Source organism: Phodopus roborovskii, unplaced genomic scaffold (genome assembly GCF_943737965.1).
Source record: "Phodopus roborovskii unplaced genomic scaffold, PHOROB, whole genome shotgun sequence".
NCBI classification, from domain to species: Eukaryota; Metazoa; Chordata; class Mammalia; order Rodentia; family Cricetidae; genus Phodopus; species Phodopus roborovskii.
The window spans coordinates 32,191,668-32,263,756 of NW_026126480.1; the positions used below are offsets into that span (position 1 = coordinate 32,191,668).

Consider the following 72,089-nt stretch of genomic DNA (forward strand, 5'->3'; position numbering starts at 1 on the left):
AGAGGAATGTCAGAGAGAGAGAGGAAGAGAGAGAGGAAGAGAGAGAGGAATGTCAGAGAGAGAGAGGAAGAGAGAGAGAGAGATTTACTATATAGCTTAGGATGGATTCTCTTGCATTAGCCTCCTGACAGTTGAAATTACAGTCATGAGCCACCACACCTGGCCTAAGGTTTCTGATTTTAAAGGATAGTTCTTCATTGTGCTTTTTCTATGTTCATGGAAGTAAAATATTGCACTCAGTAGCTTCAAGGCTGAATTCTGTATTCTCTTCCTTGGAACTATAGATTCACCTCTAGATACTCTATGTCCAGCACGATGTTACCCAAAATAGAAACAGTATGAATCTAAAATCAGATTGGGTTTACTCTTAGCCTTTTATTTAAGTAGAACACACTGGGAAATCCCATTGCCACAGCATTGTCAATTATCATTCAGTGAGCACACCCACAGCAGCATCCACACCATGATGCTGTTTCCGTGTGCTCTGGCCTGGTGACCTCCCAAAGCTTACAGGATTGTTAATGCTGTTCATTGCTGAGCTCTGCAGTATACAGGGTGTATTATTTTGTGACTGTCCCCTTTTTCTTCTCTTTGAGATTCATTTGCTCAGGATCCACCCCACCCCACCCACCCCAACCCCCTTGCCACCCAGAGCTTCTCTCATCAAAACGTTATCATGTTTATGTGAGGTATCTCATGTAGGTCTCAATAGAGCAGTTAATATTAAGTCTAGTTGAGATTAAGTCTAGTTGAGACTTGGAGAATGAACAGACTTTTGCCCGAATTAAGGAACAATGTAGGTGGAAGAAACAGTCTGTCTCTCACAGGGAGGACTGGAACTCAGGGGTGTTGAGAACACTGGCAGTAGTCAGGCTTCTGGAGCAGAAATTCCATGCTCTGTCCAAATGTTTTTAGAACTGTCACACCCCAGTTGTGCCCTGTATTTTTCTATGAACACAAGAATACACAAATTAACAATGTCATCACTGTTCGAGTGAATATGCTCTTACATATTGCATGTATGAATGTATGTGTGTTTGTGTATTTGGGCACTGTTACATGTGTATGAAGGTATATTTGCATGTGTATCAGGCAAATGTTGAGGCCCCAGGTTGACACCTTGATTACCCCCCCCATATACTCACTGAGGCAGAGCTGGCCAATGGAGCCATTCTGCAGGTCAGCTTACTCCAGAGATCCCTCTCTGTCTTCTGAGTACCAGAATTACAGGCGATCTACCAGGCTATCTAGCATTTATGAGGGTTGTGGAGATCCTAACTGTGGTGCTTAGCCTCATCCCAGCTCACATGAGTTTTACTTCTACAGCTTTCCAAATCTGAGTCTTGCTGGGCCTGTGCATATATGTATACCCACATAATTAGTAAATATTGCAAGGTTGTGTTTCAATGTCTGCCTACGTCTGTTTTCCTCACTGCATCAGCATTGGCTGATGATTGCTTTAAAAAGTCTACCAATCTAATATTGAAAAGGTTATTTATATTGCTTTCTTTGACTTCCCCCCATGAAAATATTGTATTTTTATGTTTATTGACCCTTTGATTTCTCTTTTCCTTTTATTTTCTGTCTCTTTTCTTCTGTGCTGACAACTGAACCTTACCCAAGCCTTCAGACACTGAGCTATTACCTCAAGCCCTGATTTCTCCCCTTGTATACATTTTCTAATTCGGATAGCAGGATACAGGAAAATGAGAATGAAAAAGGAGAAATGGGAGCTATGTGAGCATGCATATAATGAAGGACAAGGTGATGCCTGGATACAGTGAGATCAAGAATGATGGGAAGATGGTCCATTATCACCATCACCTTAGTAATCTGCTGTCTGTTCAGCAGTTTCCTGGCTGTAAGGAGTTCTGAAATAGTCAACACATCTGGTTACCGATGGTTCAGCTAACCATAGGTTATCGTGACAGAGGTCCTAGTGGCTTCTATGAGAAAGGGGATTGGTTGCTCAGGTTCAAACACATCCTGAAATTGGAGGCTGGAAACAATTCATTTCCTGCAATCAGATTGCCCCAGGCTCCAAGCCACCACACAGGCTGAACAACTACAGAGCTGTTTCCACAGAGATGCACCCTGGGTTTAGGAACACAGATGCTCACTCTTCGTCTAGCCTCAAGCATCATCTATTAGTTCTATTCATTAAAGAGCTGGCTTCAAAAGTCAGTATTTATGTGATGAGAGCTTACTTAGCCATTCGGGAAAAATGTGTGTATATTAAAAAAACTACATATATATTGAAAAATTAAGACATAAATTCTACACACATATAATTGAAAACATTTCCACTCATATTTTATTTTTATTATATAACTATGACTAAGAAATTAATTTGAGTTCTGAAATAGCATTCTTTTTGTGTATGTATCTGCGTGGTGTGTATGCACATGTGTGGGCACCCCTATGTGTAGGTACATGGAGGCCAGATGTTGATATTGTGAATCTTCCTCAACCATGCTTCCTTTCATTAAGGCACGGTAGGTCTCTTGCCGGCCTTATACTCACAGAGATTCTCCTACCTCTGCTTCCCAAGTGCTGAGATTAAAGGCTTGTGCTACCACCATCCAGCTAGTTTCTCAGACTTTGTAATCAGATCAGGCATGGGTATTCTCATGTCTTCTTCCATGTTGCTTTTCATGGGAATTTTTTTAAAAAAATATTTTTAACTCTTGTTTTTATGATTTAACTGGACATCTCTACGTCTTATGAGTGTATGCAATGTATATGTGGGGGTGGATGCCAGAAGAGGGAGTGGGATCTCCACCCCCAATCTCCTGTTGGATTGCAGGCACAAGTGAGATGCAAGACATGGGTAGTGGGAACTGAACTCAGGACCTCTGGAAAAGCAACAGGTGCTCTTTGCCACTGAACCATTTCTCCAGCTCCAGACATTTGGATTTTTAGTCACAGTGACTACTATGAAATCGACTTCATGAAGATAGAAGATGCATTGCCATTAAAAGGCAAGGTAGTGCAGCCAAGCTGTTGGGCTAGAGTTGCCTTGACCTGGTCTTGAAGTGGTTCCTGAGAGACACTGAGGAGCATCCCTGTGTTTCCTCTGGAAATTTAAAGTGTCCACAGTGTGAACACTTTAAAGTGTGACCTTGCAAGAGCTCAAGGCCGTGCCTTGGCACACAGTCTGGCAACTACAGGGTCATTTATTAGGTCTGGGGTAAATATCCGTGGGTTTTATCTGGTGTCATGGTCACAATGTCATCACAGATCTTCCCACATTCTTGCATGAGCAGAATAGCTGTCCATGCAAGAAAAGGGGAGGACAATGTACCATCTAATGCTAACTGCCTTTGAACTTCATCTGGACCTGGTGTCGGGATACAGGGACATTTTAAAGTAATAGCATCCAAATAAGAATAAAATAGAGGCCTTGGTTATATCAACCAGGCATTGGAAAGCTGTGAAGTCATTAGGAAAAGTTTATCACCCTAGCCTACTGGGATCTTTGTGGCTTCAGAGACCATTGTGAAGGGGCCATCCAGACACTTGGAAGTTCTCAGGGCGAGAAGCCGCTGGGTAACTAGAGACTTGCTACATGTTTTGGAGCTGTGGGATCCAAGCTTGCTTCCAGTGGGGGAGGGGTGTGTTTAGCCAACTAACAGCTACTTGGCCCAGGCAGGAGGGAGGGAGGGTCTAGTCTGATATTTAGAGAAATTGGAGTGTGTCAGAAGATCCTAGTAGAGCACATGAGAGCATGGGTCTGCTCCACTCTGTGGGCCCCTGCAGTGGGAGGTGAAACAGGGCATAGAAGGCCTGTGTGACTGGCCAAGGGCGGCTCTTTGAATGTGAAATGCCTCTGATGCTCTCCTGTGTTTGAACAACCCATCCCCAGCAGGTCGTGGGGCTGTGGAACCTTTCAAAGGTAGTGCCTTGAGTCTTGAGCCTCTGGCCCCCTTGCAGCCTGCTCTCTGCTTCCTGATTGTAGGATGCAATGTGACCCGCAGCAGTGCCTTCTCCACCATGATCGATGGTGCTCCTTCTTATGCTACGATAGACCCTTCCTCCCTTAAGTTGCTTCCTTGTTGGAGATACTGTCACTGGACTGACAGTACAGGGAGCAACCACCCTGGATGAAGAGTTACTGCAATGTTAGTAGCTGTGAGCCTGGGAGATGGTGAAATGGGTTATGGTCCATGCTTATTGAAAGAGTGTGTCTGAAGGGCTCAGTGCACACAGGCCTAAATGTAGGTATATAGTAAATGCTGGCTCTATCTGTCTGTCTGTCTGTTTATCACACACACACACACGTGTGTGTGTGTGTATGTGTGTGTGTGTGTGTGTGTGTGTGTGTGTGTGTGTACACATGTCACAGCTTAATGTGGGCAGCCTTGTATGTTATTCCTCACCTTCCATTTTGTTCTTTTAACACAGGGTCTTGGCTTATTGGATGCTGTGTGTACTAGGCTAACCAGCTCACTGGTGTCTGGGCATTCTCTTGCCTCTGCCTCCTGCCCTGCCTCTGCCTCTCCATGCTGTAGGAATCCTGGAATTATAGGCTTGCCGGACCACCTTAGGCTTTATAAGAGTTCTGGGGACTCAGATTCAAGTTTCATACTTACATGACAAGGACTTTATCACGGAGCCATCTCTCTATTTCTAGTTAGAGTTTTTAAAACAAGAAGGGGTGCTGGTTTGGGAGGAAACGGGAGAGAATTGTTCTGGAAGTCCAAAGGGGAGTGTGTGTGGTGACTATCTTATCTTGCTGCTCAAAAGGACACAGAAGGAAGGCTGAGGAAGCATCTCGTGCAGTGTGATGTTGGGGTAGGAGGAGGCAGGAAGCAGGATGGAAGATAACCAGCGTGAAGGCAAGGCCCAAACCTTTGGCCATGCAGAGATGCTCAGGGGGGCCTGTATCAGAGCTCTGGCTTGCAAGAAGTCAGCATACTGCCCAGCCATTGTCTGGGTGTATCCACTTCTATCTTGGAGTGGATACTAGTAATCTGCACCACTGTGTTCAAGTTCTTTAATCTCTTTGTGTCTCCTTTAATCATCAGAAAGTAGGGACAATGAGTAACAGGACTTATCTCAGGGCGGTTGTGAAAAGATTCAGTGTGCATGTGGGACTGGACATATAATGAGCTATTGGCAAGTGGCAGAGATGATCATTAAACTCCCTAGTCTTTAATAGTAGTCCTCCATCATCTCTACATATAGACACTGAAGTTCTCCATTTCTTTACACACAGACACTCAGATCAGAGCTCTCAGCCCTGCAGAATTCTGAAACTCAGTGGATAGAATAGTGATGGACTCACAGTCGCTATTTAAATATGTGTGAGACAATCAAGGAAGGAAGCAAATTGTACCTTTTCCCTCTCCCTCTCCCTCTTTGTCCTCCCTCCCTCTCTCTGTCATCCCTCCCTCCCCTCTCTCCTTCCTTCCCTTCTTTCCTCCCTCTTTCAGTATTGTCTGTCCTTCCGTTCATCTGCCTATCTACTTTTCTTGAAAGTTGATACATTATGGCTGAGCTTATTCTTTCCTTCCAATAGTGGCAAAGTGTGTGTGACGTGAAATGTACCACTTAACTAAAAAGTGTGCAGTTTAGTGGCATTGATTATCCTCAATTGTTTATCCATCTCTGCCATTCATCTCTAGGATATCTTCTCCCCCAACAAAAACCCAGGTCAATAGATAGATAGATAGGGTTTGTCCAGAGGTCAGAGGACAACCTGCAGGATTACAGGAGTTGGTTTTCTCACTCTACCTTGTAGGTCCTGAAGATCAAACTCAGTTATCAAACTTGGAGAAAAACTACTTTACCCACTAGGCCATCTTGCTCCCCCCAAGTCTTTTTTTTTTTTTTTTTTTTTTTTTGAGATAAGGTCTCATAAAGGCAAGCTGGCCTCAGACTTTCTCTGTAGCCAAGGATGACCTTGCACTGTTCTGTGCCCACCTCCCACATGCTGGGATTACAGGTGTGTGCTACCATGACAGATTGTGTGTGGTGCTAAGAGAGGCCCAGGGCTTCATGTGTGTTAAGCAAGTACTCTACCAAGTGAGCCCCATCCTGGCCCCATTCTTCTTTCTGTATTTATAAATGTGACTGTCTGGGTCCATCATAGAGGTGCAATTACATTGCCCTTTGTGACAGCTCACTGTTTTTATAATCCCCGGCTACGTTTTCCTGAAAAAGTGCTTTCTCTTTCGTGGCATGCCTAGGTCATGGAGTGTTCACCAGGTGAATGTAAGAAAATATACAAGGCTGTTAGTCAGTTCCTGGCACACAGAAGTGTACAGTGTGGCACCCAAGTATGTATTCTAAAGTTGATGGCCATTTTTATGTATGTAGTGTTCCATATGGCTATTGTAGGTGTTACAGCTCTGAGGAGAAAGGCTTTCCTAGTAGATGTCTTACAATTTTGAGGGGGAAAGCTTTCCCAAATGGAAGCATTATAGCTCTGAGGGGAAAAGTTTTTCCAATGTGTTAAGCTTTGCTTGTGTATATGTGTGTGTGTGTGGGGGGGGTTTCCCCACTACAAGTGTTACAGCTATGAGGGAAAAGGTATTCTGGCAGTTGGGAGCCAACGAATACCACAAAGTCACACTGCCCAACAAACTTCACAAAGAGATTGGGAGGAGGCTGCCTCTGTTCTGATGAGAAGCAGTAGAGAACTGAGCAGAAGACCGGGTTTGTATAGGGTTTCTCGGGGGACAGAGCTTGCCAGGGTGGAGATTTCCATGGTGAGGATTAGGGAGACTTTAAGTCTTTTTACTCCCTTAGGTGGAGCTGGTTTCCGGAGGGGCTGGCTCTGGCCCTTATGGTAGGTAGAGTTTTCTGTGAGAGGAGCCTGGTGGTTTTGAGGTCCTCAAGGGTGGGGCTTGGACACTTGTACTTTGAGGGGCTTATGGGTATATTCTGAAATGAAGGACGCTGCCTTGGGCCCTTCTCATTTATTCACTCTGAAACTTTGTAAGGAAGCCATGATATGGGTTCAGTCACTGCAGGGAAAACAGTGAAGATGAAGAGAGTTCAGTTGTTCTCAGTTACATGGCTAGCTCCTGGCTTGGTCATGCTGAGCTGGGTTTCAATTCAGGCAGTCTGAGTTTGGGGCGCGCGGGGACGTGCGCGCGTGCGCGTGTGTATGTGTGTGTGTGTGCGCGAGCGTGCAAGGGTATGCGCGTTTGTGTGTGTGTGTGTGTGTGTGTGTGTGTGTGTGTATATCTCATTGGTGGTGCCTTGGCTTTGAGTGTGTGAGGCTGTAGGCCCACCCATCACCAGGTTTCCAAAGTCTACCAGCTTTACCATACACAGCAGTGGTACATTGTCTCTATTGCTTCAGGCACCCAGCAGCCACCATCTACACACAGGCTTGCTGGGTCGAGTTATCAGGATGGCTGTGGAAAAGGTCCTAGGTGAGAAGAGGGTGCATGGCGACCGTGGCACACTAATGGTGGAGGAGTTGGCTGCTACTGAGTGTGCAATTCTCTGCTGGCGGGGCCCTCCTCATGCCTGCGCCACCTTTGGACCCTGGAGAGATGAGGCACTATGGAGGGGGCTGGGAGTATGCTGCACGTGATGCAAGCAGGCCACACCTTTCCTGTTGCTGGCACCAAGCCCAGCAATCATTGATCCCACGTGGCCCTTGCCCTGTTGAGATTAGAAAAAAAAAAGTTTACTCTTCTGGGGCACCTCCCATTCAGGCTTTATTGCTTTCTGGACACCTTTGTGGAACGTCCCCAGACCTTTAAAAGAGCAGCCTGTAGCGGTCCAATCTCTGTCCTGGAGATAAGTGCGCACATCTTAGTGCAGCTTGTGCAGCTCCTGATAGCTCCGGCTTGAACCTTCTCGCATTCATGTCTGGGGAGGTGAGTTTGTTGCCGGGGCAAGGGTACCAAGAATGTGTTCAAGGCTGGGGAATGGGGGCTTCCGTTTGGGAACCACTGCCACCCATGTTTCCTCTTTTTCCCTACGGCAGGCACCGATGTGTGAGGTGGACCTAGGTGGCGGCAAGATAAAGGAGACCAACATGGGTGGCAGATGCCGTGTGTCCTGTTATGAGCGATACATACAGCCGTGTATGGCAGAACTTTTGGGTTCTGCCCTCTTCATCTTCATCGGGTGCCTATCGGTCATTGAGAACAGTCCAAACACTGGGCTTCTGCAGCCAGCCCTGGCTCATGGGCTGGCCTTGGGGCTCATCATCGCTGTCTTGGGAAACATCAGGTGAGACCAGCTCCCAGCATTTAGCCTAGTGCCAATCTAGAGAGTTCTTAGTTAGGCATCCACTTGGGGGTCTTACAAATGGAGGTGGGGTCACCTAGCTCTACAGCCTGTGGATTCTGTGGGCAGATCATTCTCCAAGCCTATTAAATGGGAATAATAATGTTAACTTTTTAAAAGTTATTTTTCAAGGCAACACACATCTATTGCTTAACCATGCCTCTGCTCTACACTGAACACCGAGTACTCTTGATGTCATTCTCATGGCAAATTGATGGAATAGGTTGTGTTATTACCCTTCTCCCCTCCCCCCACCCCGTTTTTTGTGAAAGAGAAAGTCCACATCATCATTGGTATATGCCAGGAGTCAAATTCAAGCTGTCTGGTGCCCGAAGTTGGGTGCCTCAGGACTGTGAGACGTTCAACCCTCTCTGCTCTTGCTGTTATGTTTTGGGAATGGATTAGTAAACGTGAAGCAGCACAGGAGATCTGACTGGGGTTTTATTTATCCACTGTTGTACACAGAAGGCTGCCCGGGCTTCATCCAGACAGGAGGTGTTTTTTTGTGGGGCCAGAAAGATGACCCGTCTCTTGCTTGGCTTTTAGCTGTGTAGGGGCTCAGTAGGATGGATTGTGGGGAGGAGGGTCATTTCCTAGAAGAACCAACTGCTAAGGTGGATATCCCCCGCTAGAGGCATCTGACTGTGTGAACTGGGTTAGGGCTGTTCTCTATTTAATCTCACTCAAAAGCAGATCTGATTGAGAACAGTGACATGCTGTTCTTTGGAAAGCAAGAACAGACACTTTACTGTCTCTTTAAATGTTCAAGGGAAGCTGTGAGTGGGATGGAAAGCACAAGACTTTTTATCTAGGTAGGCCTGTTGGTTTCCTGGCTGGGTGACCAACATGAGCCACTGAGTCTCTGTGCAATTGTGTGACACAGAAGATGGCAACAGCTGCAGTTCAGTGAAGCCCCTAGTATGACTAGCAGGCAGAGATGCATGCTGAACACACACCAACATCTTGGTTTTGCAGTCTGTGTGTGGTGTGCAGATCTGGCACCTGGTCACATTTCTGGAGGGCTGGGCCAAGCTCTGAGGAGTCTGGGGGAATTCATGGATGTTTTCCCTATGTGTTTGTTCCCAAGGCCACCTAGGGCCTGGCTTTAGGGGCTGTTCTACCCATTGCCAGCTCCCTCTGTGCATCTCATCTCATCACAAGGCTTTTCAGGGAAAATGCGGATTTGCTGCATTTCTGCTTATGGCAGGGCCCAGGCTGACTCTAGCCTGCAGGCTAGTTTGGGGGACAGGCTAAAGTGCATATTTTCACTCTGTGGTGAGCCCTGGACCTTGTCCTCAAGGCTTCCTTTTCCTCTTGGCTGTAGTGGTGGACACTTCAACCCTGCTGTGTCGCTGGCAGTTACACTCATTGGAGGCCTCAACATCATGCTGCTTATTCCCTACTGGATCGCCCAGCTGTTTGGGGGACTGATTGGGGCTGCCTTGGCTAAGGTCAGTAATCCCTGCTGGGACCGGGCTGGTGGCTTGTCTCTGATGGGATTCCCTTTCCCTTTCCCTTCTCTTTCCTTAGGGTTGGTACTCAGTTTATGCTTGAAATGTTTCCACCAATCAAAAAAGCTAGTTCTGGGGCCAAGGAAATGCCCCCAACAAATAAGAGCACTGGCTGCTCCCCCAGAGGACCTGGGTTTGACTCCCAGCACCCATGTAGCAGCTCACAACCATCTGGAACTTGAGTTCCAAAGGTCCCATACCCTCTTCTGTCCCCTGTGGTCACCAGGCATGCATGGGGGACTCAGACATACATGAACACAAAACACTCATACACATAAAAATAAAACACTTTGTAAAAGAACAAGCTCTTTTTAGCTGCAGGTTTTCCATCACCCAGCACTGGTGATGGAACATAGGGCCTTCAGCATACTAGAGATGTACTCTACCATCGACTTTATCCCCAGCCTGGGCCAAAGATTTTATAGTTTATACATAATTCCATGGGCTCTTCTCTCCCTCCTTCCCTCCTCCTTTCCATTCTTCCCTTCTCCCCACTTCTGATTCCCACCAGTGCCTGCTCCCTGAGGCTAACTCAGCCTTCCTCAAGGCCTGAAGGTCCTGCCTGCCATGTCTTCAGCTTCCAGAGCTTGTGAGGCAAGCTAGTTTTGTGCTCTTTTCCTCAAAGGGGGTTATCTAAGCAGCCTAGGCTTTAGGACACAACACTCGTTACCCTCAATTATCAGGTGAGCACAGCAAGGTTCAGCGAGGCCTTGTAGCTCCTGAAGTCACATGTAAAAACAGAAGGAACTGGGACATGGGCACAGATATGTCGCACTGCATGTGGGCTGGAGCACAGGCCTGCATGGTTGGCCCTGTGCCCAGTTCCTGGCTTCTCTCTGTCCAAGGCTGAGTGGTTTTTCGCCACAGGCGGTGAGTCCGGAGGAGAGGTTCTGGAATGCATCTGGGGCGGCCTTCGCAACAGTCCAGGAGGAAGGGCAGGTGGCAGCAGCCGTGGGAGCAGAGATCATTCTGACAATGCTGTTGGCATTGGCCGTGTGTATGGGTGCCGTCAATGACAAGACGAAGGGCCCTCTGGCGCCATTCTCCATTGGCTTCTCTGTTGTTGTAGATATTTTGGCAGGGTAAGTGTCCCTCAGTAGTGTGATCACCATGCCAAGATGTGGGCTACATCAGGGCTGAGGGCTGCAACCTCAGTTGCCAAGAGGGACCAGGAAAATGTGGCAAATGGAGCTATGGGCTGGTTTGAGGCAGATACTGGGCAATGGTGGGTGATGTGGCAGACAGTGCTAGGTGAATTTTGGTTGTGTGAAAATATGGTGACCCTTCTACTTCATTTAAGGCTAAGTCAGAGATCTGGATTAACCCCTATTCACATTCTCTCTTATTTTGAGTCTCTTTTTAGTTGTAGGAAGGCATTAAGGAGATGCAGTTGGGTAAGGAATCATTTAATCATTTCTCCCATTGTACAGGTAGTCAAATTGAGGTTCAGAAAGGCAAGAAATATCTTAGGATCATTGAGTATCTAAATAAAGTGACAGACCTGGGATAATCACCCACAAGATGATGAAGTGTGTAAGAGGTCACTTCCAAAAAATCAATTCTTTTCTTCCTTTTGGATACAGAACCAAACCTTTCTCAGGGTTCAGGTCTCTTTGCCACTTGGGTGTGCTGGGAATGCAGTAGATCAGTAGTAGTGGTGCTTTTCTGCCCCCTAGTGGCAGTTGCTTTACTTACATGTGTGCTCCACTACTTGGACTGCCTTTTGGGTTTGGAACCCAGAGAAGGAAGGCTGCAGGACCCAGCCTGAAGGCATGGGGTCTGCAGACAGAATCTAGGGCTAGAGGTGTGCCTTGGAAACATGTTCCCTCTGGTGAGCTTGGGGTACATGCCCCCTTTAGTGTGCCTGGGAAACAGACCCCCTCTAGGGGAGGAAGGCCCAGATCCGTGGCATGAGGACCTCAGTGGGCCAGCCACACTATAGTGATCAAGACATGCACATTTTGTCATTTGTTCCTGGCTACAACCTATGGGATGGGCACATTCATCTCAGTGGACATGCAGAGAGGTTAGACAAAGGTTACAAAGTAGAATTGCCCAGGCTGGACTTTGAATGTAGGTCAACCGGACTCAAAAGTGGGTGACATTCCTCGGGCTTTGATTTATAGACTTTGGAAAGGAAAGTTTCCATTTTTTATTCCTGCCATGACTAAGCAGGTGTTTCTGCTGGCCGCTATTCTAGAACAGTGTGCAGGGAGTGGCCTATATGAGGGTCATGTAGGCATCATCTTTGGCTGCCTGGTACTAAAGTCCTTTTATAGTCTCTGAGATCTGCCCAGGCCCCCTGGTATGGGAGTTTAGAGAGGATGTCTGGGTGGAGTAGTCTGAGATGCTGGTGAACTGTGTATCTTTGTGTCTGCAGGGGTGGAATCTCTGGAGCCTGCATGAACCCGGCTCGTGCCTTTGGACCTGCTGTGATGGCTGGCTATTGGGACTTCCATTGGATCTACTGGTTGGGGCCCCTCCTGGCTGGCCTCCTTGTAGGACTGCTCATTAGGTAGGAGGGTGACAGGGAGTCTACAGCTAGTAGATTGGCACTCACTTGAGCTTGGAGGGTAAAGTGAATCTTCAGAGGGAATTAAGCTGGCTCTGTCTAGGGCCATTGGATCCAAGTGACAGAAATCCACCTTATAAGGGCTCTAAGAAGTGCTCAAACATGTTTCTGGGGACTTGGGATATCTCATAGACTTTCCTTTCCTATGGGTGAGCTTCACCTTTAGACAGGCTTATGTTTTTCATTTAAGTTTTTGTTTTGTACAATATATTTGTATCATATTCTTTTCCCTCAAGGCACCAACTCCTCCCAGGTCCTCCCCAACCCCCTTCAACTGTGTCTGGAGGGCCAGATCTGGACTGGCTGTGTAGCCTTCTTGTACCATTGCCTACTGTAGTCCAGGGGCCTCAGGCCATGCCCGGGACCTAGTGTAAAACATCACTAGTCACTCTGTTACTGATTGCTGAATGGCCACCACAAGCATCATTTGCCTGACAGGGCTGAGCTCAGGAAGATACCTGTCTACAGAGTTCTGGGCCTGGAGCTTTATAATGGGAAGCTGGGTCTTTCTCCCATGGAAATGGAGACCTCACAGGACAATTTACTTTCAGGCTCTTCATTGGAGATGAGAAAACCCGCCTAATCCTAAAGGCAAGATGAAGAAACACTGCTGGGTGTCCTCACTGCCTGGGTTCTCAGCTGCCTGTCCTGAGCTGAGGACAGGACAACTGGATCATTTCCTGCAGGGCTGAGCTCAGAAGAGCCACTGTGGCAGCAGCTGACCTTGGCATGGCTTCTTAGGTAGATTGGATGCTGCTATGTCCTGAGTAAGCTCCCAGAACCTGGAATTCCTTTGTGTCCACGGACTGTGCCTGGGGAATGTGTGACCAGCAATGTCTAAAGACAGATGGAGATCACACAGAAAAAGTTATTCTTGAGAGGGCAGGTCACAGGAGAGATGAGTAGGTGGAGAACGTGGGTGCTGAAGCTCATTTCCCCCAGCCTTTTTAAATATATATATATATATATATATATACATATATATATATATGTATATATATATATGTACACACACACACACACACACACACACACACACACACACACACACACACACATTGGGTTTGGAACCCAAGGTCTCATGTGTACTAGGGGAGCACTTTTTCTATTGAGCCTCCTGCTCTTCCCAGCCTCTTTCCTCTTGATTTCACTGTTACAGAAGGGGCTTCAGGAGCCCAAGGACCTCTTTGCTTCCCCAGCTTCCAATTCGATGATGTAATAAATGGCTTAGTGTTTCTTTCCAGTTGTCTTGATTGACATCTCTTTCATTTAAGACATGGATGTGGATGGGGAGAAAATTAAAGTCTGCTGGAGCTTTCCCTGTACAGAATCTGGCTAAACGTAGTAGAGGCTGGTTTCCTGAGCTGATGTATGGACTTAGGATATGGTCCCACTCAGAGCCTGCCCACACTCAGACAGACCCACTGTGGTACTCAGCCTGGATCACCATGTTCATTTCCTTAGACTCTATTTAGAAGACCATGCTGAACACTGAATTTAGAGTTCAGGGCCTTGGTGAATGAATGCCCAGTACTGTCTGGGTATGGACCGATCCCCATTCATTGCACTCCAATCGGGGATGGGGTGGGGGTGGGGCAAAACTGCAAGAATTCCCCATGGGAGAAGAATAGCAGCAAGCAGTAGAGACTAGGTACAGTGAGCCAGTGGCATGTGGGTGGGAGATATGAGTAGAATAAAGAAGAGAGAATAAGACACGGTAGCAACACCATCTTCCAGGTACAGCATGCATTTTCTCTAAGAACTATGGGTCTGACTCCCAGCACTTACATGATGGCTCATGACTGTCTCTAACTCCAGTGTCAAGGGTATCTGGCTCCCCTCTCTGGCCTCCTGGGCATTGGATGTACATGGTGCACAAACCTAAATATAGGCAAAACATTCATATACATAATCCAAAAATGCATCGAAAAGATCATGCATCATGATCAAGTTATCTTCATGCCAGAGAGACAGAGACAGAGATTTCAACATACAAAAATAGATGAATGTTAAAAAACTAGATAAATGTGACCCACCACACAGACTGAAAAAAAAAACACCCACATGATCATCTCATTAGATAATGAAAAAGCCTTTGACAAAACCCAACATTCCTTCATGATAAAAGTTCCAGAGAGACTAGGGATACAAGGGACATACCTCAACACAATAAAGGCAATTTATAGCAAGCCCATATCCAATATTAATCTAGACAGAGACAAACGCAAATGAAACATGATTCCATTAAAATCAGGAACAAGACAAGGATGTCTATTTGTTCCATACCTACTTAATACTTCAATTCTTAGCTAGAGCAATAAGACAACTGAAGATCAAGAGGATACAAATAGAAAAGGAAGAAGCAAAAATATATTTGTAGTTTGTATGAATTTGTACATAAAAGACCCTAATAACCCTGCTAGGAAACTTCTACAGAAGCTAACACTTCCAGCAAAGCATCAGGATGCAAAATTAATATACAAAACCAGTAGCCTGCCTTCTTCAAATGATGGACTAAGAAAGAAATCAGGGAGACAGCATTTTTTTTTTTTATAATAGCCTAAATTTTTTTCCCCTTGGGATAAGTCTAACCAAGAAAGTGAAGGACTTGTATAATAAAACTTTAGCCAGGTGGTGGTGGCAAGAGTGGGGTGGGTGTTGGTGGCACACACCTTTAATCCCAGCAGCCAGGAAGCAGAGGCAGGGTGAGGCCTGCCTGATCTACAGAGTGAGTTCCAGGACAGCCAGGGATACACAGACACACTCTGTCTTGAAAAACAAAACAAATAATACTTTCCCACCCCCCAAACTTGAAGACATTGAAGAAAGAAATTGAACAAGACATCAGATGATGGAAAAGTCTCCTGTGCTCATGGATCAGTAGGATTAATACAATGAAAATAGCCATCCTACCAAAAGCAATCTTCAGGTTCAACACAATCCACATCAAAATTCCAACAAAATTCATAAAAGAAATTGAAAAACAAAAAGCTCACAATTTTAAGTTTCATACGAAAACACAAAACAAAACAAAACAAAACAAAACAAAACAAAACAAAAAAACCCAGGATAGCTAAAACAATCTCAAATGATAAAAGAACTGCAGGAAGTATTACCATCCTAGATTTCAAGTTGTACTACAGAGCTATAGTGATAAAAATAGTATGGTATTGGCATGAAAACAGACATGTTGATCAATGGAATCAAGCTGAAGGCCCAGGCATAGTTCATATACCTATGAACACCTGATTTTTTGTCAAAAAAACTAAAAATATACACAGGGAGAAGTGACAGCATCCTCAACAAATGGTGGTCAAACCTGAATGGATGCATGTAGAAGAATCCATGTAGATCCATACTTAGCACTCTGCACAAAACTCAACTCCAGATGGATCAACATAAAACCAGATACCCTGAATCTGACAGAAGAGAAAGTGGGGGATAGGCTTGAACTCATCGGCATAGGAAAAGATTTTCTGAACAGAACATCATTATCACAGGCACAACAATCAGTAAATGGGACCCCATAAAACTGAAAACCTTCTGTATGGCAAAGGACATCATGATTTGGACAAAGTGGCAGGCTATTGAATGGGAAAGAGCTTTACCAATTTTACATACCCACTACAGGATTAGTATCTAAAGTATATAAAGAACTACAAAAACTGGACATCAAGAAAACAAATAAAAATGGGGTACAGGTCTAAGCAAAGAGTTCTCAAAAGATGAAACACAAATGGCTGAGATACACTTTAAGAAATGGTCAATGGGGCCAGGCAGTGGTGGCACATGCCTATTTAATCCCAGCACTTAGGAGGCAGAGGCAGGCAGATCTTTGTGAGTTCAAGGCCAGCCTGGGCTACAGAGTGAGTTTCAGGACAGTTAAGGCTACACAGAGAAACCCTGTCTCAAAAAGAAAGGAAGGAAGGAAGGAAGGAAGGAAGGTAGAGAGGAAGGAAGGAAGGAAGGAGGAAGTCATTAGGGAAATGCAAATCAAAACTACTTTGAGATTTCATTTTACACCAATCAGAATGGTCAAGATCAGAAACAAATGATAGTTCAAACTGGCAAGAATATGGAGAAAGGGAAATATTCATACATTGCTGGTGGGAGTGCAAACTCATACAGCCAGTATGGAAATCAGTGTGACAGTTTCTCAGAAAGCTGGGAATTGATTTACCTCAAGATCCAGCTATACTGTCCTTGGGCATATACCTCAAGGACCCTACTACATGCTCCTTGCTTCTCTATTCATAATAGAGATTGGAAACAGCCAAGTTGTCCATGAATAAATAATGAAAATGTAGTACATTTACATAATGGAATGTTACTAGTAGGTTTTCCCCACCTGTCTGGTCTCACTGCCACGCCAGCCCCAAATAACACACAGAGACCCTGTATTAGGTATAATGTTGTTGGTCTGTTACTTGTTTCTTATCAGCTAGCTCTGTCTTAATTATTAACCCATTTCTATTAATCTAAGTGTTTCCACATGGTTCCATCTTACCGGAGAGTGGGCTCGGACCTCTGTTCTCCAGTCTCTACATGCTGACGCCTCTCTACTACTTCCTTGAATCCTCCTTGTCTCCTATTCCTGCCTATCTTGCTTTCCTATTGGCCAACAATGCTTTATTCATTAACCAGTATGAGAAACATATTTACAGAATGACATCTCCCATCAATGGAATATTACTCAGTTGTTAAAAAAATGAAATTATGAAATTTGCAGGTAAATGGATGGAACCAGAAAAATAATTCATCCCAAGGAAGGTAACCCAGGCCCCAAAAAGCAAATATCACGTTTTCTATTATATGTGAATGATATATATATATATATATATATATATATATATGTGTATGTGTATGTATATATGTATATGTATATATATATATATCTTATTTTACATATCAATCCCAGATCCCTCTCCCTCCCTCCCTCCCATGCCCCCCACTGAACCCCCCATCCCATCCCTCATCTACTCCCCAGGGAGGGTGAGGCTTTCCAGGAGGGATCATCAAAATCTGTCAAGTCATTTGGGATAGGGTCTAGGTCCTTCCTTTCTTGTACAGGTTTTTTTCCCCACTTGGATATCCTGGGTCTTTTGTTTTTCCATATAAAGTTGAGGATTGTCCTTTCAAGGTCTGTGAAGAATTGTGCTGGGATTTTGATGGACATTGTATTGATTCTGTAGATTATTTTTGGCAAGATTGCAATTTTTACTATGTTGATCCTACCTATCCAAGAACAAGGGGGACATTTCCATTTTCTGGTATCTTCTTTCATTTCTTTCTTTAAAGACACAAAGTTCTTGCTATATAGATCTTTCACTTGTTTGGTAAGCATTATCCAAAGATATTTTATATTGTTTGTGGCTACTGTAAAGAGTGATGTTTCTCTGATTTCTTTCTCAGCCCCTTTATCGTCTGTGTATAGTAGGGCTACTGATTTTTTTTTTTTTTTTTGGAGTTAATCTTGTATTCTGTCAATTTGTTGATGGTGTTTTTCAGCTGTAGGAGTTCCCTGGTAGAGTTTTTTGGGTCACTTTTGTAAACTATCTTATCATCTGAAAATAGTAAAGTTTGACGTCTTCCTTTCCAATTTGTATCCTCTTGATCTCCTTTTGTTGTCTTATTGCTCTAGCTAGAGCTTCAAGTATAATATTGAAGAGATATGGAGAGAGAGGGCAGTTCCTGATTTTTGAGGAACTGCATTGAGTTTCTCTACATTTAGTTTGATGTTGGCTGTTGGTTTACTGTATATTGCATTTTAAAAAAATGTTTAGGTATGTTCCTGTTATCCCTGATCTCGCCAAGACCTTTATCATGAAGGGGTATTGTTTTTTGTCAAAGTTTTTATCAGCATCTAGTGAGATGATCACATGGTTTTTCTTTTTCAGTTTGTTTATATGGTTGGTTACATTGATGGATTTTCATATGTTGAACCATCCTTGCATCCCTGGGATGAAACCTACTTGGTCATGGTGGATGATTTCTCTGATGTGTTCTTGGATTCAATTTGCCAGTATTTTGTTGAGTATTTTTGCATCATTGTTCATAAAGGATATTGATCTGTAGTTCTCTTTCTTAGTTGTGTCTTTGTGTGGCTTGGGTACCATAGTAATTATAGCTTTGTAAAGAGTTTGGCAATGAATCTACTGCTTCTATTGTGTGGAACAATTTGAGGAGTATTGCTATTAGCTCTTCTTTGAATTTCTGGTAGAATTCTGCACTGAAGCCATCTGGCCCTGGATTTTTTTTTTTTTTGGGAGTTTTTTTTTTTTTTGATTCAAAATGTGTTTATTATTTTTTTATTTTATTTAATTTTATATAACAAAGTCCAATTAAATGAAAACAAACATTTATACACAATATTTGGGAATTTGGGTGTCGTTCTTTCCAAACTAGAAAGGGATGCTGTCTTGGGGGGATTCGAAGAAGATTCAGATATCCTGGCTGTAGTCTGTAGGGCTGTTTTGTCCAGCTGTTTTGAATGTAGGATTAGCTTGTTCTCTGTTTCAGGCGGTCTGGCGTGATCAAATTTTTGGGAGATTTTTGATGACTCCTGCTTCAATTTCATTAGGGGTTATAGGTCTATTTAAATTGCTTATTTGGTCTTGGTTTAATTTTGGTAAGTGATACCTATCCAGAAATTTGTTCATTTCCTTTGAATTTTCAAATTTTGTGGAGTACAGGTTTTCAAAGTATGACTTGAAGATTCTCTGGATTTCCTTAGTTTATGTTGTTATGTTCCCCTTTTCATTTCTGATTTTGTTACTTTGCATGTTCTCTCTCTGCTTTTTGGTTAGTTTGGATAAAGGTTTGTCTATCTTATTGTTTTTCTCAAAGAACCAACTCTTTGTTACATTGATTTTGTTGTATTCTTTGTTTCTACTTTATTGATTTTAGCCCTCAATTTGATTATTTTCTGTGGTCTACTCCTCTGGGGTGAGTTTGCTTCTTTTTGTTTTAGAGCACAATGTGCATTATTCAATTTCCATGAGTTTGCAGGTTTTGTGCAATTTGTGTTGTTGTTGAATTCTAACTTCAAACCATAGTGGTCTGACAGGGGATATATATATATATATATGTTGAGGTGTGCTATGTTGCCGAGTATGTGGTCGATTTCAGAGAAAGTTCCATGTGGAACTGAGAAGAAGGTTTATTCTTTTGTGTTTGTATGGAATATTCTATAGATATGTGTTAAACCCAATTGTGTCATAACTTCTGTTAGTTCTTTTGTTTTTTTGTTAAGTTTCTGTCTGGTAGTCCTGTCTAGTGATGAGAGTGGGATGTTAAAGTCTCCCATTATAAGTATTTGAGGTTTTGTGTGAGATTTGAGTTTTAATAATGTTTCTTTTATGAACATGGATACCTTTGTATTTGGGGCATAGATGTTCGGAATTGAGACTTTGTACTGATGGATTTTTCCTTTAAGGAATATGAAATGGCCTTCTTCATCTCTTTTGATTGATTTTAGTTTGAAGTCTAATTTGTTAGATATTAGGATAGCTATACCAGCTTATATGTTGGGTCCATTTGATTGGAAATCTTTCCCCCATCCTTTACTCTGAGGTAGCATCTGCCTTTGAAGTTGAGGGTGTTTCTTGTATGCAGCAGAAGGATTCTGTCTTTGTATCCATTCTGTTAGCCTGTGTCTTTTTATAGGTGAGTTAAGACCATTAATAGTGCAGGAAATTAAAAATCATTGATTAATTCTTTTTTGTTTTGTATTTTTTGTTGTTGGTGGTATTGTGAGTAGATTTACCTTGCTTTTTCTTTTGGTTTCTGATAAAGTGAGATTATCTATTGCCTATGTTTTTGTGAGTGTAGTTAACTTCCTTGGGTTGGAGTTTTCCTTCCAGAACTTTCTGTAGGGCTGGATTTGTGGATATATATTGTGTAAATTTGGTTTTGTCATGGAATATCTTGTTTTATCCATCTATATTGATTGAGAGTTTTGCTGGGTATAGTAGTCTGGGTTGACATCTATGGTCTCTCAGTGTTTGTAGAAGATCTATCCAGGACCTTCTGGCTTTCAGAGTTTCCGTGGAGAAGTGAGGTGTAATTCTGATAGATCTGCCTTTATATGTTACTTGGCTTATTTCCTTTGCTGCTCTTAATATTTTTTCTTTATTCTGTATGTTTAGTGTTTTGATTATTATGTGGTAAGGGGATTTATTTTTTGTTCAGTCTGTTTTTGTGTTCAGTAAGCTTCTTGTACTTTGATAGGCATGTCCTTATTCAGGTTGGGAAAGTTTTATTCTATGATTTTGTTGAATATGTTTTCTGCACCTTTGAGCTGGGCTTCTTTGCCTTCTTCTATACCTGTTATTCTTAGACTTGGTCTTTTCATGGTGTTCTATATTTCCTGGATATTTTGTGTTAAGGATGTGTTGGACTTAAGATTCCCATTGGTCGATGATTCTATTTCCTCTAGTTTATCTTCAGCACCTAAGATTCTCTCTTCCATCTCTTGTATTCTGTTGATTATGCCTGTATCTGTTGTTCCTGATTGTTTACCCAGCTTTTCTATTCCCAGCATTCCTTCAGGTTGTATTTTATTGTTTCTATTTCAGTTTTCAGTTCTTGAAATGTTTGAATTGTTTCCTTCATCTGTTTGATTGTTTTTTTTTTTTCTTGGCTTTCTTTGCCTTTTTTTTAATTTAAGAGATTTGTTGATTTCTTGCATGTTTTAGTTCATCATTTCCTCTATTTCTTCCAATTTTTGTTTGTTTTTTCTTTCATCTCTTTACAGGATTTTCTCATATCCCCTTTGAGGGCCTCTATCATTTTCTTGAAGCTGCTTTTATGGTCATTCTCTTTTGCTTCATCTGTTTTGGTATGTTCAGGTTTTGTTGGTGTAGAGTCCCTAGATTCTGGTGGTGTCATATTGGTCTTTCTATTGTTAAATGTGTTGTTGTACTGTCACCTTCCCGTCTCTTCTTCCAGTGGGTGCATGTGGGGTCTCTGTCTCTACTCTCCTACTGTGTGCGAGTCAGGACTTCGATGTCAGTAACTCTGGATAGTTTGAGCTCTCTTGGAGTTCTCCCATGGGGGAGTGGTGGTGGGGGTCAAGACTTGAGCAGAGGACATAAAGGGAGAAAAACTGAGATTCGGGAAGGCTCCAGATGGTCCAGCGTACCAGGGTGGGTCCACTCAAGCAATGGGTGTAGTGTGGTCAAGACGAAGAGCCAGATTGAGTTGAGGCAGGATCCAGGTGGTCCCTGTGCCAGTGGGTCTGCTATGTGCACAGCTGACCCAGGAAGGTCCAAGTAGAGGGTGTGTGTGTGTGGGGGGGTGTTGGACCTGACCTCAAGCAGAGGCTATGGTGGGGGTAAGAGTGAGAAGCAGGCAGGCTCTGGATGGTACATCATGCCAGGGCAGGTCCACTCAAGCAAAAGGCATGGCGGGGGGGGGGGTCAAGATGCAGAGCTGATCCAGGAAGTTCCAAGGAAAGGATGGGGAGGGTTGGACCTGAGCTGGCCTCAGATTCACCTCAAGTTGAGGGTGTAGACTCAGTGGAGGTGGGGGGGGGAGATTAATGAATTGATCTTGTTAATCCTACATTATGTGGTTCAGTGTTTTCTCTATAGAAGGATGTAAAATGTAGCACCTTTAGACACTTGAAATCTCATATTCAATGTCAGACCTGAGTCACCACTGAATGCTCTGTAATGAAAGGGAAGGTCAGGTAACTTGGAGAACTCTGCCATACTGAGCTAAACTTTTTGGCTACTTACTACAAGACATATCTAGATATTGGCACTCTGTAGTAACTCAGCAATTAAAATTCTTGAAGTCTTTGGATAGTGTTGAAGTTTGTAGCACAAAACAAGTTATAAAATCCAGGTGAACTAAGTGGTGGTGGCACATGCCTTTAATCCTATCACTCAGGAGGCAGAAGCAAGTGGATCCCTAAGAGTTTGAGGCCAGTTGGTCTACAGAGCTAGTTCCAGGATAAACCTTGTCTCAGGAAAAACAAAATCATGTGATAAGAGTGATAGAAACCCTTCATCTGGAATCCACTCTGTATTTAGTGGGTAGACTGAGACATCTTACTGTTCTTCCTATACTTTCTGGATGTACAGCTGAAAATAAACACACATAAGGCAGCTGACCTTCTGCATTGATTCCAAGGCCAAGGGTCATGATTGTTATGGTGAGAAAAGCTACATGGAAACCGTAGAACTTTTCATTTCTGTCAAAGCAATGGTCAAGAGCAACACTGTGAAAGGTTTGGTAGCATACACCTGTAGTTCCAACACTAGACTGAGGTGGGAGAATTAAGAGTTTGAGGCAAACCTGGGCTAGATAGACCTTGTATTCCATCCCCAAATTAAGAAAAAAAAGTGTAATATTGTAAAGGGTGACAGAATTTACCACCTCCAAGAAAAGGATCCTTTTTGGCATAGGATATTTTAGTTTAAAAGCACTTGGACCAGAATTTATCACCTCCAAGGAAAGGATCCTTTTTGGCATAGGATATTTTAGGTTAAAAGCACTTGGAAAATAGCTAGTGCAAGAGGGTTAATCTGATAATTCTTCCAGAAGAGATGCCTATGTGAAAGATGCTCTCCTCACCAAGAAGAAATGTTCTCACGATGAGAGATGTGGAATTGGGGCTGAGAGAATTCTACATAGATCTTGTTAAAACCTTGCATCTCCCTCTCTTTGGCTCTCCCAGCCTATTGACATTGTGTAATCTTTACTGTTTCTTCTGGTTGGTAGACAAGTGCTCAGGCTTTGTTACTTTTTTTCGGCCTTTATCTGGAAGACCCTCCCACAGAAAAAGCTTTGTTTGCTCTTCTGTTTTATGTTAATCTACTCCTCAGGCCCAGCAGGAGACACTAAGAGAATAAACTTTCATTTTCTACAACTGTAGCTTTAAGGAGACAGCTAGGATTTCAGTTAGGCTGATGTGCAAGTCTTGTCAGAAGCACATGTCTGTCCAACACCAATTTTACCTTGGAGTAAAGCAAACCACTATTTGGGCTAATGCTAATGGCAGCTGAAGGACTGCTGTACAAGAACTGCTGTGGATTCACAGTATATTCACAGTATGTCCCTTTCTTCTGGCTATGGAGGGCAGCTGTGAACTGGCATGAAAGTCAAGTTCTTTTTATCATTCACAAGGATTGGCCTTGAATTTGTTACATACTCATTTTTCTAAATAAAGACTTCCTTCAAACTATAGCAAACCAAAGGTAGCCATTTATTGTAGACATTTCACATACAAGCTTTCAAGAAGACATCTAAGTGAACATTAACACACAATGAAGACAGATGTCCATTTACACTTGGTTCTAGAATGCATTCAGGTGGAGGCGGAGGATGTGGACCACACAAATAACTCAGCTGCTCCTTCCATTAGGGTTTTCTTAATCCACGAATCTTGTCTGTCACTGAGCAGTAGCACTCACAAAATATTTTCTTCATTTTATCTACCCACCTTTGGCTTTCAGAGATAGGAGAGGGAAGGACTTTCCTGTTACTGAAAACAAATGGTTTGTCCTTTCTTCTTACTGAGCAAGCTGGACCAGCATTGCTGTTATCTTAAAGCATGGGATGGACTCAGTGTGGCCTGTAGGTGGCATACAATGGGTAGTCAAAGTATGACTCTGGCCTTTCTACTTTTTCATTTCTACAATGCTCCATGGCTTCATGAACATGAGGACTTCTGTAATTTTGGCAATTAAGTTTAACTACTCAGAAAGAGAAGTTGTGATTTATCCAATTAAATTCAGGAAGTGGTAACAATACTAAATTTTTCTTTTGGCTTCTAGTCTAATACACATTCATTTGTGGCCTGATCTATTTAATGTGTGAGTTTTCTTCTTTACAGAAACATGTGTTTTTTTCCCAGATCAATGAATGAGGTTGAATGTATAACAAAATCATCAGTAAGAATTAGCAAGTTATTTGTGGAAATTAATGAAGGCCTAGGAAGGAAATACAATTTCTAAACTGTCTTTGACAGAATGCCAGAAAATAAAGAATCTGTTTATACATATACCATTGTTCAAAAATAGGACTTGAGACACTCTCCAAAGAAATACAACAGAGTAAAATAAGTAAGTATAGGTAATTGGCTGAGGTGAACTGTTCTGTTGAGCTTTCCAGCATCCAGAGCAACAAGGGAGAAACAGCAATTATAAAAAATCACAGTGTTTTTAAGATTAAAAACAAACAAACAAACAAACAAACAAATTTGTTTTTCTCCTTAAAGTCCTTGGTATTGAGATCTATGGATCATAAAGAGGTGATAGAGATATATTACTCAGGATGCCATCACTCATTCTATTTTTCATGAATCAGCTGACAAAAGAGAAATACATAAGCACCTTGGTCTAAGATGGTAGGAAGACCTGTTTCTTAAGAACTGAGAAAAGGTCCACTAAATCAACACACATCCTAATAGATTGTTTGTGATTAGGATTATAGGTAGGGGAACCCAAACCTACCTAGCTGTATTTTAGACAAAGGAAACAATCACTTTGTCATGGTGGAGACCGAACAGATCTTGGATCTTTCCTGATGCTTGGAAAATGTGTCAAAAAGTGCAGCTCAGACTGGTTTTCTATTTGCAATTTACTGAAGGTCTTCAGGATGTGGCTGCAGTCCCTTCAGATGGCGTGACTGACCTTCTACATCACCATGGGGTTATTAGATCATCTTCTCTGTAACACTTCCTTGCTAGAGTACAGCCACCATGGCTCCCATAATTTTTGTGTCCCTTTCTCTGGTTAGAGCATGGTCTTCTATATAACAGTACATAAGTATTGGTGAACAAGCCATCTATGTTCTGAATCATGCTTCCATGTAAGTATCAATCCTGTGTACATGTTACAAAGTGGCAATTCATACTAATGTGCATCTTTCCTAGAGCTGGAATTTCAGAACATCTACATAATTATAAGCACACACCCACTGGCACCACACAATCTTACTGGTCTAGGCACAGTACCAAAGTGAAGCTGAATGTACCATTAGAAGTCTCTAATTCAGACAATACACAGGTGTCAACAATTATAACATTTCCAACAAAACACATCACAAATAGTTATCAGCATTTACCTGAGTCACCTGCCTTCCAGCAGGTTACACCCTATGTTGGCACCATAGAGCACTTTTCTTTCTAGTGTCTATCCTCTTTAATACTTTGTTGAACAGGTCTCAAAAGATTTTACTCACATAAAAATATTATCTCTAGTTGTTTCCAAACAAGAGAGCACCAGACAGGTTAACAACCTAGTAAGAGCCCTGACTATGGTTTTCCTTTCACTATACTTGGGAATTCTTCCTCCCCAAAGCAAAGCTACATTGGGTTACCTATGTATTAAAGGTATGAATGCACAGGCCTCATCTGCAAGAAACTGGTTTGGGAAGATCAAATTCCTGAATTTCATCTGTAATTCTGTATGAGCTAACTATTTACCCACCAGAAAGTTTCTGACAATATTTACCTGATTAATACCAGGGGATTATCAAAGACACCCCCCACCTAAGATGAACAGGGAAATGGGGAAAATTTGGTGGAAGTTTATAAATAGTTCTTTCACTGAGTGAACCAAAGAGTTGTGTAATTATTTGGGGCTCTATAGTCAGGTTTATGATCCTACTAACAGGAACTAGAAGCTTCAGAACCAGAGGCTAGTATGTGTAACAGTAACCCTGGAAATGTAGTCTGGACTGAGGTAGCTCTTTGATCTAAAGCAGGCCTAAAGATTCCAGTAAATATTTCAGGTCTTATATCCTTCTTCCTTACAATCTTAAACTTTTAGAAATACAATTACATTGACATACAGTGCTAGGCAGTTTGAAATATGCCAACATATAAGTAGGTCTTGTTTTAGGTTAAGAGTCAGAGAAGTGATGGGGTAGAACTAGATTTTGAAATCTCATTTTCTCTTAATAAGACAGCACTAATATGCATCCTCTCCCATCTGAGTGGGCCAAGGTAGTCTAGAAAAAATAAACTAGAGCACCTAGAACATTTAAGAGGTAAGTATAGACTTCTGATGAACACTAAAAGGATTACTTGTTCCTGGAGAAGCAGCAGCTACTGGAGTTAAGTCTTTAGAAACATAAAGGGATATGAAGGGTGAATAAGTGCTTCTCTTGGTAAAGGATAAGGTATTAGCAACATGACTTCAGTAGCAACACAGGGAATTAGGATCAACTCTTTGATAAAGACTTCTGAAGAAAGCTATAAAACTTTCACTCTCATTTTATACCCTCAAAACAAAGATAGATCTGATATAGTTCTGAACAAATCTCTAAGTTCTACCCAGATATAAAAAAATCCATTGTCAAGTTGCTACCATATATATTTGAAAAGAACTTTTACTCATTTGTGAGAGTATTGATAGTTGCTGGACAATAGCATTGGTCTCAACATTCTAATAGGAATTTTATTCTGAACTCAAAAAACTTATTATCTCACTTTACTGGAATAGTCAAGACTCATAAGAGGCAGACTGAGCATGTTAGAACATGAGGTGAGAACAGATGAAAAAAATCTAGCTTATTTATATTCTCAGGCCTGCCTTGGGAACTGCAATTTATAGCTAAGAAAAGATTGCTTCCAAGAGTGGGGGCAGGATAAGATGGCTAATGGGGCATGTGGAAAAAGAAGCTCATTGTCAAAAGGCCTTCCTGAACTCATCACTCTTCCCCCTTAGGAGATTTTCTGGTAAGTACCCAGGGGAAGAGTATGGTAGTAGCTTTTCTCTCATGTGGACTTCTCGATGTTTGGTGAGGAAAGAGCTCTTACTGAAATGTTTGCCACATTGGGCACATGTATAGGGTTTCTCTCCAGTGTGGATTCGCCGGTGTTCTCGAAGTCTTGCGCAGTTATTGAAGCTCTTCTCACAGTCCCCACATTTGTAGGGATTCTCTCCAGTATGGACTCTGCGGTGGGCACTGAAGTGAGAACTGTTGGTGAAGCTTTTCCCACACTCTCCACATTGATAGGGCTTCTCACCAGTATGGGTTCTCTGATGGATGATAAGGCTTGAGCTCTGACTGAAGCATTTCCCACACTCTCCGCATCTGTACGGCTTCTCTCCAGTGTGGATTCTCTGGTGGGCTCCAAAATTTGAGGAGTCATTAAAGCTTTTCCCACAATCAAAACATTTGAAAGGCTTTTCCCCTGTGTGGATTCTTTGGTGTCTGATTAGGCTCCTGCTTCTACCAAAGCACTTCCCACAGACACCACACTTGTAAGGGTTCTCTTTCTGGTGGGCCATCCTGCACATAAGACGGGCACTCCTTCCAAAGTTTTCTCCATATTTGAGAAGTCTGTATGGTCTCCTCCCCATGAAAGGCCTGTGATGCACTGTAGCCTTCCCCATATCTCTAGGTTGAGATATCAGTTTTCCCTGTCTAATTCCTTGAAGGTTTTCCCATTGTCTTCCTGAGATGCATTCCCTTTTATAATACTTACTGGGGTTGGTATTCTGTGAAACAAAGCTTTTAGACTTTTCTATTAATGCCCCATGGGGCTCTTTGTCCTTAAATATTACCTGTGTTGGGTCCTCTTTAATACTATTTCCAATTTCAAAATCTGGAAAAGGAAAAGACAGTAAAATTTCACAAAACTTTGATATTAACAAAAATAATTAATCATGCTGAGAATCGTTATATGATCCTCTAATGTTTATCAGGACACACTGTGTCTTGACTTATTCACCATGCTTTACCCTCTTTCAGTTCTATAAAAAGGCCAGTGACATTTGCTACCATGTTGGTCCTCACAAGTTTTTAAAACTGAATTTCTGTCCAAGCTATCATTCTCCATCTATATCCTTGTAAATTTAGCAACAACTTGGTTTACCTCCTTGAAGTTCTGCTTTTATTCTTTCACATCTATACTAAAATATTACACTATACCTCATTTGAGTGTATACTCTAAAGGACAACTCCAAATTCAAGATACTTCTAAATTTTTCAGGTTCTAGCCTAGAGTACTATTTTCATCATATGGTCTTGTAGCTTGTTTTTCTGGTTTCTTCCTGGACTACAATAATACAAATACTAATTTTTACTGCTTCCAAAGCTAGATTTTCATTATACCCCATTTACTAGAAGGAACATCTTGGATTCAGCTTCTCTGTGGAGTTTTATGGAAAGCATGACATAGCAAACAGCCAGAAGCTTGGAATGGCATAGTTTGGTTCTAGCAACATCCCAGTCACTTAATTGTGTTTTTGTTATTAATTTTTTTCAATACAGGGTTTCTCTGTGGCTTTGGAGGCTGTCCAGGAACTAGATCTTGTAGAGTAGGCTGGTCTTGAACTCACAGAGATCCACCTGCTTCTTTCTCCTGAGTGCTGGGATTTTGTCCGGCTTTGTTTTAATTTTTAATTATGGGAAATTCATGCATACAGAAGAATGAACAGTGTAATATGTATAAAGAACTACCATGAACTATTTTACTTACCTTTAACAATGATGTATTTATGGCTAATCCAGTTTCACATACTCCTGATCTCTACCCAGACTACTCTGATGCAAATTCTAAAAGACATATTATTGTCATCCATAAATATTTCACAGGCTAAATATCTTGGGCTAGGTTTGATTTTCAAACCCTTGCGATTAAGTATGTACTATACCATCATGTTCCTACTTGTAGATGTCAACATGACTCCCCTTCCACATATTCAAATGAAACTGTTAGCTATGGCATGGGTGGGGAAGAGAAGGGCAGCCAACAGTCAGTCATTAATTTATATAAAAAGGGACAGTAATATTATTTTCAATTAGTACTCCTTTTGAGGTTTTATTATTCGATTCAAAATTGTTCTGGGATTTAGAGGAAGTCATAGCCTATTAGTTGACTCAGACAGTAACTGATAATTTGGTTAGATTCTGGAGGTTACCTAAAATAATATTTATAGGGACTCTTTACAGTTATTAAAAAAGGAAGTTGGGACTTGAGACATGACTCAGCAGTTAAAGACTTGTGTTGCTTTTCCAGAGGACTAGGGTTTATAGCTCACAACTATCTGTAACTCTACTTCCAGGTAACTGACTCCCTCTTCTGGCCTCAGTGGGCATCAGGCATGTACATGGTAATCAGACATATGCACAGGCAAAATATCCCCACACAGAGAAATGAATATATAACATTTAAAGAAAGAAATTATATTGGACTTACTCTTTTGCATTTTTCTTTTTTTAGAAACAGGGTTTCTCTGTGTAGCCCTGGCTGTCCTGGAACTTGCTCTGTAGACCAGGCTGGCCTTGAACTCAAGAGATCTTCCTGCCTCTGCCTCCTGAATGCTGGGATTAAAGGTGTGCATCACCACCACCCAGCTGGACTTATTCTTTATAATTTCTCATATAAATATTACCAGACATCATATATATGAAGTTCTTTTAAAGAGCCTGTACAACTAATTCAGGCAAACCAGATACACTGGCTTCAAGAAATCAGTGTGAAATGCCTCACATTCTGACATATCCTGTGGCTACAGAAAGACAGTGCTCCCATCCTCCAGGAGGGAGGTTGGCTTAGGACATAAAAGTGATTGGTACTATAAGACAAAGTGTGGGAGTTGAAAGAATTTGTATACAGAGAGGTGTAGAGCCAAATGTGTTCAAGGTGTGAGTGGTTGGGGAGGAGGGATCATGAATCATGGTTTAGATATGAGAGAGCTTAAGGAACTTGTAGAACACAGCAAGTAGTTTTGTTTCAAGTAAGCATAGAGAAAGAAAATACTAGTACATGTGCCTTGAATGATATGATGAACCCAGGTTAAAGATAGCTTAATCAAAACATGGGTGAGAAGCTGGGCAGGGTGGCACATGCCTGTAATCCCAGAACTCAAGAGGTGGAGGCAAGAGGATAATTCCAGACCAGCCTGGGCTATAGTAAGGACCTTTCTCTCTCTCTCAGGACCCTCCACCCCCTTAAAAAGTTTGGTTGAGAAAATTTGGGTTTGAGACTTTTACAATCTAGGCAAGAAATAGAGAAAGACAGAACTGCAATAATGGCTATCTATGGCAATGAATGCAGGGACAGGCAGAAGCTATGCCATCTGCCTGGCTGTAAATGCCCAGTGAGGAGACGTTAAAATGATCTTTAAAGGACACCTGTGGGGGCGGGTCTTAGTTACATTTAACGCTTGAGCTGGCAGTTACATGCCTGTGAAGACAGCCAGTGGGCAAGAGAAGCAGGCTGCTGAGCTAGGACAAAGCCTCTCATCTTGTCTCTGCCTATCCTTTTCCTCATGACATCACACAACAGTGAGATGCTTCTGATCTGAGCTCACTGACTTTTCTCCTCCTTCAAGTTTTTTTTTTTTTTTAGGTAGAATCTCATATTCTTCTCTATAGTATTTTCTGAAACAAAACACTGTCTGCCCACCAAGTCAAGGCTAAAGTCCCAAAGTTTGAGCCGACAGAATGTGAGCAGTTTAGCTCCTCCTTGTAAGGAAGTACTACAAGAACAGAACCCATTGTATTCAGTTCTAGTTCCCTGGTCCTCTAACAGCAAATGTCATTTGAATATCTTCTGAGTGAATAAACATGCATGAGCTATATGACACAAGTACTGATTTTTCAAGAAGTCACATCTTCTCCCTTCGACCAAAAGCCCTACCGACCCTTACCAGTTGGACTTTGGGGTGAGCCTGTGGGTTCTTGGAATTCTGGCTCTTCTATAATTTCCTCATCACTCATTCTCTCAGTACCAGAATCTTCTAACACTGCTTCCTGTGAGGTCTCCTCAGGTTCCCAAATTGTAGGCTCTTGGGGTTCAACCACAATATGTCCTCTTTCTTGCCTAGAGAGTGATGGAATTTCTTCTGAGGTGTTGGTAGAATGGGCAGATGTACGGCAGTTAATGAGAGCATCCATCTCCTTGTAAAATGCACACGACTCCAGTACATGGCCATTCTTCACTTTTCGGTAACTCTTCTGAAGGCTTTTGAACTTGGTTCGGCATTGCTCTGGTGTCCGGAGAAAGCCACACTCTCGAAGTTGTTCAGCCACGACTCCATACAATTTGCTTTTGCGATGACAGGCTTGAAGTGCTTCATAAAACCGAGTCTCACGAAGGATATCAAGAAAGGTCTTGGTTTCTTCATAGCCCCAATGCACACCTGCCATTCAAGGATAAAGCTTAATTATATAAGGAGCCTGGAGCTTCTCTATTATACACTCTATAAAATGTAATCGTATAAAAGTCCTATTCAGGAAGAAATACTGTAAAACACCATCTTTCAGACATGATAGATTAGTGTACTTACGAATTCATAGAAGGTATGGCTACTTGCAGAAGATCTATAAAGCTAGACAAAATTCTAGCATTGGTGTGTGTGTGTGTGTGTGTGTGTGTGTGTGTGTGTGTGCATGTGCAGCACTTCACAGCTTCTAGAGGAAGAATTATTCTTTTATGAGAGTGTTCCCACTGGCATGTTACCCTTGATTCAGGGAATAGCCCCACATCCATGCACAAATGAGCAACATGATAGATAGATAGATAGATAGATAGATAGATAGATAGATAGATAGATAAGAAACACATGAAGCTGGGATGGGGACTTGGGGCAAGTTGGAAGGAAATGGAGTGTGGATAGGATATGATCAGATTTCATCGTATACATTTATGAACTTCTCGAGGACAAAGAAAATTATAAAGTTCTATTCATGACAGCAACAGGAAATATGGAATATCCAGAAACAAGCTTTGTAAAAATCAGCAAAGCCTATTAAAAAAATCTGTAATTCTTTATTCAAAGACATTAAAATAACTAGAAAAAGCGAGATGCTGTGTTTCTGGATACAAAGACTCAAGTTGCACAGATATCAATTTTCAAATGTATAGGCAAAATTCCAAAAGAACCAGAGTTTACTTGGAAGATAAAGTGTAGTCTCCCACACTGCCATTGCTATGGAGACTAACTGAAGGACTTAGCCACCTAGAAGTGTCACTTTCAAGTAGGACAGATCAATGGATTACAACCTCCAAAGAATAGCCTGAAATCTATTACTTCTTTTACTAGTGTTTCTTGAGAATCAGAGCTATATCCAAGTAGTTCTGAGTCTGATAACTCATCCAGTCTTCTAACCTGAGAGAGAGTATAATCTGTATGCCAGAGAGCAGAATACAACTTTTCTCAGTAGTTTGTTAAACATGTTTTTGTTTTGGAAAAAGTATTATCTAGCCTCTATTTTACTGGGTACTTCGAGTCCCATCATTGGACTCCTACACTTGAGACCATACTGAAGAGCCTTAGCCTCATGTTTTCTGATTTTCAGATTGGTAAATACCTGTGTATGCATGACAATATTCCCATTTGTCAGCAGATCTGCTTATTTTAGGCAATGCCCTCATGAATACACCTGATTTATTTTTCCATTCTATTGATGGATTTATCATCTTTACCACAATGGACAAGGAAAGACAGTAGTAATAACAGGGATGCATTTTTGCCTTTTTAGAGTACTATCACCTGTTATGTCCTGCTGAACATCAGAATAACGCAGTGAGTTCTTAGTCATATATTCCATAGTAAAAAAAATCAAAGCCCAGTATTGTTACAGGATATGCTACTGTAAAATAGTTATTAATTGGCTATTTAATTTTGTGTGCCTTGGTCTTTAAATATTCAACAGATTTGCATGGTATATCTCTTATTTTTTTTTTTCAGACAAGATCTTGTTGTGTAGCTCAAGCTGCTCTCAAACTTACAATCCTCTGTCAGGTCCTGAGTGCTAGGATTACAGGTTTACAGCATAAGGCCTAGGCTCCTTTTATTTTAATGCCTGTCTTCTATGTAGGGTGCATTTATTTTGAGGAGTGTGTAGTTTTTTTATTTTAATGTGTTAATCTTGGTTTAGTAAATTTGTAATTAGTGATATTTTAGATTTACTTCTACCAGAATGAGAATGGCTCCCACAGGCTTCTACAGTGAATGCCTGGATCACAGCTGGAAGAATTAAGCTAGAAGTTAGTATCAGGAACAGGGTACTATGATGGAATAGGTCTGACCATGCTGTCTTTTTGAAGAAATGTGGAAGACTTTGGTCTAGGGAAGTGGTTGAATGCTGCTGTAAGTGGGGTTTAATGGGCCATCCTAGTAGGAACATGGAAGGCAGTAGTGTGAGAGCTATGTATACTGTGGAGGCTTGGCTAAAGAGGTTTCAGAGGGCAACAATTATTAGCTAGACACCATTGGGTTAGAAACCATTGTTAGGATATTTTGGCAAAGAATGTGGCTGCTTTTTGCCCTTGTCCTCAGAATCTGCATAAGGCTAACTGAAGAGTTTTGAACTATTCACTGTCAGAGGAGACTTTAGGATATCCTAATACTTAATGTATTATGTGATTATTAGTGATGACTCTTATGTGGGCTATGATGGAAAAAGAACAAATGGGGCAAAAAAGAAATACAAATTGTACAATTTGAGGAGAGAAGAACAACAGGAAATTTAATTCTGGAGCCAAGTCTTATGTTCAAAGAGATGAGAACTTTAAAGGCAGGTATGATGTGAAATGGAATAAAGAGCAGTGTCCTCAGGACAATACCACATTTAGTTACATTTCCAGCTTTTAAAAGGGAAATGTCAAGGAATTTTCTGCTCCTAAAACAAATGAAAGCAACAAATCAAACCTTATGCAAATGTAATTTAAGGAGAGGGCCAGACTCCAACCCAAGCCTGAAGTACTTACTTGACAACTTTAGCCATGATTCTAGTTTTAGAGTCATGAAGGATAGTGTAGTAAAGGGTCTGTGGAATCTCCCTCCCCAGTTAAGGAAAGTCATTAGGAACACGTATGTGACTGGGGGTCCTTGTATGGAGGTTCAGAAAAGTCACTGCGTGAAGCTGTGAATGTGAAGCCTGGATTGTGTTGGAGACCCCAGGATGTTGGAGGTACCAAAGCCATGGGGTGTATGCAGGGAGAGGTGCATACAGGGAGTGAAAACAGCTCAAAAGAGAGAAGTGTGTTATAGTTAGCAAAACTGGAAAGGAAAAACCATCAAAGGTTTTTGATATTGGACATAGAACTTCAAGACTGGGAGTTTGCCCTGCTGGGTTTGTTCTTGCTTTGATCCAGTATTTCCTCACTATGCCTCTATTCCTCCTTATATGAATGGTAATATGTATTCTGTGGTATTCTTTGTTGGAAGTATGCAATGTGCTTTTTTTTATTTTACAGGTGGTTACAATTAAGAGACTGCCTTGACTCTCAGAAGAGACTCTAGACTTTTAAACACTCTTGAGACTGAAAGATTATAGGGACTTTTGAAGTTGGCCTAAATGTATTTTATTATATGGCAACAAACCTATTGGGAGAGGGATTGGGAATGGGATATGGTGGTTTGAATGAGAATGGTCCCCATAGGCTCATATATTTGAATGTGTGGTTCTTGGCTAGTGGAACTGTTTGGCAAGGGTTAGGAAGTATGGCATTGTTGGAGAAGGCATGCCATTGGGGAAAGTTTTGAGATTGTAGAAGCCCATACCTATCCCATTTAACAGGAGGGCTCTCTCTCTGCCTTATGCTTGCTGATAAAGACTTAAGATCTCAGCTATGTCTCCAACACCATGACTACTTGCCTGCCGCCATGCTCCCTGTCATGATGGTCATGGACTCTAACCGTCTGGAACTGTGAGTCCCAACCAACTCTTCTGTAAGTTGTCTTGGTCATGGTATCTTTTCAGAGTAACAGAAAAGTAACCAAAACAGCTTGCTTCTGTATTCATTAATTTAGAAAAGGGGTTTGGCTATATGGTACAGGCTGGCCTCAAACTCTTGATGTTCCTGTTTCCCAAGTTCTGGGATTACAGCTATGTGCCACCAGGCCTGGCTCTCACTATTGTTTCAGCTCTTACACTGTTTTGTGTTCTGTTTATTACCCTTTCTTGCCTTTTAAATTGGGCAAAAAAAGTTTATATTTCCTTTTCTCAACTCCTTTGCACTGTTAGTGTTATACTGTATGGACTAATAAGGTACCCTTCATTTATTACAATCTAACTAATTATACTAATCTTCAAATAATATTAGACATTTAGAACTCTTTAGCTCCATTTACCGGTCTTTCATAGGAAGGACTATAATAAATATTATCTATCTATCTATCTATCTATCTATCTATCTATCTATCTATCTATCTATCTACCTACCTACCTACCTACCTACCTCTACAATGGTTACATCTGTGTGCCTAGAGTCCAGAAAAGGGTGTTGACTCCAGAAAAGGGTGTTGACTCACTGGAACTAGATGGTTATGAGCTGTTTGCCATGTGGATGCTGGGAACTGAACATGGATCCTCTGCAAGAGCAGCCTGTGCTCTTATCCACTGAGTCATCTCTCTGCTGTGACCACCAAATATTTAAGAACCATGCTTAGTTCTAGCTTGAATAAGAGCCTGCAGGCTCCTCAAATCTGTTAATCAGGTTGTGCTGGGGACAGCAACAAACACCCAGGTGCCCTTTTAGTTGTGGGGTAACATCACAGTGGGAGCAGCATGGAGTGTGATAACTCTTTCCAGGATTACAGGAACACACTTCTATCTTCACACCAAGAAAAAAAAAATATCACAATTCTTACCACTTAGGTTTTGAAACAAAACAGGGGCAGTATGCACTTCAGACTTGCGTATAAACTCAATGCCCATTTCATCACCATCCGAGTCTTCAGCACCTTCATCCTCCTCTTCCACCAAACTGACCTGTTCTTTAGCACTAATACCAAGTCTCTTTAGTCTGGGGAGAGAGATCACAGCCTTTGGCTTATCAGTAGATGAAGTATGGGCTGTAGGGTTTAACAAGGCATCCATGTCCTCAAAGAAGGCACAGGGTTCTAGCATGTGGCCATTTCTCACTTTTCTATAACTTTTCTGAAGACTTTTGAACTTGGTCCGGCACTGCTCTGGTGTTCGGAGGAAGCCACATTCTCGCAACCATTCAGCCACAGCACCATATACCTGGCTATTTCGGGGACAAGCCTGGAGTGTTTCATAAAAGCGAGATTCCTTGAGAATTGCAAGAAAAGTCTTGGTTTCCTCATAGCTCCAGTGCACACCTGCAATTTTTTCATCTTCTAAACCCCACTGTTGCTGCTCTCGCCACACTTTCCCTGAATTCCTTGCTGGGATCTGAACAGCACTCACTGATTTCTCTTTGATGCAGTTGCTTCTCGGGACACTATTCCTCTTATTTGAGGAATGTAGACCTACAGTCCATGGCTCTTTTCTTTGTTCCAACTGGGCTATCTTGTTAGATGTAGACACAGTGCCTCCTACAGTAAAAGAATCATATTTCACAGTAGGTACAGATGTCATTACCACACACCCCAGTCTCCTGTTCAAACATGCTCTCCTGGACTACTTATTTACACCACAGCCTCCCCCAGCCATAACCATGCACACTGTAGTTATTTATGTGACTTCTTTGGCACAGAAACTTATACATGATATCTTATTCTTATGTATATACTGCTTCCATCTAGCCAATTCTTTTAGGAATGTCCTCAAGGTAAGACATAGTTCATTAGTTTTGACTCTTTCTTTTGGGTGATATTATATCACATTGTAGACAAGGCTAGCCAGGAATTACTGATGGCTTCAAATTCATAACAATCCTTCTGCCTTAGTCTCCCAAGGACTAGGATATAGTCCTGAGCCACCATAGCTAGCTTAGTATTTGTTTCCTTTATTTATATATGTTCCCAACACCCTTTCTTGTCTCAATGTACATGAATTCACATATACATATGCACACAAACATCTAGGGCTACTAGAGAAGTAAAGAATTTTTATTAAGCTCTATTAATCAGTCTGGTATTGCCATAAAACAGAGAAAGTAAACTATAATAGACAGTCTTTTAAGTCCAAGGATTAATCTGGAATATATTAAATTCCTACACATGGGGCTGGGGAGGATGTTAAGTTGGTAGAGTGTTTACTATATAAGCATAAGGACCTGAGTTTGAGCCCCAACATCCATAAGGAAGGCAAGCTTTGTGACATGTGCTTGTAATCCTAGCAGAAGGATCTCTAGGATATAAGTTCTCAGCTACTGTTCCAGTGCTACGGACACCAACCCAGAGCATTAGAGTCTATGACCATCATGTCAGGGAGCACAGCAGCAGGCAAATGAGAGAACATGACCCCAAGAATATGGTGGAGGAAGACATCAGTCATTGGCCACTGGCCTTTATATACACCCCCATGTATAGATATATGAGACCTAAACATAGGGCCTGAAACCATAAATTCTAGAAGAAAGCAAAGGGGGAAAAGGTAATTGATCCAGTCTTGGATTTTTTTTTTCTATACAATGAAAGCAGAGGTAATAAAAGTTCCAACACAGCAAGGAAAATAATCAACAAAATAAAGAAATAGCCTGCAGTACAGGGGAAATACAACTATACATATTATAAAAGGTTAAAATCTAAAATGTACAAGGAATCGTACAATTCGCAGAAAAACATCTGATAAAACACAGGCAAAGAATCTGATGTGCAAATGACCAACACATTCATGAAAAGGCACTCAACATTGTTAACAAGGAAAAGTCAATCAAAATCATAATGGGTTATTATTTCACATATGTTAGAATGGTTAGCATCAACAATATTTTTGACAAAAATATTTATACAATGGAATTTATACAATGGGAAAAAGAAAGCATCTTCAACAAATGGTGTTGGCATAACTGGATGCTGGTGTGTAGACGACTACAGATAGATCCATATCTATCACCTTGCACAAAACTTAAATCCAAATGGATCAAAGACCTCAACATAAATCCAGCCATATTGAACCTCTTAGAAGAAAAAGTGGGAGGTACCCTTGAATGAATTGGTACAGGAGACCACTTCCTGAACATAACACCAGTAGTACAGACACTGAGATCAACAATTAATAAATGGGACCTCCTGGAACTGAGAAGCTCCTGTAAGGCAAAGGACACAGTCAACAAGACAAAACGGCAGTTCACAGAATGGGAAAAGGTCTTCACCAACCCCATATCTGACAGAAGGCAGATTTCCAAAATATACAAAGAACTCAAGAAGCTAGTTATCAAAACACCAAATAATTCAATTAAAAAGTGGGGTACAGAACTGAATAGAGAATTTTCAATAGAGGAATCTAAAATGGCTGAAAGACACTTAAGAAAGTGCTCAACATCCTTAGCCATCAGGGAAATGCAAATCAAAACAACTCTGAGATACCATCTTAATCCCGTCAGAATGGCTAAAGTCAAAAATACCAATGACAGTTTATGCTGGAGAGAATGTGGAGAAAGGGGTACACTACTCCAATGCTGGTGAAAGTGCAAACTCATACAGCCACTTTGGAAATAAGTATGGCAGTTCCTCAGGAAAATGGGAATCAGTCTACCTCAAGATCCAGTATTTCCACTCTTAGGCATATACCCCAAAGATCCACATCCATGCAACAAAGACATATGTTCAAGTATATTCACAGCAGCATTATTCATAATAGCCAAAACTTGGAAGCAACCTAAATGCCCCTCAACTGAAGAATGGATGAAGATAATTTTATGTGTGTGTGCACATTCTCACCTGGATGTATGTATATGTGCCGTGTGTGTAGTGTCTTCAGAGGCCAGAACTGGAGTTACATATGGTTGTGAGCTACCATGTGGGTGCTGGGAAACAAACACATCTGGAAGAGCAGCCAGTGCCTTTAATCAATAAGCCACCTCTCTAGCCCCAAACTGAAAATTTAAATGTATATATGGCTAGTAGTTACTCACCCGATAGTCAGGATTATCGTATTTATAATGAGTATCCGTTGGTTATATATTAATATCATTTGTAACAACAACTTGTGTGTATATATGTGTGTATGTCTGAGCATCACTCCAGGTGTTGTTCCTCAGGCACAGTCCAACCTTGTATACGTATGTGTGTATAGGTGCACTTGTGTACATACATATGTAGAGGGCAGAGGCTAACCTCAGGTAGCATTCTTTAAGCACTGTTCTCGTCTTTTCTTTTTTTGAGGCAGGGTCTCGATGTGCAGCCCTGGTTGGCCTGGAACTTACTTCAGAGTAATATAGCCAGGACTGAGAAGACAGTTCCATCAGTAAACTACTTGTAAGCATGAAGACACAAATTTGGCCCTTAAAGTCCACATTTTAAGGGGAGGGAGAGACAGACAGATCCCAAGAGCTCACTGGCCAGTCAGCGTACCTGACAATGGTATACTTAATCCCCTAAAAAAAAAAAAAAAAAAAAAAAAAAAAAGGTGGACAAACTGGAGGGGTTTCTCAGTTGGTAAAATGTTTCCATAAGAACCTGAGTTCAATCCTCACTGAGAGAGAAAGAGAGAGAGAGAGAGAGAGAGAAGTAGATGTAGTGGTACACTCTTATAATCCTGGTCCTGGGAGTGGGTAGAGACAAGTGGATCCCTAGGGCTCATTGGCAAGCCAGCCTAGCCTACTGGGTGAGTTACATGTCAGTGAAAGAACTTCTCTAAACATTAAAAAAAAAAAAAAAAAAAAAACCAGGTGAAAGGACATAGTCCCTAAAATCCAGCACTTGAAGGCAGAAGCAGCCAGATCTCTGACTTCTGAATTAAAATGCATACATGAATGAATATTACTTATCTCTCCTGTTACAGCAGACAGAGACAGCCCTGTGAAAACTTGCCTGGAAAGTGACACAATAGTGGTCATGTCTATGCACTTGTCTACTTAAATAAATTATAGTATGCTACCAAGCTTACTGAAATTAAATTAGTTTTTATTCAATATTTAAGATTTCTATCCATTCAACAAATACTTAACAGGCATTCATCCACCTGTTAGGAGTTCTGTGTTAGGTGTCGAGGTCATTATTGTTAAATACAAATAAACTGCAGAAGACCTGGTACCTCCACAGATCTCTAGGCTGGTGGATGTAAGTTTGTATTTCCTACACTATAAATATGGTATCCATATATAACTCCTATTCAATGCTCTTATTACTATTATAATTTTTTTCTGGAAAGAGTACATAAGTAAGGAAAAGGAACAGATAAATAACTACACTATACAATCCATGGAAATACTTTAAGCCAGTGTTTCTCAATATTTCTAATACTTTGACCCTTTAATACAGTTCCTCATGTTGTGGTGACTCCCAATCATAAAATTATTTTTAATGCTATAATTTTCCTATTGTTATGAATCGTAATGTATATACTGTCTGGAGATAGAAGTTGCCAAAGAGTTTTGACCTATAGGTTGAGAACCACTGCTTTAATCACTAATACTTAGAACTATTTATCACCAGTAGGAATTAAAATATAAGAAATCTCCCAGTCTTTTATTTGTTAAGGAAAGAATGCTTACCCAGGGAAACCATGCTCTCTGCACTTTCCTCCCTGATTTCGTGGTAGAGATCTCTGTGAGCAGGAATCGAATGCACACTCTTTTTGTAGGAAAAGCTTCTCACTGTGTGGACATCCTTCACTGGTTCCTGTAACGACACTAACACCAGTGACTACCAAGACAACTGCAAAGGTCTTCAAAGGGTGAAGAGCCATGGGTGAAGCAGAGAAGGGTCCTAAAGAAGAGCTGAGTTAAGGAAACACAAATGTATCATGTGTTAAGTTAAGTGGGAGATATAGTAAAGAATCAGGATGAGATAAGGTAAGACAACTAATCCAGCAAGGAGTTCCACTACTGAGAACACCAAGTATAACTTCTTCTGGGAAAGAAATTGAGGGAAAAACTTCTTTGGAAGAAGTATAAACAAGTAAAAACATGGGGAATAACTGTGTCTGAATTCCCTAGAAGGAAGGCCAGGGAGAACAATTACAATTAACCGGAAATAAATTACCTGGGTTGTTACTTCCTGATCTACAGAGTTCCACTCATCACTAGGGACAGGAACCCAGAGAGAAGAATGAGCTAGAAAAAGAAAAGAAAGAATTATGATATATAGTATTCTGAACTTTGGTCCTTTAATTCATGCTGCCTCTCCCTTTAAGAAATGAGAACATATTAAAATCTACAGAAAGGAATAGATGATTTTTTTTTCAATGAGTTTAGAGCAATACCCAAATCTACCTTATTCTAATGCTGGGCTCCCCATTCAGATGCTTCAGGAACAAGCAGGTAACATGCATGAGAGAGGGCTGGGGCTGGGAACTGGAGAGAACGAGTTCCACTGAAGGGCACAGCGTATTGGCTCTAGAAGATGCTTCAGTGTGAGACTGTGGCATTTGAAGACTTATCAGGAGAAACAAGTAGGCTGAATAGATGTTTATTCAGGGAGAAATAACTCACAACATAGACAGATGAACACCAGCAGATTCCCGGTCCCAAGGATGCCTCCGTATGTTCTTCTGTCCCCGTGCTGCAAGCAAGAGAGCTCTCCGAGCCCCCTCCTCAGCCTCAGTTCCCCCAGGTCATGTCTGGCCATGTCTCCACCCCCAATGGGCGTGGTCTATGCCACAGGTGCAGACAAGGTGAATATCTCACTATAGTCACTTCTGACATTACTAGGAGAAGTCACGTGTGCTGGCTAGTTTCTATCTAAACTTGACATAAGCTAGGAAGAAGAAACCTGTACTGAGAAAACGCGCCCCCTGCTCCTTGCCCCTGCCAGACTGGCCTGTGGACAAGCCTGTGGAGTATTTTCTTGATTAATGACTGATCTGGAGGGTCCATCTCAGTGTGGATAGTGTTACTTCTGAGCAGGTGGGCATAGATGGTATCAAAAAGCAGGCCTAGCAAGCCATGATGAGCAAGCCAGTAAGCAGCCCACTTCCATGGCCTCTGCATCAGCTCCTGCCTCCAGGTACCCAATCCTGTTTGAATTCCTGTTCTGACTTCCTTTGATGTTTAAGTGTAAGTGAAATAAACCCTGTCCTCCCTGAGTTGCTTCTGGTCATCATAGTGTTTCATCACAGTAATAGAAACCCTAAATAAAAAATAACCTGACTAAAGCTACAAAAATAAAATATGGGGAGAGCTGTGTTATGAACTCAGGTCTGCTTGCTTCTTCTAGCCTAAGATCACAGTGTGGGGGCAGACAAGAGAGAAATGAAGTCTTTAGACAAGATCCCTCCACACATCTCTACTGGCTTGGGATGAAGTCACACTTCAGGAGATGGAAAGGTTACTGGACTGGAAGAGACAGACAGCTGTATCCCTTCTATCTGACTTGTGTTCATATAGAGGGCAGCTAGATGCTGCCCTTGTTTGAGAAGTCTCACCTTTTATGCCTCCCATATACTATTCTGGGATGTCTTATCTTGTGAGTCAAGTTTTGGAATAAAAATACCTTGTTTCCATTTCTCAACAGTTTTTCAAGTTGTTTGTTGTCAGTGGAGAGCAAATATGCATTTTGCATGACTAAAGACACAAGGTGAATGTTGAACAGAGATATTAAAATAACTGACCAAGATTCAAAGCTGTTCTGGACAATCTAAGTTTCCTAATTTCCATCTTCATGATACTATTTTATTTTGGTAGCTCATATTCCTGACTCTAAGCAGATGAAAATTTTCTTTACAAGTATTCAATTTATTTTTTCAAATGGGTATCAAAGGGACCTACACTGAGCAAGCCAGTGTAAACCTACAGTCTCTGATCCCGGTGCACTCTGAGTCCTTCTTACCATTCTTAGGTAGTGGCCTATGCTCTCGTTTTTGGTTCAGTTGTCCGTGGTATCCTGAGAGGAGGCTTCCAGCTTCTTCCTGAGAAACAACCTTGTGCTGGGTCTCCAGTTGCTCTGGCTCAAAGTCAGCTACTTCCCACACAGTTCCAGGTGAGGCTTGCTTCTTTGAGTGTAAGGAACTACTGACCTGCAAAATACAGTCAATGTGGTAAAGAGAAGTGGAGGAAAAGAACTGCTAATCAGAGTGAAATGCCCCCCACAAGGGCATTTAAGGACAAAAGAACTGAGAAGTCTCTATGGATTGAAATCGGCTCACAGTAGTTTGGTAATAAGGGAACAGAACACACTTTATCTGTATTTGTTTTTTTCGGGGGTGAGGTCATTACTACAAAGACCTTGTATCTATCAGGTGCACAGAGAACTAAGCAGGACACTAATTAACTGAAAACTTATAAAGTCAACTCCTGAACACACACTGTGCAAGGTGAAACTACAAACCCGGCAAACACTGCAGGATCTCATGAGGTTAACAAAGGGTGTTAAAATAAACTGCACCAGCATGCAAGGACACCAAAAAAAAAAAAAAAAAAAAAAAAAAAAAGATGATCTGGCAGTTAAGCTGGAGGAGTGCCAAGGACCATGGCAGTAAAAGTACTTTACAAGACAATGACTGGAATAGTAAAGGAATAGAGAGGATTCTGGGGTATCCCGTGACATCTCCCTCTCCCGCCAAAGACAAACCCTGTGAGGGATTAACTATTTAATAGTGTCTGTCTAATTTTGGTAGGAACATAGCAAGGATTAGAACAAACAGGCTATAATTTTAATTTAATTCGCAAGACAATAGACCAACCAAAATTCTCTCCTCCATTTAATATGAAATAAAATCTGCTTTTAGGGGGATTCAGCTTATGGATTTTTCTTTTAGCCCCATTTATTTATACTGAGCTCTTCTCCCAGCAGTGTGGCCTCGCCTACCTGCCTTTCCCATTCCCATCATTCAAAATTCTCTCTCACCTGCTTTTTCAATCTTCTGGTCTCTTTCTCCAAATGAACCACGAGGGCCACAGCCTCCTCTCCACTTTCTGGACACTGCTTCTGTGCCCAAGCCTGAATCTTCTCAGGCAGAATGGTGAGAAACTGTTCAATTACCAGCTGCTCGAGGATCTGCTCCTTGGAACGCGTTTCTGGCTTCAACCACCGGCAGCAGAGTTCCCAGAGTTGACTGAAAGCTTCTTGGGGTCCCGTCACATCCGCATAACAGAACTGCCTGAAGCATTTACGAAAGGACTCACATTCAGTGCTGTCTGATCGTTCCAGAATGGGCTCCGATGCCCACTCGGAGTCCTTTTCCACTTTCATTATGAGACACTCCTCAACTTCCACGTCCACCTGAGGGTCCAGGACTGTAGCCATGATCCAACCAGGGCCAACAGGTCTAGTTCCACATAAGGGCCCAGAGAAGCTTCCCAGGGCCCCCTACTTAAATGTCCTTGGAAATATGGGACTGGAGGGAGATAAAAGACAGTATGTCAGCTGGAACAAGGAACTCCAGGCTGATTAATCAAATTTTTATTAGGATCTTGAAAAGGTCAATGTGCACCCACCCCAAAAAGTCTGCAAACCCGCCCTCGTCTCCGATCAAGATGTGCCCCCTCCCATGAGGAGCTCTAGGGAGCAAGGTGGGAAAGAGAACTGGGCTAGCACGGAACACTGGAGAGGAGGGCGGGATGGGCGGAGGCGCCGACCGGGAGGGGGTGTGTCCGCGAGGCTCGGGGAGGCGCAGCCCGCGGCCCCGGGATCTTGGTCCGGGTCCAGGCCGCTGCAGGTGTCCAGCCAGGGCAGGAGTACAGGAGAGCTCTTCCTGGCTCCCAGCAGCGCTCGCAGCACTCCGGACTCCTCCGCACGAGGCTGATGAGGGCCTCGGCCTCGGCCAGGGGTGGGGGTGGGGGAGAAGAAGAAGCAGCAGGATGAGGCGAGGCCTCGCGGGGCGCAGAGCTGGCACGCAGCCTCGTCAGCTCGCCCAGCGGAGAGCGCAGCGCGGGGGGCGCTGGGAGCCGCGGGGCCACGCATGCGCCGCTCACTGCCGGGGCACTGGGATGGGGGTGTGTGTGCGAGGCTTCCTCCCAGGCAAGTAGGGTGGGGGGAGGTTGCGTGGAGGAGTCTCGCGAGAGCGCGCAGCACCGTGACTTGCTGCCGAGAGACTTTAGGAATGAGGGTGCGAGGGATGTTCTCGGGGCGGAGGGATACATTGAAGTCAGACTCCATTTCTCCAGAGACCGTGAAGTATAACAGTAAACGACAATGAGCATCCTTCCTCAAGCCCTGGAGTCATTTCTGTAGTGTGTGTGTGTGTGTGTGTGAGAGAGGGGGAGGCACTCCTTTGTTAGGTGGAAGGATTACAGGCAGGATTTGGCCATGCATGGAGTGTTTGTTGTCTAGGATCCTTAGTTGGAGCCTGCTCTCCTGAGTAAGGAAAGCCTGAGCGTCCGGGCTCTGTTCAGATGTCTGGTCAGAAGTCTCATTTTCCTTTTGGGGAAATCTCTTAATTGTGCAAGGCTCTGGGAAGGTGTGAGTGGCCAAGCGTGATCAATAGGGCACCTGGGACCTAGTAGTACCAGGGCTAGATTTCTCTACTGCTGCAAAACTTCATCGCTAGATGTCCCAGACCCTGCCGGTTCATGAATACCCATCCTGTATTCATGGAGTGCCTACTTTGTGACAGTATTTTAGGCTCTTGGCATTCATTAGTGGGCAAAGCAACTCTTCTCGGAATCAGTACCTTGTTAGGAAACAGAGCAATGACTTACTTCTCAAACTTTTTTTTGTTGTTGTTGCCATAATTTGCCTAATTCTAGCATCCCAGAGGTATAAAGCACCATAAGTACATATTTAGTACTGGCTTCCTACCAGACACGGTGAAGGAATGAATCAAATCAGGATCCTCTTACCATGTTTGAGTTTTCAATCTGCTGGGCGTGGAAAGCATCAACAAGTCACAGATAATGTTTTGTGTAAGAAAAGGAACATATTGGAGATTTGGTCTAGATAAGAGGTCTGGGTAAATGTCTTGGAAGAAGCATTACTAGGGACGAGAACCAAAGGACAGAGTAAATACTGATCGAGCAAGTCTCGGTTTACAACAATCCCATAAAGAGGATGAGGCACTGAGACCTCTGTGCTAAAGGTGATGGGAGTCACATGGAAACCCAGGTTCAGATTCAGATGTCAATAGGGTCTTTTATGTTCGTGGCCCATTTGTTGGTATTAAGCCAGGTGTGTATCTGAGCATTTCAAAGTCACAAACTTGAAGGTCTGCTGGACTTAGGGAGATTGTAACTTGAAGTGATTGGAGTAGAGTGTAAGACAAGAGGGAGCTGGTTGTGGTGGGTCATGCTTGTAATCCCAGAATTTGGGAGGCGGTGGAGGCAGCAGGATCAAGAGTCCATGGCTATTTGAAGACAGCCTGGGCTACACGACACCCTTACAAATTGGTTGTGGGACATTAGGGAATGGTAACGACTGAATAAGAGTAGCCCTCTTAGGAGTAGCCATTAGATGTAACCTTTTGCTGCTTGACTGTAAAATGGGTCAAGACTTGCCAGGCCATGTTAATTAAAAGAAGTTGGCTAGCCATTGGATAAGCACATTTTCAAATTACTGGACAACACATCCACTGTCCCCACTAGGATGCTACCTTAATGAAATATGAAGTGAGATGTAAAATATTTTATTTTGAGATAGTTTCACTATGTAGTCCAGTGGTCCTTGACTTGTCTTTCTGTCTTTACTGAGTGCTGGGGTTACAGGCACACATCACCATGCCTGGTTGGAAATGTGCTTCTCCTACGTCTCTACATTTTTGGAGGAGCCTGCCAAAGGAGGTACATGGAAAGTTTTCACTTGTTTTTTGACTAAGACATTGCTTTCCTAAGGTCTTGCTTCAGAAGAAAACAATCATCCTTGGATGACTAAACCTCTTACTCTTTTCTTGCCCAGGCTTAATTAAGTAAGACAAAAATTTAAAGTCTCCCTTGGGAAGCTACAGCCTGTCTTCTTTAAAGGTCTGTCTTGAGCAGAAAACATTTGGGCTCACCTTTCTTCTCTCTTAGGTGTGGGTATTATTATACACTTTGTGGTCTTTCAGAAGTACATACCAAAGTCTCAATGGGGAATTTCAAAGGTATACAAAAGTAGAATTAGCTCATGTTCTTGCCTTCCAGCTATAACCGTTAGTAACTCGTGGCTAATCTGTCTACTCTATACCTCCACCCAGTCTCCTTATCCAGGAGTATTTTGAAGCAAATTCTGCGCATTCTGTGTATTCTGTGCAAGCTTTAGAATGTATTGCTGAAAGTCAGGGGCTCTGATTTGAAACAACCTCAGTAACATCATAAGCCCACTCTAGGTGCATCAACAATTCTTTTGAATGGAGGCTTTTAAAGAACAATTGTCGCCAAGTTTGCTGCAGAAGAGCACATTTGTCAACAGAGAAGTGAACGAACCCACAAGCAGGTCAATAAGTGTAAGTTGGAGACACTGGAGAGTGGTTATCTTCCTAAGACTTCAGTCCCTTGAGTAGTTTGGAGACTTCCTTCTTTGAGAACCCCAAAAGAGCATTTAACCCAACTGCTTCTTTGGTAGACCCTCTCCCCACAGCTGTCATTTTACAAGCCTTCCTATCTGTTTCTGGGAATTGCTCCCCTGTCCATGGTGCTGACCCAGCAGCCCTTTGGCTAGCAGTCTGAAGAACTGTAACTTAGTTTGGTTAATATGATTTAATGTGGAATTACTGTAAAAAGTGATGATCAAATATGCATTAAATTGTTGCAAGAAGTGCTGTCTATACATGTGCCAAATAAAAACTAACCCCACATTCCAAGCTGGAAAGCGTCCCAGTAATATTGGTTAGTCTTCATTTCTTTTATGCCCTCATAAGAGAACTACCCAGACTTAGACAAATACATGTGTATTTGCATGTCTGTTTCAGAAATGTATTTTCAAATATTATTTGTTTTAACCAAAGGTAATTAATTGTCCACTTTACAAATTAAAAATTGCCTTCTTACTACTAATAACAGTAATTGTCAGAATAATGTAAAATATCTAGTTCTTAGACTGTTGTGCAATACAATACTAAGTAATGTTCAACTGCTTCCCCCTCCACACAGACACAGACAGGCAGAGACTGCCAGGGGAATGAAATTTTGTGTGCCAGTCAACTTTTCTACAACCGTGTTATACTCTCAGCCCCCAGCTATTTCTCAATGGTATGTTCATGTAGTTCTCAAAAAATTTTTTTTGATGTGGGCTTGAGTGATGGCTCTGTGGTTAAGAGCACTGGTTTTTTTCCCCAATAGACTCAAGTTCAATTCCCAGCACCCACCCAGTCTCTCTCTCTCTCTCTCTCTGAGACAGGGTTTCTCTGTGTAGCTTTGGAGCCTGCCCTGGAACTTGCTCTGTAGACCAGGCTAGCCTTGAACTCACAGACATCCACCTGCCTCTGCCTCCCAAGTGCTGGAACTAAAGGCATTCACCACCAACGCCTGGCCCCACCCAGTATCTTATATCCAACTTTAATTTCAGTCCCAGGGGATCCATTACTTCTTCTGACCTTCTTGGACACCAGGCATGCATGCAGCACACAGGCATACATTCAGGCAAAACACTCAAGCACATAAATATAAATTTAACAAAATTTAATGCATATGCTTTTTTATGAGGCACCATACTAGGCACTATTAGGACAGATAAATAATATGTCTTAAGCTGTTTACACAAAGTTTTAACAGGATTAATACTAAAATGAAGAAAGTTGGAATTAGCTTTTATTAGAATGAATGTAGCTGAGGTATGTATGAAGGCATGTATGAAGGTATGTATGAATTACAGAGCAACAGCCTGTGTAATTGTCTCAGATGTGCCTCTCCCATGTGTATGTGTGCATATGTTTGTGTGTATGGAGTCTGGAGATCAAACTTGGATGTTTTCCTTAGAAGATGTTCATCTTGGTTTTGGGGGCCCAGAACTTACTAATAAGGCTAGCTTGGTTGGACAGCAGCCCTGCCCCCCAGTTATCTTTCTTTTTCTGCCTTCCCAGTGCTGGAATTGCAAGCATGTGCCACCATGCCCAGTTTTTTCTTTAGTTAAAAAACTATTTCATTGTTTGAGAATTTCATACATGTATGTAATGTGTTTCGATCAAATCCACACTACTCCCTTCCAATTCCACATCACCCCTCCTTTTCTCTCCCAATTTCATGTGCTCCCTCTTTTAATTTTTAGATTTATTTAATTTTATGTATATGAATGTTTTGTCTGAATGTATACAGGTGTACCATAGTGTGCCTAATACCTAAGGTGGTCAGATCCCCTGGAATTAGAATTATGGAGAGTTGTGAGCTACCATGTGGGTCCTGGGAACTGAACCTGGGTCCTATGAAAGAAAAATAAGTGCTCTTTACTTCTGAGGCAGCTCTCCAGCCCCTGCTCTCTCTTCATAAAGAGATTCTGCTGAGTGCTGCCTTATATGCAGATGTGTAGTGCCATCTGCTGGAGAATGGACAGCTTCTCAGGGGCTGACTCTTCCTCCCCCAGGAGCCTTCAGGTGCCAATAGCTCCTTAGCTAGGGAGGAATTTCATGAGCCCCTCCCCTGTTTATGTTAGGACTTGGGCTGACTTGATCCTGTGTGGGTCCTGTCCATGCAGACAAAGCTGTTGTGAGTTCATGTGTGCAATGTCCTGCCATGTTCAGCAAATATTTTGCTGCAGACACCCACATATTCTGACCCTTTAGATCATTAGGTTTCAAACCTTGGGATAAATGGCTGAAATGCCTATTTAACATATCAAGGTAGACACTGGCCTCCAGATTCTCCCTGCACCCATCACCTGATACAGGGCCCTTCTGGCTGGCATATCCCACCCCCATCCTAAACTTCTCCATCCCAGGGGCTAGGCTGTCCTTCCCCCAGAAGCCCTTTTTTTTCATCTACTCTCTTTTGGACCTCCAGGATGATGCACCTGGTTCTCTACTCTACCTTCCTTCCCCTCCCCACTCTCCTCACGAGGCTCAGGCTCATGTCTACTTTGGACTCTGCCAGATGTCCCTGCCTCTGGCTATGCTCTCCCTTTCATCTACGATAAACTGCCTCTTCCACCATATCTAGGAGCAGTCATATCCATACTTTTTGTTTCTTTTTTTCATCTGGTGCCAAAACCTGGTACCAGCCATGTCTTTTCCTTTTTATTTATTTATTTTCATTCAAAGATTTTTCTGTCCCCCTTCCATTATAGTATCTGAGCCTTGGAGGGAGGGGTGTGATATAGATGTCCATTTAGAGTCGAATACTACACAGTCAAATATTCTCTACACATTGACCCATTCTAGATCTCTGTATTAAATACCATCTATTGAAGAAAGAAGCTTTTCTGATGAGGGTTGAGGGATGTACTAATTTGGGGATATGAAAAAAGGACCTAGGGGTAATTTTATTATTATGTACATTTAGCAGAATAATATTAAGTTTCCCCCAGGACCTACCTATTGCCTAGCCAGTTACAGGGGTTTGGTTCAGTTAACAGTACTAGGCATTTGTTTTATCTTATGGAGCAGGTTTTACATTGAATCAGAAACCATTCAATTACTTTTATAATATTCATGCCATTATTGCACTGGTGGGCATATCTTGTCATACCAGTTGTTATTGTAGCTTGCAGGGAAAATGTGCATACAAACTTTCAGTACTGTGAAAGCTGATAGTATGAGCAAGGATGAGGCTGCTAGTTTGGTACCAGCTTGATTTCTCTATATCTTATAACTTAGGTAGCTTGTATCTCCAGCAATACAGTCTAACTGTCAAGTTCTGAATGGCAGGTTTAGCCTGCATATAATAGACTTCACAACATAGATTTTTGTTTACACCTCTGGGAGGAATGCATCTGTCTGCCCATGGAATGCCACTGGCAAGATGTTCCTCCTTACCTTCACCCCTCGACAATAATGGCTTATCTCACTCAAAGGCATTGTGCAAACAACCCCTACTTGGCCTGGTGACCCTTTATATCCTGAACAATCCTGTTGAGAATGATGTTTATCATTTTTTTTTGTCTCTGCATTGAACCCTGAACTATTTTGGAAGAAAAGCTCCAGAGAAACACAGTGAAATGCTCTTGAACACTATTGTCTAGAGCCCCTGGTTCTACTTAATCTGGAATTTGACTAAATTCCTCAGCAATAGTCACTGGTGGGTTGTGATAGGCAACCCATATCAATATGCTCAGCCTTTTGTGTGGTTCTGGGGTTGGAACTTAGGTCCTTGTGCATTCACAACAAGAACTCTTCTGGATGGAACCATCTCCTCAAAAACAGATAGTTTCTTAGATGGAATATTGAAGGATGCTTAGCAAAAGAGTGAAAGGAAAGGCATACAAAAGAGATAACTGGATACGAATGGTGTTTAAAGTCAAGAAGTTGGATACTGTGAGAACTTAGTGTAGTTGAAGGAAGAGATGGAAGATAAAATTTTACACATAGTTTTGAGGTAATTTGAATTTTATTCTAGGTTGTCTGGACCCTGATGAAGCATGGAAAGTAAGCCCTTGGTTATGATATTTCCTGTGGAGTCTTCTGGGTGAGAGTTGCTATGGAGATAGTAACACTGAGAGTAAGCAGAATATAGAGGGTTTTGAGTAAGATAATTTCTAGACCCTATTAATTATCGTATCCATCAATTCATTACCCACATAGAAGCTAATTATGCATCAAGAAAATATGGAATACAGAAGATGCAGTGGAAAGAGAGATTGCATTCTTGCCCTTAATGCACTTACATTTCCAGAGGAAACTGAAGCCAACACATGACCAGAAAAATTTCAAGTTGTCATAATGTCATAAGTGTGAAGAATAAGATAAATAATGCAATAGGGCAATGGCACACATAGGGACTGGACAGGTGTGATGGCTGATACTCTGATCAGGCAAAGGATTTTCTGAAGTTTGATATTTGATCTGGAGTCAGAAGGATGGTAAGGAACCATATGGATGAAGACTTTGTGGAAGAACATTCTTGGAAATAAACAAGTGTACATAGAATCCTTGATCCGTGAAACATTGTGAACCATTGCACAAAATAAAAGAGCATTATGTCTGGAGAATAAAGAACAAGAAGAGAGGTGGAACCAGAGTACATTGTGAGACAGGTAATAGACAGGCCTCATGGGAGATCCTGCAAGCCACGTTAATGGGTGTGAGATTGAGAATACAAATAAGTTTCATTTTGCATTTTTACACATATTATTTTTGTTTTAATTCATCCTCTCCATAAATGCATACCCTCTGGCATGTGATCTATTTACTTCAGGCAAGACACCAATGATAGCTTAGAGAAATTATTCTAGTATGGCAAACCTATTCACTCCAGGTAAGACACCAATGATAGATCAGAGAAATGATTCTGGTATGGCAAATTGAGTTTATTGGGTTACTTACATGAATGACACTAAGACAGCTGTATCACCAAAAAGCCCATATTAGTGTGGGTCGGGACTCATGAAAGCTGCATCACTGCATCTCCCTGTCCAACTTGTAGGCAGCTCCACTGTAGAGTCACCTCCCCACAAAAATGCTTACTGCTTATATAACCTCGGAGGTGGTATATCTTATGAGTCTTGTAATTTTCTGTTTCCAGAGTCCAACAATTTTCAGAGGTTCCCGAAACTTAGGAGCTTCTTTCTGTCTGCTGGGAGGGGATGTTCCAAGTCAAAGGAAATAGCTACACAACATTCATTCCCCCCCCCTTCTGACACAGTATGTCCTTGTGTAGCACAGGATGGCCTGGATCTTATTGTGTAGCCTAAGCTGGGCTAGAAACTCCTGTCTCAGCTTTTCAGTGCTAAGATTACAGGCATGTATTACCACACCTGACTTTGAGAAACAGAAAATGGCAAATGATTATCTAGGCAAGATATCCTTGAGTTTGAGGCTGTGGGACTCCCCACTTTCCACCACTGGACTGACATAACCTTGTGTAGGGCTAACCAGCAGGCCTCTTTTCTTTAGTCACTTTGCACATTGGCTCATATGGGAGATTATCAGATCTAGGATTCAGATCCCAGTGTTGGAATCCCCAAGCTTCCATTTCACTGGAAATCAGGGAGAGCCAGTCTGCCTTGCTGAGCTTTGGGGTCAGAGATCCAGCTGTGTATGTGGATGATTACATGCATATGCGTGGAGTTTGGGTAGGCCTCCGTGAGAGTGGGCAAGGATGTTTCCCAAAGTGTGATTCACACCAGTTCAGTGTGGTTGCTGAGACGCTGAACTTACTGTTTAAGCTGTTGGGTGGCCTCCTGGCTTGCGATAAGGAGAGCCTGCCTGAGAATGAGGACAGACGAGGCATAGAGTCATTTGAGCCCCTTGGTCTGTATCTGAAACTACAACACTAGCCTTTTTGTTTTGTTGAGTCAGCAAGTCCATTTGTTTTGCTTAAATCACTTTGGAGAATTTCTGCAAAAGTCTGATGAATATGTTAAGCAAACATTCCAGATTGTCTTCAGTGACTTAGAAACATCATGCCTCATAGATGAGGGGGTGGTAGCATAGGTTAGTCTGTGATCCTTACAGATAGACAAGGAAAGAGCTAGGACCAGGCATGACTTTTCATTGGAAAGCAAAAGATGAACATTCCTAAGAATTATAGAAATAGCTACAGTTTGGTTTCCAAGAAACACCTTGAATACCTGTGTTCAAGGCCTCTTGGAGATGCTGTTCAGTGTCAGAATTAGTGAACTGTGAGGCTGACTTGAGCTGTTTATATTCTGTGAACTTGTAGTTTATGCAATTTCATAGTTTTATTTTCCTTGCCATTTTGCTAATGCTGTTTTGTGATCAAACACTGCCTATAATTTAAATCTACAGTTAGCACACACACACACACACACACACACACACACACACACACACACATGATTTCCTCAAAACAGTTCACAGTCCTGCTTCTCTGATTAATCACATGTGTGAAGCATTGTGTTCGCAGGAAACCCACAGGTGGCAATTATCATCTTGGAGATTTGCTGGGAAACAACTGGAGCTGTCACTTAGGGTGGGAATACACCAAGAACCAGCCAAGTGACAAGCCCTCATGGAGATGGATGTGACTGGGGGCTTCTGGGCACACAACAATTGGTGGGGGCTGCTTGGTGTGGATCGCAGATGACTTGTGGGTCTCTTTTTCCTCACAATACTTAAGAAGCTGTCTATGGTGGAAACGTGAGATTGTTGCTTGACTTCATTCGAGAAACCTTTAAAAGCACTTGGACTTTTCTCTGGATACAGGTAAGCAGTGAGACCAGTGTGTCAGCCTTTAAACTTCTGAATGTCTTTTACACCAGCTGCAAAACAGCTGTTTCTTTGAGCATCCCGAGGTCACACGATGGCCATCCTGGCTGGCAACCCTTTTTTTGCAGGACCCAGTGATTCAAAGCACTGCCTCAGCTTTGCTTTTATGCCTATTTCAGAATCTATGCTGATTGGCCAAATCTTTTGCTGTCTGATTAATACATATGTTAAATATCTGTGCTAGCATCCTCAGAGTAGTCTCTGCAGAAATCGGGGACAGACACAAAGATGGACACTACCCAAGCAAGAAGAAGCTCTGTGTATGGCTTATTTTATACTTGGTGTGTTCTTCATCGGTATTTGAAGAATTTATCAACACATTGTAGGTATGTACATGTTTACACTTACATCCATGCCTATGTTTAAGTCTATATTGCTTTTGGTTTGAATGTGCATCTCAAATGTTTGTGTGTTTGAAACGTAAATCCTAATCTATGTGTTAATGTGTTTGGAGGAGGGGCCTTTGGGAGGTTGTTAATATCCCCTGGGCTCATGAGATTGGGCCTTCCTGATGGCATCCAGTGGTTGTATACAAAAGAGAGACCAGAGCTGTCTCACTCTTGTCTCTGTGGCAGTTTGAGTGAAACGACCCCCACAGTTTCAGGCATTTGAACTATTGGTTCACAATTGACAGCTGTTTGGGAAGCATGAGGCATATCTTGTTGGAAGACATGTGTCTCTGGAGCCAGGCTTTGAGCACCTGCTTACAGGAACATAGTAGGGAATGCTAAGGCAGGCTCGCTGAGATGGTGGCTTCTGGTTCCCAGAAGACTCTGTGAGGAGAAATGTCAGGAAGGCACAGGGATGGGTGTCTAGACAGGATCAGTAGGGAGAGAAACTGGGGCCAGTAAAATACGCAAGCCAGTGCCTGTTACAGACTTCCAGTCTTAGGCTTCTCACATCCTGAATCTATAAAGAGGTCTTCTTCCTTCCTTCCTTCCTTCCTTCCTTCCTTCCTTCCTTCCTTCCTTCCTTCCTTCCTTCCTTCCTTCCTCTCTCTCTCTCTCTCTTCCTCCCTCCCTCCCTTCCTCCCTCCCTCCCTCCCTCCCTCTCTTTCTTTTCTTTGAGGCTTTGTCTTCAGTCTTTCCTGGACCTTCAATTCCTTATTTAAGTCAGAGAATGAAGTTGGCAATCCCCTCAACAACTGCTATTACCCCATCACAGTGCCATTTCTGGTTTACTCGTTTGCTTTGTGCTTGCTGTTCATGATGTGTGTTCCCTGATGCTTCTCCAGCCACCATGCCTGCTGCTTGCTGCCTCTGTTCCTCCATTGTGTATGCTAACCCTCTGGAGCAGCAAACCCAGACAAACTCCTTCTTCTATGTGCCTTGGCCATGGAGACTTATCTTGGCAATAGAAAAGTAACTAATATGGTCTCACCATGTGATCCCTCCTCCATGTTGTGATATGGTGCAAGGCCCCGGGCAGATGCTGAACAGCTGCCAGTGCTGTGCCCCACAGCTTCCAAGTCCCTAGGACCACACCAAGTAAACTCCCCTACTTCATAAACGACCAGATATTTTGTTATAGCAACTGAGGAGCCACATATAAATTCATATATGAATCTATTTCCTCTTTTCTTCTGTGCATGAAAGGGCAGCATGGACCTGAATTCCAGCCCCTGATCTGCTATTTGCTATCAGTGTGGCCTCATAGGGAGAACTACTGATTCTCAGCCATGCCTACACTTACATTTTCCAAATACATATAGTTGGGAAGCATCCTCACAGGGTCTGATCCCAGAGATTTGGGGGTAGGCCTAATTATCAGGTTTTATTTTTAACCTAACTTATTTTCTGAGCTTCGGTTCTTGTGTTTGGGTGCCTAGCTCATAGGACACTGTGAAGGGTGAGGCACAGAAGGCTTTTCCCAGAATGTGGGCCTGGCCTTTGCACACAGCTCTACTTCTTCTTATTACAGAGGGAAAAAGTAAATTCATCCTAGTGATTGGAAGTTCAAGTGGCACAGAAATCAGGTAGAAAACAACGACAGGCATACCCAGTTCTCAGACTCAGAGGTAACACTGCTAAGCTTCCCTGTGAGTCCCCACAGAAATGTACCTTTGTCTCCATTCACAAGAGTCCAATTCTTAATTGTTAAATGAGTAGGATAATTTCCATTGTTCTGTGATCTCCCCTTCCTCTTTGTCTAACAGTAGCTCTTCATGTCAGTAAGCATACGTCTACCTTGTGGTCTGAACAACTGCATCTGCTTCACAATGTGGAGACCCCAGCACTAACCACTCCACTTACCAGCCAGCATTTAGAAAGTTTTCAGTCTTCCAAGCAAGTAGGCAATGAATGATTTTGAGTGTCCATCCCTTTGGTCCTTTAGGTTATTCCTAAGATTTCTGTATCTGGATCAGACATCATTGCATGCAAAAGAATAAATTCTGACTACATTGATCTTCAGAAAAAAAATTGTGCTCATTTTCACTTTTAAACAGTATTAATGAAACTGCTTATTTTTTCCAGCTTTTGTTATAAAAAAGTTATGTTTTCTGGGAATAGTTTTTGTTTTGGGTATGTAAGAGGAAGTTAGGGAGATAACTTAATGACTGAGTTCTGATCTCTGGCACCTATATGAAAGCCAGGCATGACAGGACATGTCTGTCATGCCAGCTGTAGCTGAAACTAAGTGTTGTGGGATATTTGTTTGCACTGACACTCCAAGACTGCTAATAAAGTTTATCTTGAATCACAGGGCAGAGTCAGTGATTGGCTGACTGGAACTAGCTGTAGAGAGGACCCAGATAGGGGGACCCAGGGAGAGATAGGTAGGGGCATAGACTGGCAGCCTTTTCAGTCTATGAAGAGTGGAGAGAGAGTTAGGGGCAGCTGACTGACAGTTCCTCTGCCAGTCTTTGGATCTATCAGCCCCATCCCCATCCCATATCTGACTCCTGAGTTTTTGTTGATATTAGAATAACTTAAAGAGAGACCCAGTGTCAAAAACAATGTGGAAAGACACTTTGGTTGCAGACATGGAGAAATCAATTTGATACTGATTAGGAAGTATCTTTTATTTATTTGTTTTATGAATATGAGTACTCTTATTGACTTTATGCCAGAAGAAGGCATCAGATCCCACTGTAGATGGCTGTGAGCCACCATGTGGTTGCTGGGAAATGAATGTAGGACCTCTGGAAGACAGCCTTAATCTCTGATCACTCTCTCCAGCCCAGAAAGTATCTTTTTTCCAGTCCAGCTTTCATAGTACTGAAAGTTCTATGTAGGCTGCTGAGGGAGAGGAGTCACTAACAGTCTTATCCAGCTATGAATGCTGTGAGCTACACTAATGACTAGAGTGGCAAAAGATGCCCAGGGGAGCAATAGTGGCATGGATATTATGGGGATAACCCTGCTTTCTGAGTGGAATGAAGGCTTGTATGATGTATGATGACAGGCATAATTGTATCTGGCCAAGAACTTATGGTTGGGAGCTCATAGGCTCCAGGGATGAACCTACTATTATTTTGCTAAATGAATTAAGTAACAAGCTGACCTCTAAATTCCTATCCCATAGATTGGTACAGCTCTCGGACTTCATAAAATAAAAGCTTCCTTGTGCAGTGGGTGCTAGTTAAAGTGAAACTCACAGCTGGCCAAAGTACAGAGAATAAGAGAAGTACAATGGGGCATGTGTATCACACCCAATCCCCCAAAAGGACAGGGGCCATTGAGGAGGAGGGGATGGAAAGATTGTAAGAGGGAGAATCCAGGAAGCATTGGAGAGGAACAGCATCTATGTTCTGTATACGACAGGGATGTTGTATTTATAAATTCATAGAAGCTGTGATAAGACCGGAACAAGATCAAGCCAGTGGTGGAGGTAGTAGGGGCTTATGAGCTGGATAGATACCGACAGTCAACAGCTTTTAGGGCAAGAAGAATCAGTTTCCTTTAAAGGCGTGGCTCCTGTTAGGCCTATCACTTTCCAATGGATTTAACAAGTATATGGGCATCTCAAGTTGACCTCAGTGGGTTTTAAAAAAGCAAAACAAAAAAAGGACACAAAGTTGGGGGAGTTAGGGAGTGAGAGTGGATCTGGGAGGGGCTGGGAGGAAGAATGGGGATGAATAGGATCAAATATTTCCTATGAATATGTGAAATTGTCAAAGAATTAAAACTAATATATTAAAATAATGTGGAGAAAAAGAACAACATTAGTGCCCTCAAACGAAGTGGAGAGCACTAGAGAAAGACACATGTTGCTGACCTCTGTCATCCACATATGCAATTGTGGGAAGTACACTCCCTCACACTTGTGTACACATGCACATACCACACATAGATGCACACACAGGAACAACCACACAAGAAAAAAAATCTGCTGTTTGTTTTATGAATATGAGTACTCTATTGACTTTATGCAAGAAGAAGGCATCAGATCCCACTGTAGATGGCTGTGAGCCACCATGTGGTTGCTGGGAAATGAATGTAGGACCTCTGAAAGACAGCCTTAATCTCTGAACACTCTCTCCAGCCCAGAAAGTATCTTTTTTCCAGTCCAGCTTTTGTAGTACTGAAAGTTCTATGTAGGCTGCTGAGGGAGAGGAGTCATTAACAGTTTTATCCAGATATGAATGCTGTGAGCTACACTAATGACTAGAGTGGCATGGATATTAATTACTTACATGGATTAAATTACTTATAACATTGCAATAAGTAAATGACATGGAGTAATTGGACTACTATTGACTTGGAATTCTCCTTCTTGGGGCCATAGGATCTAAAGGTGCTAAGCACACTGCTAAGTGAGAAGAGCAAGCAACAGTCCTATCCACTGTAAAGGTCACACGAATCACAATGACCAGTATGGTAAGGTATCTCCAGGGGTGCAATAGTGGCACTCATATCTTAGTGACAACCAACAACTGTCTAATTGGAATTAAGACCCAGTAAATAGAGGGGATTCATGCCTGAGACTGGAAACCTGGCCAGCTACTCATGGCTGGTGAGGTCATGAAACCTAGAGGCCTTACTATGCCATGGTTATAATCTCTATATTCTAAATATTACTCTTATAGTCACAAGTAAGTAAGTGTAGCTCTTACTGTAAGGATTCAGGAATTATGCTGGCCCACTCCTGTCACCTGGCACAGTGCACTCAGGCAGTGCCCTGGTCAGCCCAGGATTCCATGGCTAAGTAGTCTGCACACAGGTGCAAAGGACCCCTTTAAAAGATTCCCCCCCACCCCACCACTTCTACTCCCTTATCCACCCCCAATGTTCCCGTGGGGCAGACGGGATTTTTCCTGTCTTTCTTTTCTCTTCTGTCCTCTCTCTGTCTTTGTATCTCTTTATCTCTCTTTTTAAACCTCTCCCTTAATAAAACTTTCAATATGAGTCACGTCTACAGGTCTGTTTCCCCATCTGCCTGCTATCCATCGTTCACCCCAGGACTGTGATCCTTGTGGGCTCAGTGCAGGACCGGGGGCCCACCACCTGTAGTCCCACAATATTCGTAACACTTGCCTCTCATAAAAGGGTTTTCTCCCCTCCTGTTTTGGCAGTAGACAGATTCCATTAAAGAAATCCACAACTAGTCAAAATCCTGAGAACACCTGACCTTGGGTGCCCAATGCCATTTGATACATGTTAATACATGTATCAACAGTTGATACGTTTGTAATTCAACTGGAGATATTGATAGCCTCTACACCTGAGGCCCAGAAAACATCTTGGAAGACAGGCAGAAAAGTTGTAAGCAACAATGGATTGGATCATCTGCTGTGATAGTGCCTTTTATATATGTGCTGGCTAGTTTTATGTTAACTTGATACAAGCTAGACTTCTGTGAGGAGGGAACCTTAATTGAGAAAAGGCCTCATAAGATCAGGTGTGGACAAGCCTGTAAAGCATTTTCATAATTAGTGTTTGATGTGTGAGGGCCCAGTCCATTGTGGGGTAGTGGTCTCTGATTCTATAAGAAAGCAAGCTGAGCAAGCCATGATGAGCAAGCCAGTAAGCAACATCCTCAATGGCCTCTGATTCAGCTCCTGCCTCCAGATTCCTGCTCGAGTTAAGTTCATGTTGTGACCTTCCTCAATTATGGACTATGATGTTAAAGGGTAAGTTGACCAAACCTTTTCTTCCCCAACCTGCTTTTGACCATAGTGTTTCATTATAGCAATAGCAACTCTAACTAGGACAATATATAACAGGGAAACGACACCCATAAAATCTCAAGCATGTGGTACAGTGACATGTACAGTGACAATACTAGCTGATATGCCAGTATTGATGGGAAAAACATCATAAGACCCTCCCCCTAGCTACAGGCAATTGATGACTTACGAGAGTGCTTGAGAGAATCAATCTTCTCTGGAGATGAGTGTCCTGACAGGTTATCCAGGTTCAAGTGGTCAGCCCTAAACATGAAAACATAAAAGCAACACTAAGTGGACCCAGCAGGCTGTATTTATACGTACACATATGTAACAAAAATAATGAAAAAGAGGCCATGAATTTGAGAAGGAGTTAGGGGCAGGGGAAGAGTTGGAGTGGGGAGAGGGAGGAGTAAAATGATATAAACATAGTACTTATATATAAAATCCTGGAAAAAAAGTGTGGCTTGATGCCTTTTGTTTTCTGGTCTACGACTCATCTTAAGTTGTTTTCTGGATATGTGTTAAGATGAAGGTAGAGGTTCTTTCTTTTCTTTGTTCAGTCTTGCTGTGTAGCTCAGGCTGCCCTCAAAGTCACGAACTTCCTGCCTCAGGTTTCTGGGTACTGGATCTGTGACATCTGCAGCCATGCTTGGTGCAGTAGAGAGTCTTTTAGATATTTTTCTGTAGGATATTGAATAGTTTCAGCATGTTAAAATGTCTTCTTTTCTGCACTGCACAGACTTGACACTTTCGTTAAAAACAGATGAATTGCAAAGTGCACAGGATTGAATCCTATCCCCATTCTGTTCTCTTGATCTATTTGCCCATACTTGGAGTCTGTCATTCAACTGGAGATTATCAATATCCTTTGTTGACTCTTTCTATATATCCCAATTTCCTTAAACAGGAGCAATCTTTTTCAGCAGCAGCAAGGGAGGAGGAAAGCAAACAAGGCAGTGAGCTGTCTGACAGCTAGGAAGATGATTCCCAAGGCATCAGAAGAATTTGCCCTCCTCATGTGTGCTGTTTCTTCCCTTGCACTGATCAGTGGTCACAGTTAGATAATAAAACAGATACTTAACTATGGCTTCCACTCAAGGTATGGCTATGTCACTAAAAGGTGAAATAGAACTGTAGTGGTCAAGGATTTCCTAAACTTCTATTTCAGTCCAGTGCCATGAATTTATTCCCAAACTCATCGCCTAGCCTCACTGTCCATTTCAGCCATGCTAAGGAAGATCTGGTGAGGGTACACACTTCCAAGGTAGATCTGGTGAGAGTACACACTCCCAGGGTAGATCTGGTGAGAGCACACACTCCCAGGGTAGATCTGGTGAGGGTACACACTTCCAAGGTAGATCTGGTGAGGGTACACACTTCCAAGGTAGATCTGGTGAGAGTACACACTCCCAGGGTAGATCTGGTGAGAGCACACACTCCCAGGGTAGATCTGGTGAGAGCACACACTCCCAGGGTAGACCTGGTGAGAGCACACACTCCCAGGGTAGATCTGGTGAGAGCACACACTCCCAGGGTAGATCTGGTGAGAGCAAACACTCCCAGGGTAGATCTGTTGAGAGCACACTCTTCCTTTATCAAGGCCTCTGTATTAGTTTACCAGGCCTACTGTCAGAGATGGCTGGCTTATAAATCAGGATGAAGCTGTTGGGAGGTTAGAAGCCAAAGACCAGGCTGTTTGCCCTTGTCAACTTGCAGGTAGTTGTAACCACTTTGCACGACCCAATCATAGGTTAAGCTTTTAGTATTTCCCAAAGGCCCATAGGCTGAAACTTTGGTTGGCAAACTGCAGTGGTATTAGGAGAGGGTGAAGCTTCATGGAAGTGTTGCTTACTGAGCAGAAGTTAGGTCAGTGGTGGCATGACTTTGAAGGAGACACTGGTACCCTGGCTCCTCTCTTTCTCTGCTTCCTTGCCATATGGAGATGAGCAGCTCTGATGCAGACTCCCCTCTGTGATTTCTGCCCCCCTCACTACAGTTCTGCAGTGAAGATGCCAAGTGACCATGACACTTTCAGTAAACACTTTTCTTCTTCTAAGGTGAATGTCTCAGGTATTTCATCACAACAATAGAAAGCTCTCTAACATGTCTTCTTTCCATAAACACCTCTCCCAATTTTGTATTGTTAGGAGACCACTCATGATGGTGAGGTCAACTCTAATGCCCCCCCCCCCCACCTTTTAATTTATCTCTTCAAAGAGCTTATCTGCAAATGCAGGCACATTCTGGTGTACCAGGGCTTAGAACATGAACATGAGAATTTTTTTTTGGGGGGGGGTGTGTTTTTCAAGACAGGGTTTCTGTGTGGCTGTCCTGGCTCTTGTAGACCAGGCTGATCTTGAACTCACAGAAATCCGCCTGCCTCTGCCTCCCGAGTGCTGGGATTAAAGGCGTGTGCCACCACCGCCTGACATTAACAGGAGAATTTCAAGGGGACAGTTAAGCCTGCACGATCTTCTAATGGAATGGTCATAGCTGTACTCCCTGTGGTAACTGGCTGGATGTCTGCTATGGTTTTTGCTCAGCTCACCCTGACATCCTAGAATATTCAGCCCTTTTTCTTCCCATGTCTATTTATTCCAAAGTCCCCCCCCCCAAATTCACAACTTAGTTTTATTCCTGTTACCATGAACACACACAATATATCTAAAACTGTTACCAAATCCTTTGTAAATCTGTTTCTTAATCTGTTTCTTGTCCTCAGTATATTAGGCTGACTTCCCAATCGGTTTGACTTCTAAGAGTTTTGTATATTTTTGGCCATTATAGCATCTGTTTTCTCTTACTTTCCACACTCCCTTGTTTCAGCCTGCCCCTTCCTCATCCTCCTGCATATTGTTACATTGATTGCATTTCTTGATTCATTTTTTTTTCTATATTGGGTTTTGGGAGCTATAGATCCTGTTCTGTTCTTCAGTGGTTGCTCTAATATTTTAACACATTAAAAATCATTACCAAATTAGAACACAAATATGAAAAAGCTAAGTAATATAGAAAGGCTGGGTCCTCCTTTTCCTGCTCCATTCTCTAGTACAACCATGTTTTAACAGTTTCTCTTGTGGATGGTTCTGGCTGTCACTTCACAGCTTAAGTAGACAATATTTCTAAGTCTCGGCTTAGTAGTCCCTTATACACACCCCATCTTTGCAGATGTTGGGTTTTGAAGTTACAGAATGGTCTTACTTGAAATCCATTCCCCTGACTTAGCTGGCCATTCTGCTATTTGTAGTTCTTTGTCATGACTCTCACACAGTAACTAGGACTTTAAATACATATTTCTCGTTCTGCGACCTGTAAGCAACAATCTCTTTGTACAATATTTTCAAATGTGGAAAATTTGAAATTAGTGTTCTTACATTTTTTTCTTCATGTTCCTGTTTCATCTTGGCCCCTGACTTACACACATTGCAGAGTTTATAACATTTACATTTTGTTAATAGGCTTAAAATAGAAATTGAGTATGAACACACACTACATAAAATATTATGTTAATACAAATGTCTTTCATTGCATAGTTAAGTAATATGAATATGTCTGTAGAAAATTAAATTTAATCTCTGTTGATAACCCTCATGCTGGATGGTAAGTGTTTCATAGAAACAAATTGAAGAGCATTTCTTTCCCCAGAATCCATCAGTTGGTCAAAACCATTCATGCTGTGGCTGGTTGTGTGCTTGCTTGAAGCCCGGGTTTCCTTTTCTTTTTCTTTCTTTCTTGATAATATTTTTTTATTTAAATTTGAAACAAGCTTGTTTTACATGTCAGTCCTAGTTCCCACACCCTCCTCTCCTCCTCTATTCCCCCAAATCCCTATCCCATCCCCTTTCTGCTCCCCAGGGAGGGTGAGGCCTTCCATGGGGAATCTTCAAAGTCTGTCATATTAGTTGGAGCAGGGCTCAGGCCCTCCCCAATGTGTCTAGGCTAGGAGAGTATCCCTCTATGTGGAATGACTCCCAAAGTCCATTCATATACTGGGATAAATATTGATCCACTACCAGAGGCCCCATACACTGCCCATTCCTCCTAACTGACACCCTTGTTCAGGGGGTCTGGGTGGGTTCTATGCTGGTTTCCCAGCTATCAGACTGGGATCAATGAACTCCCCCTTGTTCAGGTCAGCTGTTTCTGTGGGTTTCTCCAGCCTGGTCTTGATCCCTTTGTTCATCACTCTTCCTTCTCTGCAACTGGATTGCAGGAGTTCAGAAGCCTGGGTTTCTAGTAGAATGTTTTCCTCTTTGATTCTGGAGTTTTCTATTATGTATGTTTTCTTCTTAGTTCTGGAAATTTGTCTTTATGATTAATTTACTTAATATTAGCCCTATGTATGTTTTCTTTAGTTTTAATTAATGTGCATTGATTATACATATTAGTGGGGTGTGGAGCAATATTTTCACACCCACAGAATATGCTGGTAATTGCCAGCTCTCTCTGCTATAAGAAGACATAGCCTAGGTTTATGTGAGCTGGCCGCCCCACTGTGCTGTGAATACCAGGACTCATCCCTTCCAATAGTGTTTTCCCCAATCTCCCTTTTTGACTCTCCTACCATTTTCTAACTTTCAGTAATCAGTATTCTATATTCATGTTGCTGCAGAAGACATCTGGCACTTGTATTTCTGTGTCTGGCTAATTTCATGTGATACAGCGTCCTCTAGTTCCATCCATTTTACTGTAAATCTTACAATTCCACTCTTCTCTGTGGGTGGAGAGTATTCAATCTGCAGTGTGCATTTCCCTTTTCCAGTTATCTCGGTGATTCCCTATCTTAGATATTATAAATAGTGCCACAATAAACATGAAACTGCCACGATTTCTAATTATTCTTTGTTGAATGGGAATATTTTTGCATTTAAAGATGCTTGGCCCAAACCCTTGACTTCCTGCTTAGATATAAGCTAACTGCTTTCTGGAAACATTTAATAGGTATCCCTGGTTCTTCCTTCCTCTTATCCTCAGTGACCTCCATCATATTTCATGCCGTTTGCTTTCCTCTTTTTTATGTTATTAAAAATGGTAGAACAAACCACCTGTTTACAAGTCCTTGTAAGTTTGAAAAGAAATCCTGTTATGTTTTATCACGGTTTGGTATTTGTGGATTTGTATTTGTTTTTATTGGGTGAACCCTTCCCCCCCTTGTTTCTTTCATTGCTTAGCCTCTGTGTGACTTTTTCTGGAGCTCCTAATGAGCACATGGCTGATACCCTTTGTATTCATCTTCTCTCCCTCAGAGCTTTGTCTCAGTTGTTCCATCTTGTTGTTTGCCTTGCTGTTGGTTTCCTGCAGTGCTGTGGCTTGAACATAGGGCATTGTGCATGCTGGGCCTTGTGGGAACATTTTCCAGAGAGACAACACCACCTCAGACAGGGCACCCATGGCAGAACAAAGCACAAGTCCTTTAGAGACTACTCGGAGAATCAGTTTATTGGTCTTGTTTACAGAGCAGGGGTGAAGTGTTACTTACAGGAGCATGGGTGACCTCAAAGCAGCCACAATGCTGTAAAGTCTCACCCCAGCATGGACGATGACTTCCACAAAGTTTCATAGAGTACCCCTCAGTTAACCTTCCCTCTCCTCTGTATAAGCTCTAGCACCTCTTGGGACCACAAGGGCATGTAAATTAGGGCAAAGAGGAACATCTCTGGTGATAGTCCAGTGATCCTTCCCACTCCTATTTCAATAAGGGACATGAACAGTTAAGAGACCCAAACCTGAGGGTCTCTTGCAAGCACTCACAGACACTCTGATGAAGATGATAGCTGTGGTACTTGGGAACAGTACTCTATAACAGACAAGTCCTCTACCACTGAGCTAGCTAGACTGGCACTCTGTAACACTGGATTAAACAGTTTACCAGACAGACCATGTTTTTGTCTCTCCTCATACTCATTCTGGAAATCTCTTCCCTTAATCTTTCAGACCATGAATTCAAACTTCAGCTCCATCTGGCATGTCACTCATACATTGATTGAGATGCTGGTTTCTAGGTATTTATTTTCTGTAACTTAAGCTTTAGGTGTGCATCTTATAGGAGATCTGGAAGCACAACTTACATATTTATGACATTTTCTTCTGTTTCCTCGCTAACCATAGTGTTTGGAGGCTGACTTTCTCCTTTAGGAGCTCAGAGCTCTTCCTTCATGGTTTTCTTCATAGGATGATGAGAGCTACAGTCCAGATCTTACACAGCTTTCTGTTAGGTCTGCATCAACACTTTCTTCATCTTCTGGTATGCAATGCTGCTAAGAAGTCTCATGAGGGGTGGAAACAATGGCTCAGCATTAAGAACAGTGGCTGCTCTTGCAGAGGATCCAGGTTTGGTTCTCAGCACTCATATGGGGCAGCTTACAACTGTCCATAACTGCAGTTCCTGGAGGTCTGATGTCCTCTGCTGGCCTCTGTGTGCATTGCAGGCAAGTGATGTGCCTTGGGTTTTCTTTTTGTAAGCTTTTAAAAATAATTTATTTACTTTTATTTTGTGTACATTCCTATTTTGCCTGCATGTATGTTTGTGTGAGTGTGCCAGATCTTGGAGTTATAGACAGTTGTTAGCTGCCATGTGGGTTCTTGAAATTGAACCCTGTCCTCTGGAAGAATAGTCAATGTGCTTAATCACTAAGCCATCTCTCTAACCCCATAATTTTTTTTAAAAATAAGCATCACCAAATATTTTGGAAATGACATTATTAAGAGGTAGATAAGAGTATACCCAAAGCATAGAAAAATAGGAAATACAGAAGAACACTTTAAAGTAGGCATAACTTTTCTCTTAGGACTCACTGGAGGGTTGTGGCTATCACCCAGTAAGAGAACACTTGATTGGTATGTATTAGGACTGACTTGTACCTCCAATACTATAAATAATCCTGGAAGAACATTCGTAAGAATACCCCTGCAAGAGCATTCATAAAACATTTCATAACCTGGTGTGAGAAGAACCCCTGGTGACCCTAATGAGTCTGGGAGTGTTTCCAGAAAGGATCAGTTGAGGTGGAGGTAGGGTTTGTGCTAAATGTGGACAGCTATATTCCGTGACCCCAGAGCCTGAATGGAGTAAAAGGAGAAGGCCAACAGAGTGCTGACCTTTTCTTCCTCTGTTCTCTGACCTCCCATGATGTGAACTTGTCCACCATGTCCCTTGCTGTGAAGAATAGCCCATGAAACTGTGAGCAAAGTAACTCTTTTCCATTGTGGAAAAACAAGGATTGGGGAAAACAGGCTGAATAGATGTTTATTCAGGGAGAAAAAACTTACAACAGAGACAGATGAATGCCAGCAGGTTCCAGTCTCAAGGATGCTTCCAGATGCCCTCTGTCTCTTTCCAGGAAGTGAGAGAGCTCTCTGGTCCTCTACCCCAGACCTAGTTCCCCCAGGTCAAGTCTGCACCTGTCTCCACCTCCAATGGGTGTGGTCAGTGCAACAGGTATGGACAGAGTGAATATCTCACTCTACTTTCCTATTCAAGTCCTTTTTGTTGGGCATTTTACTACAGCAACATGAAAAGTCACCCCACAACAATGAATATACCCTGTATCTCCACCATCTCCTAACAAATGGCTGGTTCCAAGGTTAGGGTGGGGAAAGGCAGTATGAGTCTGAAGTGTCCTATCCTTGGAAGAAAGGAAAGATCTCAAATGATGGGAGTATGTCAAAGTGATCAAGGAGTCATTTTAACACCTATAACCAAATCTGGGACAATATAGACCTAAAATAAATGATAACATTAGTTTATAATCTAGAGACTAAAGTAACCCATAAACTCATATAGGTTTAAGTGAATACATGGATAAAATAAACAAATGCGAGAAAGGAAACATTTTGCTAACAGTAGAATCTCAATTAGTAAACCCAGAAGCCACCAAGGAATTAGAAAATCAACACTTTGTAGTCACCATAGTAACAATTTTTTCAGGCGTGAATCTTAAATGAATGTTAAAGTCAGTAAGTAAACATATAACAAACAGAACATTTACATGATCTCAGAGCATCTCCTCGGAGGAAACACAGAAGCTTTACAGTGGGAAGCTGGCTGGCATCAAGTCAGCCTCCAACCACGCCTCTGCCCTTCTGTGCTCAGAGTTGGGCAAGCACAGGGATACATGTCTTACTCGGTGAGACAGTGAACTGAACAGCCACTCAGCATCTTGACGAATACCAGGCACAGGGTGAGTGCTGCACACATGCTTCTGGACTGGCCTCGTCTTCATAGCCTTTGTCAGTTGAGTTCCTTATGTTTGTCAGCATGATCCTTCACTACTGAGAAAATAAATGACTGTTTTCTGCTCTTGTGTCCAGTCTAATGTTTCTTTTTTGGTATGTACATGTTTGTGGTGGTGAGATCTTCATGGAAGTGATACCCTTGATATCATGATCAGGGTACCTCTTTTCTTTGTATATTTCTTACTCTTCATTTTTCTGTGCTGGGAATCGAACTCAGAGCCTTATTCATGCCGGATAAGTGTTTTACCACTAAGCTATACCTCAAGTGTTTTCTTCCTCTGGTTAACCTCATTTTACAATAACTGTTTATGCTGTATTTTTGGTATACACACAACACACATGCATGCATGCAGACACACACACACACACACTTTTGTGCATTACTTATATTTTCTTACTTTGCCAACATATTTCTCTAGAACTCACTGTGCCCTCATCTATGCGGTGGCTCACAGCATCCATGGCTATTTGGGAATGGTTTCTGTTAACCACAAGGGAAAGAGTTTGTCTTTTCTTCTCTGCATTTCAAATGACTGCGAAATACCTCTCAAATTTTCAAGTAATGTTAGTCTCTCCACCCACCATATTCCTGTAACTGTTTATTGTATTTACCATCCATATATTGAGACACTTAGGTCCCTGTCTTGGCTACTGTGAGCAGTGCTACTGCAATAATACAGACCTGTGGGGGGTTCTTTGTTCTGATCCTTGGGTGAGGATGTAGTGGGGGGGGCTTAGGGATTATATGTCACATCTATTTTCATTTTTGAAGTATCCCCATAGAGTTTTCCTTAACATTTATATTGACTTGCTTTACTTTATTTATTCCCCCATCTCCTGGCCAGCTACACCAGGACTTGTTGTTTCTTCACATACCCTGAAAGCAAAATCCTCCTCCCCAAGCATCTGTGGACAGTGTGGACCTCATGGAAAATCTTGAGAAGTATTGTGGTTTGTATATGGGCCCGATAGAAGGCTTTGGTTAATGGCGTGTCCTCAGTCTGGGATCCTATAAGAGGCAGAGGTTAATGGTAGGGAGTGAGGTTACTGTGAGCAAATGTTTTGATGTTTTGTCTTTCTTTTCCCTCTCCTGCTTCTCAGTGCCCTCCCCACCCCCACTCCCCGCCCTGTGCCAGGCCAACAGGCTTCCTCTGCTATGAGTTTCGGACAGATGTTCCATCTCACTGCAGGCCCAGAAATTACAGGCCCAGTGACTGTGTAAGCCAAAATAAACCCTTAAGATGTTTTCTTGGGTATTTTACCACAGTGATGGGAAGTAGACTGACATAGAAAGCAATGGGATTTTTTTTTTTTTATAGCACTCCAACATGGCCACACCTTCAAAAGTCTTCTTCAAGGTTCCTTCTTTGCTTCCAATGTGCTGGGCTCAGCCACTTCCCCTTTCCAATTCTGCACTGACGTCTTCTTTCCCTGCCTCAGATAAATAGCTTTTAGTTGTGAACCATGAACATTTAATATTGCTTTCAGATTCAGCAGAAACCCGTTTATATGGAGACAGGTGGTTTACTGCTGGGTTTAGTAACATTGACCTGTAATCTCCTGCTCTTGGGAGGTGGAGGCACAACTCCTGGGTTTCAGGAGTTCAAGGCCAGCCTGGGATACATCAAGTAAAAAGTCCTTCAGTTCTACATTTTTCAGAGTGGGGATGGCTCTGCAAATAAAGAGGGGTCCACCCATCCCTTTGGTGGCTTGTTACAGTGTAAAGTTATAAGAGAGGCTGTGGTCCCTGGTTTATCTTCGTAAAACTCATATAGGCTTTATTCATTTTAAAGGAGGTGAATTTCCTTAATCCACTAACACATCATGTGAAAGGCACTATTAGAGCACCACCCCAACCTGCTTGTGGAATTATTCATACTTTTCACAACTAGTAATAAGCACTGTGCATGTTTCATCTACTTTTGGCTTCCCAACTGACTGGGTGTTCTGCTCTTTCATGTTGCTCTCTCCCATGACAGGTGAAGGCCAGTGGGGCAGGTGGGTATCGCAGGTGGATCCTTAAGGGTGAGACTTAACGCTTACCCGGGCTGTCCATCAGAGTCCATGCCTTCTTCTCTCAGTCCAGTGGGGCTCTACTGCCTCCAAAGCTAGGAGGGCACAGTTGTCACTGGTATGGGTCACCCTCAGGTGGTAATATAGGTTTTATGGTCTGCTCAAGGCAGATGCTCAAGTCCATCAAGGCCTGCCCGTTACTACCCCATGCTTAGCCTGTGCTGGCTCAGAATCTTTCTCTCAAGGGGTTCCCTTTGAGTGTCAGGAGCACATTTCCCACTAGGGGGCAGTGTCAGTGTTCATTTCTGCTCTGACACTTCCACCCTAAGCCATGGGTGTAGAACTGGTGTGAAAAATGCAGAGGGCATAAGGGGAGCAGGAGACACCCAGGAGGGAAGTGTGAATCAAAATTAAAATATTACACAATACACACCGGGTGACATCTGTCCACCATCTAGGATCCTTCCTGCACTTCTCCACCCCACTGACAAAGGCTGTAAAACTTCAGTATCCCAACCAAAGGCTGGGCTGCATGGAGATTCAGGGAAGCAGGAGGAGAGCTATTGGGATCTTTTGATGGACTCATGTGAAGTTATGGCCTTTAATTCTGGACTTGCCATTTTAAATTTGTGGAGCAAGCCATCTATTCTCCTTGTGTTTTATTTGCACTTGAGTAGAGGTTGAAGGTTCTGACTCCTACTGTTTTTTTCTATGCATTGGTCAAGGAGGCAAAGTACATGCTTTGTAGTATCCCTCAGCCTCAGTTTTTCTCTCTGCAAAATGGGCCTGCAATGCCCACACAGCTCCATATGCAAGTGCTTGTGGAGAAGCCAATGAGCAAATGGGTGAATATTGGAGTTAGTTTGTTTCTTTTTTTGAGACCCAGTCATTCTGCAGCTGAGGCTGTCCTTAAACTTGTAATTTGTCTGTCTCAGCCTTCCAAATGCTAGGATTACAGGAATGCACTACCACACTGTGCCCATAGTTGCAAAGCATGCTGTGCTTTGTTTCTACTGGAACGTCATCTAGCTGGAACACACAGTATATATCATTTCTTCTCAGGTTCCAGGCACAACAATGGTGTGTGTGTGTGTGTGTGTGTGTGTGTGTGTGTGTGTGTGTACAAGTGCTCAGATATGAGCATGCTTATGCAGGTCAGAGATTGGTGGTATAGTAGTGATTTGATTATTCCCACAGGATTAGACATTTGACTGTTTGATCCCCCTCTTGGTATAGATGTTTGGGGGAGCTTTGGAAAGTGTGGCCTTGGTGAAGGAAGTGTGTCTCTGGAATTTAAGAGATTAATGTCATGCTTACAGGAAGAAGCTAGAAATCCCACACTATGAAATTAACAGCACACCTTAAAGCTCTAGAACAAAAAGAAGCAAACTCACCTAGG

At 42.3% G+C, this 72,089-nt stretch overlaps 2 protein-coding genes across 2 annotated transcripts; one reads left to right on the forward strand and one right to left on the reverse strand.

Moving 5' to 3' along the window:
- Positions 1 to 7,738: 7,738 nt before the first annotated feature.
- Positions 7,739 to 13,069, forward strand: Aqp8 (aquaporin 8). The gene is made up of 6 exons (XM_051192899.1): positions 7,739 to 7,838; positions 7,949 to 8,196; positions 9,578 to 9,704; positions 10,632 to 10,846; positions 12,145 to 12,279; positions 12,888 to 13,069. The coding sequence occupies exons 1-6, from the start codon at positions 7,827 to 7,829 to the stop codon at positions 12,934 to 12,936; spliced, it is 786 nt and encodes a 261-aa protein (XP_051048856.1). The 5' UTR covers positions 7,739 to 7,826; the 3' UTR covers positions 12,937 to 13,069.
- Positions 13,070 to 26,642: 13,573 nt separating this feature from the next.
- On the reverse strand, positions 26,643 to 44,625 carry Zkscan2 (zinc finger with KRAB and SCAN domains 2). The gene is made up of 7 exons (XM_051192900.1): positions 43,953 to 44,625; positions 42,936 to 43,122; positions 41,151 to 41,221; positions 40,661 to 40,811; positions 35,904 to 36,593; positions 30,954 to 31,445; positions 26,643 to 27,901 (listed from the first exon to the last, which is right to left on the reverse strand). Exons 1-7 carry the CDS (start codon positions 44,349 to 44,351, stop codon positions 26,979 to 26,981), a joined length of 2,913 nt encoding a protein of 970 aa, XP_051048857.1. The 5' UTR covers positions 44,352 to 44,625; the 3' UTR covers positions 26,643 to 26,978.
- Positions 44,626 to 72,089: the final 27,464 nt, after the last annotated feature.

Coding starts and splice junctions, on each gene's coding strand:
- Aqp8 (XM_051192899.1), top strand. Junction 10,847..12,144: donor GTTGTAGATATTTTGGCAGG/GTAAGTGTCCCT, acceptor TTGTGTCTGCAG/GGGTGGAATCTCTGGAGCCT. Junction 12,280..12,887: donor CTTGTAGGACTGCTCATTAG/GTAGGAGGGTGA, acceptor ATTTACTTTCAG/GCTCTTCATTGGAGATGAGA.
- Zkscan2 (XM_051192900.1), bottom strand. CDS start 44,351: ATGGCTACAGTCCTGGACCCTCAGGTGGACGTGGAAGTTGAGGAGTGT. Junction 36,594..40,660: donor AGAGAGCATGGTTTCCCTGG/GTAAGCATTCTT, acceptor CTTTTACTGTAG/GAGGCACTGTGTCTACATCT. Junction 27,902..30,953: donor CTCACCCCAAAGTCCAACTG/GTAAGGGTCGGT, acceptor TTCCTTTTCCAG/ATTTTGAAATTGGAAATAGT.